Source organism: Zingiber officinale, chromosome 10B (genome assembly GCF_018446385.1).
Source record: "Zingiber officinale cultivar Zhangliang chromosome 10B, Zo_v1.1, whole genome shotgun sequence".
Taxonomy (NCBI): domain Eukaryota; kingdom Viridiplantae; phylum Streptophyta; class Magnoliopsida; order Zingiberales; family Zingiberaceae; genus Zingiber; species Zingiber officinale.
Genome location: NC_056005.1, coordinates 95825609 through 95897697, shown reverse-complemented (window position 1 = coordinate 95897697; position 72089 = coordinate 95825609). Strand labels below are relative to the sequence as shown.

The 72089-nt window shown below is 40.3% G+C and overlaps 1 protein-coding gene across 1 annotated transcript; it reads left to right on the top strand.

Annotated features, from left to right (window-relative positions):
• The first annotated feature begins 35601 nt into the window (after nt 1–35601).
• On the top strand, nt 35602–55473 carry LOC122028714 (auxin transport protein BIG-like). The gene is made up of 14 exons (XM_042587574.1): nt 35602–35959; nt 36046–36152; nt 38352–38517; nt 38617–44690; nt 44826–45440; nt 45588–45768; nt 46070–46298; nt 46385–50917; nt 50998–51220; nt 51808–52212; nt 52297–52440; nt 52726–53751; nt 53852–54352; nt 54433–55473. The coding sequence occupies exons 1-14, from the start codon at nt 35698–35700 to the stop codon at nt 55255–55257; spliced, it is 15291 nt and encodes a 5096-aa protein (XP_042443508.1). The 5' UTR covers nt 35602–35697; the 3' UTR covers nt 55258–55473.
• Nucleotides 55474–72089: the final 16616 nt, after the last annotated feature.

The window sequence follows — 72089 nt, the reverse complement described above, 5'->3', positions numbered from 1 at the left end:
GGCATGTCCGTAAGGTGGACGAATCCTATCAATCCGTCGGTGGATGAGACTCCGGAAAAACTGACTAATAAAAACTCCTTCTGGGTGGAGAAACCTCGCCACAATTTCTTTTGCAACAGCAAGATCGGAGTGCAAGAAATAAAGCAAGAAACCAAGGGCAATATGAATGTAAAAACACCCTACCGAGTTTTTCTTGCCTTCTCGTTGATTGGGGTCCGTTGATGAAGCAGCAACTTCACGGATGCCAACAGCAGCTGATCAGAGACCCAGCCGAGGGAAGCTCACACGAAGCTTCAGGAATGAAGAGCTCAGTAAATCTCAGATCGCAGTCAAGAGTAGTAAGTTCCCCGTTCCTTTTTTTTTTTGTAGAGGCCTTCAACCTCGATTTATAACCTGAACCTGCGAAGAAGACAAAGAAGACACAGAAATCTAGCCGTTGTGACTCAACGGCTAGGCCTGGACCGATCAGGCTATGGCCTGATCGGTCTGTGGACCGATCAGCCTATAGATGGATCGGTCCACAGACCGATCCCCCTATTGTTTTCTGAATCCCATCGCTTCCTGATCGGTCTACAGATCGATCAGATAACTTACAGTGAACTACTGTTTGGTTACTGATCGGTCACCAGACCGATCAGATAACCACAGTATCACTGGATCGATCTGTTGATCGATCAGATATCCATAGTATCACTGGATCGTTCAACAGACCGATCCAATGCCTATGTAAGGTAGGTTTGGCGCTTCCCAGTCCTAAACCCTAAAGCCTTTCTAGTCTAGAGAATGAGCTACCGAGCTCTCTCTGACCTAGTCCGGAGAACGAGCTACCGAGCCCTCTCCGACTTCGTCTGGTCCAGAGAACGAGCTACCGAGCCCTCTCCGACTTCGTCCGGTTTAGAGAACGAGCTACCGAGCCCTCTCCAACTTCGTCTGGTCCAGAGAACGAGCTACCGAGCCCTCTCTGACCTAGTCCGGAGAACGAGCTATCGAGCCCTCTTCGACTTCGTCCAGTCCAGAGAACGAGCTACCGAGCCCTCTCTGACCTAGTCCGGAGAATGAGCTACCGAGCCCTCTCCGACTTCGTCCGGTCCCGTAAACGAGCTACCGAGCCCTCTCTGACCTAATCCAGAGAACGAGCTACCGAGCCCTCTCCGACTTTGTCCGGTCCAGTGAACGAACTCCCTAGCCCTCTTTGACCTCATGTGCCAAGATTCCATGCTTGGACTTTTTCCCGTGCCAAGCTTCCTGCTTGGACTTTTCCGTGCTAAGTCTCCATACTTGGACTTTTGCCAAATCAGGTCAACTCAAGTCGGGTCAACCAGGTCAACCTTGACCAAAGGTTGCACCCACAATCTCCCAAGTTTGTATTCTTGTCAAACATCAAAATACAACTTTTCTATTCTCGTCAAACATCAAAATACAACTCGAGTCAAGTCAACTCGAGTCGGGTCATCCAGGTCAACCTTGACCTAAGGTTGCACCAACAATTCGCTCTTCATCCGGATTAACACCCTAAAGAGCAAGAAGATGGCTATGAAGGAAGGTTTTAGCACCAATTGTCCACCCTACTTCGACGGAGCGGACTTCCAATATTGGAAGAGCCGTATAGAGTATTATCTCAAGACCGACATCTCCATGTGGTTCTCGGTCAAGGAAGGGTTCACACCTCCGAAGGACGAAGAAGGTAAGGAACTAGAGTCGTCTAGGTGGTCTGCCGAGCAAACTCGCAAAGGACAAGCCGATGCCAAGGCGGTGGTCACTCTACAATGTGGGATAGCCAAAGATCAACTTGTCAAGGTAGGTCCATTTATGAGCGCAAAAGATTTGTGGAACAAGCTCATCAAGCTCCAAGAAGGAACCCGAGACTCTCGGATCGCCAAGAGAGACTTGTTCCTAAACCAACTACAAAATCTCACCATGAAGGAGAACGAAACAGTAGGTGAACTACACGGAAGGTTCAAAGAGATCATCAATGGTCTTCATTCCGTAGATGAAGGCGTAGAGAATCGCGATCTTGTAAGGTACGCTCTCAAAGCCTTTCCGAGGAATGCCTTGTGGTCATCTATGGTAGATGCCTACAAGGTCTCCAAGGACCTTTCAATTGTTAAATTAGATGAATTCTTTTGTGAAATGGAACTTCATGAACTTGCTAACAAGGGTCAAAAAGAGAAAGGTATTGCCTTAGTTGCAGGAGAAAAGAGCAAGGATGGAAGAAGGAAGAAAGAAAAGAAGAAGGAGAAAGAGATTCCTACATCCTCATCCACCTCCGAGTTCGATGATGAGGGTGGATCATCATCAAGCGAGATGGCCAACTTCGTAAGGAGAATCATGAGAAGGAGCCGGAGATACAAAGGGAAAGGTAAGTCTATTGATCAAAATGTTGATAAGACTAATGTTACGTGTTATGAGTGTAACAAGAAAGGACACTATCGGAGTGAGTGTCCAAAACTCAAGAAGAAGGAGGAAAGGGCCAAGAAGAAGAAAGCTCTCAAAGCTACTTGGGATGAATCCTCCTCAAGCTCATCGGAGGAAGAGAAGAAGGAGAAAAGCACTCGTCAATTAGCGCTCATGGCAAGGGAGGAATCGGATTCCGGAAGTGATACATCAGCCGCGGCTTCATCATCTTCGGATGATGAAGAGGTTGTTAGGATCCTTCGTACGGAGGCTAGAGAGGGGGGTGTGAATAGCCGACCCCAATCTTTCGCGTTTCTTCCTACGATTAGGTTAGTGCAGCGGAAATACAACGTAGAAAGAAAACAGGAGAAGAAAGACAAACCATATAACGAGGTTCGGAGATGAACTCCTACTCCTCGGCGTGTCCGTAAGGTGGACGAAGCCTACCAATCCGTCGGTGGATGAGTCCCCGGAAACCCGGCTAATAGATACTCCTTGTGGGTGGAGAAACCTCACCACAATCTTTGCAACAGCAATAGGAGTACAAATAGGAACAAGAAAACAAGAACAGAAATGTAAACAACACTTGCTTGCCTTCTTGAAGTCAGCAGGAACCCTGGTGAAGCAGCAGCTTCTCGGATCCAAGCCTAGCTAGAAAACCAGCAACAGGAAGAAGCTCACGCGAAGCTTTAGCACCCAACGAGCTCAACAAAGCTCAGCAGGAAGAAGAAGCAGAAGCTTCAGGCAGGAGAGAACTTCCAGAAGGAAGAAGAAGTAGCTTCGGAAGTTCTTTCACCGAAGTCCTGTAGCCCTCTTTTATACCTGCGAAGAAGAAGAGCAGAGAACTAGCCGTTGCGTCGCAACGGCTAGATTCCTGATCGGTCCATGGACCGATCAGGGAACCTCCTGATCGGTCCACAGACCGATCGGTCCATGCCCGATCGGAGGGCCTGATCGGTCTTGTGGACCGATCGAGAACCATCCGATCGCGTATAGACGTCGAGCTTCTTCCGCCAGCGATCTATGCCGATCGGTCCGCCGGACCGATAAAGATCGGTCGGCAGACCGATCCACGTCTTCTTCTCGCGAGGTTGCGTTGCCTCGATCGGTCTCGATCGATTCTGTCGATGAGCCATCGATCGATTCCGATCGGTCACCGGCCGATCAGGGCAAACGCAGTATCACTGGATCGGTCACCAGACCGATCCAAACTTCTCAGCCCTAAACCTAAGGCTTCCACACCAACATCCGGTCAACCTTGACCTGTTGGTACATCATCCCTAGCATCTGGTCACTCCCTTGACCTGCTAGCACTCCCCGCTAAGTGTCCGGTCAATCCCTTTGACCCACTTAGACTTTTCCACACCAGATGTCCGATCATCCTGATCCATCTGGATTTTCCTCTTCGTGCCAAGTATCCGATCACTCCCTTGACTTACTTGGACTTTCCAACACCAGAAGTCCGATCATCCCTGATCCATCTGGATTTTCCCTTGCCTGGTTTCACTCACCAGGACTCTCCAACTGCCTAACATCCCAGTTAGGACTTTCCCACTGCCTGGCTTCACTTACCAGGACTTTCCACACTGCCTAACATCCCAGTTAGGACTTTCCCACTGCCTGGCTTCACTCACCAGGGCTTTCCAACTGCCTAACATCCCAGTTAGGACTTTCCCATTGCCTGACTTCACTCACCAGGACTTTCCAACTGCCTAACATCCCAGTTAGGACTTTCCCTCGTGCCAAGCTCCCTGCTTGGATTTTCCAGTGCCAAGTCTCCATACTTGGACTTTTCCCGTGCCAAGTCTCCATACTAGGACTTTTCGCGTGCCAAGCTCCCTGCTTGGACTTTTCCAGTGCCAAGTCTCCATACTTGGACTTTTCCAGTGCCAAGCTCCCTGCTTGGACTTTTCAGGTCAACCAGGTCAACCTTGACCTACGGTTGCACCAACAATCTCCCAAGTTCGTATTCTTGTCAACACATCAGAATACAACTTTTCTACTCTCCTCAAACATTGTCAAACATCAAAATACAACTCGAGTCAGGTCACCCTTGACCAACTCGAGTCAGGTCAACCAAGTCAACCTTGACCTAAGGTTGCACCAACAATCTCCCCCTTTTTGATGTTTGACAAAATCCAAAATCAAGTTAGGTTAACCCCGATAACCTAACTTAGGTTTTCCAACCATCTTCCAATGTCCAATGTTCTTTCCTTGAACATTCTTTGGACATTCTCCCCTTAGGTTAACCCGATAACCTAACTTGGGTTCTCCAATAATTCTCCCCCTTTTTGACACACATCAAAAAGAATTCCAATGTTCTTCCTTGAACATTCCTTGACATTCTTCCCCTAGCTTAGGTTAACCCGATAACCTAACTTGGGTTCTCCAATAATTCTCCAATGAACACTCTCCCCTTTTTGACACACATCAAAAAGAAAAAAAAAGGAGGGTATCAAGGTCAAGAGTTTCTTCCTAATGAAAGTCCCATACCTTTCATTGAAACTCTTAATTTCCCCCTTGATACTAAACTCAACAATCAACTTAATGATAATCCCATATCACTAATTCTCAAAAGTCTTAAGGAGTAAAAACTCCCCCTAAAAGTTAACTCCCCCTTGACAATTAGGTAAAACTCCCCCTAAAGGTTAACTCCCCCTTGACCATTGCACCAACAATGTCTTTGTGAGTTCCAAACCTTTAGAAATCCACAAAACCCAACTTCCAGCTGAAATTTCAGACCAACAGTTGAAATCAGAAACTGGCATGCTCTGATCGGTCCCCAGACCGATCAGAAACCCCATGGATCGGTCCCCAGACCAATCAGGCCTTCACCAGATCGCACCAAGCTCTCTGGTTCTTACTGGATCGGTCTGCAGACTGATCCATGCTTCACTGGATCGGTCCACAGACCGATTAGGACTTACCTGGATCGGTCCCCAGACCGATCCAGACTCTGATAGGCAGATTTCTGAAATTTCCTTCCCGAAATTCAGAAACTCCTAGAAAATTCCAAAAAATTCGAAAAATTGTGAAATTTTGAGGATACATTCCTCATAACATATACTATCATGGAAAAATAGTTTTCTATGAAAATAACTTCCATTTTTCAATCTTGATACAAAGTTCAAAAACTTTGAAATAGTTCAAGTTTAACTCAACTTTGTATCACAATGTTCAATGATGAATGCTATCACTAGGAAAGCTTCATCAAGGTTTTTCAAATCAATTTTAAAATGCTTTTAAAATCATTTGAATTTAGGACCATAATCTTAGGGCTAGATGTACATGACTTGTACACAAGCTTTCCCTATGATCCTTAATTTCTTGAATTAGGGTCATCTAGGTACAAGGACAATGCACCTTGATCCTAACTCATGATCCTAATATCTCACACACATCTAAGGTGTATCAAACCACATTCAAGTCAATTTGATGTGAGATATGGGTTAAGGTCAACTTAGGCTAAGTTCTCATGCATTTTCTAAACACCAATTTGATCTCAATATCAAATTATATGTTTGTCCTCAAATCAATTTCATTGATTATAATGTAAGAGATGATGACATGGCATATAATGATATCATAAGTAAAAACATGTGCCAATGTCATGATGTCATGGCATAAAGTTTGAAAACTTAAATAAAGCATGACATATAAACTAGCCTAATCATTATCATGACATTTCAAATGATAATAAGATAAATATGATGTCATGGCATTGCATATGGCAACCAATCATGGCAAGTTAGCACAAATAAAATACCTAAATTCCCTATCTAAGTATCCTTAGCCTTAGCTAACTTAAAATCTAACCCTAGATTGCCCATATATCCCCAAGAGAAAACCAAAATCCCAATTATGGTATTTCTCTAGGTTTTCTTAAATTGTGCCAAATAAGATTAAAATCGATATTTTTTAAATATGGCACAATTTACTCTTCAAGGAGTAAATAATAATTCTTTTTCATTTTCAAAGGTTATCAAAACCTCGAAAATGCTCCTTGAGTGTCAATTTCCTCAAAGTTGGGTTAACTACCCTTCTAATTGGAGTTGACACTCTCTAACCCATCTATGGGGTAGAGAAAATGCTCCTAGGAACCCAATACCTATTTGAGCTCATTGGGTTCACTAAATATTCACTAGGGATAACTTCCCTAGCAACCCTCCTAATGACCCTCTTAGGCTTTGAAGCCTTGGTCATTTGGGATTCATCAAGATCAACTCTAGGGGTGACTCCCCTTGTGACCTTGGTGGTGGTCTTCCTAGCCCTAGGTTTTGTTCCATAATCGAATGAAACATTATGATAAGTGGGCTTGACTATTTGGGACTTAGGTTTGTGACCCAAACCTTTCTTGTCCTTGGACTTGGGTTTTTGACTCTTAAACCCTAGAGATGACTTCTCCATGTTTTTAAGAGCCTTTTCTAAATTATCAAGTCTTGACCTCAAGACTTGATTTTCCTTCTCTAATACCTCAAGCTTTAATTTATCATTATTCCTTGAGGTATTTCTAGGCATATGTCTAGATGATTTGGGATTTCTACCTAGGTTCTCCTTAACCTTAGATGAGTTAATCCTAGTGTTATCATTTCTAGCATTGTCCTTACCTAGACTAACATGCTTGGCACCTAAGCACATATATCGATTTCTATGATTATCATGCTTATCATTCTTGACAATTGCAATAAGACTACTAGCATGTATCTTATTAGAAGTGCAAGAATGAACCTTAGAGAATACCTTAGGGTTTGCCTTCGCTCCCCCTTTACACATGCTTGGTCTTTTGTCCTTGTGAGATTGCCTCCCCCTTGGACATTGACTCCTATAATGTCCCCGTTGCTTGCATTGGAAGCACACCACGTGCTCCTTGCCCTTGCGTTTTGGGACTCCGACTTCCTTGATCTTTGGCGCCGGTGGAGTCTTCTTAGTCTTCTTTGGACATTTACTCTTGTAATGTCCAAATTCCCTACACTCAAAACACATTATATGCAATTTACTTGAACTTAAGGTGTTTAAGTTACCTAGGGTTGAGGATAGATGGATGCTCTCTTCTTCATCCCTCCCGGAGGTAGAAGCTTCTTCTTCGTGCTCCGAACTTGAAGAAGAACTCTCCTCCTCTTCGTCCTTAGATGTTGAGTAACCCTCAACTTCTAATTCCTCTCCTCCATGATGTGAGCTACTTGATGACTCACTTGTCTCCTCTTCATGATTTGAAGTGGAGCTCTCCTCATGGTACTTGGCCAAGTTATCCCATAATTCCTTGGCATTGTTGTAACCTATCTTACACAAGATGTTAGTAGGCAATGAAAATTCAATTATTCTCGTTACCTCTTCGTTGATTTCGGATTTGTGAATTTGTTCTTTGGTCCACTCCTTCTTCTCAAGAGGTTTTCCTTCCTTATCCACCGGAGGAGTAAAACCTTCTTGTACACAAAACCAATTCATTATGTTAGTCATAAGAAAGTACTTCATCCTTACCTTCCAATACGCGAAGTCACCGCATTCGTAGAAGGGTGGAATGGTGACATCTTCTCCGAGTAGATCCATCCTCTAGCTCGTGCTCCCCGGGTGTTAATCCGATGAAGAGCAAACCTTTGCTCTGATACCACTTGTTAGGATCCTTCGTACGGAGGCTAGAGAGGGGGGTGTGAATAGCCGACCCCAATCTTTCGCGTTTCTTCCTACGATTAGGTTAGTGCAGCGGAAATACAACGTAGAAAGAAAACAGGAGAAGAAAGACAAACCATATAACGAGGTTCGGAGATGAACTCCTACTCCTTGGCGTGTCCGTAAGGTGGACGAAGCCTACCAATCCGTCGGTGGATGAGTCCCCGGAAACTCGGCTAATAGATACTCCTTGTGGGTGGAGAAACCTCACCACAATCTTTGCAACAGCAATAGGAGTACAAATAGGAACAAGAAAACAAGAACAGAAATGTAAACAACACTTGCTTGCCTTCTTGAAGTCAGCAGGAACCCTGGTGAAGCAGCAGCTTCTCGGATCCAAGCCTAGCTAGAAAACCAGCAACAGGAAGAAGCTCACGCGAAGCTTTAGCACCCAACGAGCTCAACAAAGCTCGGCGGAAGAAGAAGCGAAGCTTGAGGAGAGAACTTCGAAGGAAGAAGAAGTAGCTTGGAAGTTCTTTCACCAAGTCCTGTAGCCCTCTTTATACTGCGAAGAAGAAGAGCAGAGAACTAGCCGGTGCGCAGCTTCTGATCGGTCCATGGACCGATCGGGAACCTCTGATCGGTCCACGACCGATCGGGCTTCGATCCTAAATCGATCGGCGTCTCGATCGGTCTTATAGACCGATCAGGAACATCTGATCGGTCCATAGGACCGATTCTTCGCCAGCGATCTATGCACGATCGGTGCCGGACCGATCAAAATGGATCGGTCGTGACCGATCCACGTCTTTCTTCGCGAGGTTGCGTTGCCTCGATCGGTCTCGGGCCGATCGATCGATGAGCCATCGATCGATTACGATCGGTCACTGGCCGATCGAGAACAACGATATCCTGGATCGGTCACCGGACCGATCCAAACTTTTCGACCCTAAACCTAAGGCTTCCACACCAACATCCGGTCAACCTTGACTGTTGGTACATCATCCCTAGTATCTGGTCACTCCCTTGACGTACTAGCCGCTAAGTGTCCGGTCAATCCCTTTGACCCACTTAGACTTTTCCACACCAGATGTCCGATCATCCTGATCCATCTGGATTTTCCTCTTCGTGCCAAGTATCCGATCACTCCCTTGACCTACTTGGACTTTTCAACACCAGAAGTCCGATCATCCCTGATCCATCTGGATTTTCCCTTGCCTGGTTTCACTCACCAGGACTCTCCAACTGCCTAACATCCCAGTTAGGACTTTCCCACTGCCTGGCTTCACCCTTAGGACTTTCCCACTGCCTGACTTCACTCACCAGGGCTTTCCAACTGCCTAACATCCCAGTTAGGACTTTCCCATTGCCTGGCTTCACTCACCAGGACTTTCCAACTGCCTAACATCCCAGTTAGGACTTTCCCTCGTGCTAAGCTCCCTGCTTGGATTTTTCCAGTGCCAAGTCTCCATACTTGGACTTTTCCCGTGCCAAGTCTCCATACTAGGACTTTTCGCATGCCAAGCTCCCTGCTTGGACTTTTCCAGTGCCAAGTTTCCATACTTGGACTTTTCCAGTGCCAAGCTCCCTGCTTGGACTTTTCAGGTCAACCAGGTCAACCTTGACCTACGGTTGCACCAACAATCTCCCAAGTTCGTATTCTTGTCAACACATCAGAATACAACTTTTCTACTCTCCTCAAACATTGTCAAACATCAAAATACAACTCGAGTCAGGTCACCCTTGACCAACTCGAGTCAGGTCAACCAAGTCAACCTTGACCTAAGGTTGCACCAACAGAGGTAACTTCTCCTGACTTAGAAAAATGCTATAAAACTATTGCACATTTATCTACTTTGCTTAAGAAATCAAAAATTGAAATCAAATCATTAAAAGATGAAGTAGAACACTTGAAGACTCTTAGGGAAGATGAGGTTGATGACCTACATCAAGAGCTTCTTGAGGATGAAAACAAAGCCTTAAAGAGTGAAGTTGAGAAACTCAAGAAAATGCTTGAGAAATTCTCAACTAGCTCTAAGACCTTAGATATGATTCTAAATGCCCAAAGGGCGGTCTACAACAAGGCTGGGTTAGGATATCAACCTAAGGGGTCTAGTTTCATTTCCCTAGTGTCTAGAACCCAATTTCATAGATCACATGCTTCTAGGGTTCATGAGACTAGGAAGGGTGTGACCAAGACATGGGTTCCTAGGTCTTTCATTGTAGATGCATTAGGTCCCAAGATTTGGGTACCTAAAACATCTATCTTTCGTGTCTTGTAGGCATTTGTCAAGGGGGAGCATTTATCAACTTGGTTTGTTGATAGTGGATGCTCCAAGCACATGACCGGGGACAAGTCACTCTTTACTACCATTCAAAACAAAAATATAGGTAATGTGCCCTTTGGTAATAATGATAGCCTTAAGATTATAGGAGTTGGAGATATTCATATATCCGAATGTCTCCAAATCAAAAATGTCCTTCTAGTCAAGGAGATAACCTTTAATCTCCTAAGTGTCAACCAATTGTGTGATACGGGTTACACAATTGAGTTTCATTCAAGTCAATGTCTGGTCAAACACATTGACACACTTGACACGGTACTAGTAGGCACAAGGGTAGATAACATTTATCAAGTATTTTTTAAAAGTGATACTAATGTCTCTGCTAAGTGTTTCATGTCAAAAGAAGAAGAATCATGGCTGTGGCATAGGAGGTTGGCCCATGTGAACATGAAGAATATTCGAAAGCTAGCCAACAAAGGATTAGTGCGAGGCCTACCAAGCATCAAGTACCAAAAGACAAAATTATGTGATGCATGTCAAAAGGGTAAGCAAACAAAAGTGTCTCATAAAGGTAAAAGCATTGTAAGTACCTCTACTGCTTTAGATTTATTGCATATGGACTTATTTGATTGTAGTAATGTCATTTCATTGAATGAAAGTAGATATTGCTTAGTGATCATTGATGACTTTACTAGATATACATGGACTTTCTTTTTGAAAAATAAGGATCAAACCATAGATATTTTTGTTTCCTTTTGTAGAAGAACTGAAAATGAAAAATCAACAACAATTAAAACAATTAGAAGTGATCATGGTGGAGAATTTCAAAATCATAGATTTTTAGAATTTTGTCAAGAAAAAGGATATAGGCATGAGTTCTCTACTCCAAGGACCCCACAACAAAATGGGGTTGTGGAGAGAAAGAATCGAGTCTTGCAAGAAGCTGCACGAAGCATGCTCAATGAGTACTCACTACCGAGTTACTTATGGGCTGAAGCTGTAAATACAGCTTGCTATGTGCAAAACCGAGTCTTGATATATAGGTTTTTAGGAAAGACCCCCCATGAACTTTGGTTTGGAAAACCCCCTACAATTAAACATCTTAGGGTGTTTGGTTGTAAGGTGTTCATCTTGAACACCAAGGATCATCTTGGAAAGTTCACGGCTAAGGCTGATGAAGGGATACTGGTCGGGTACTCTCTCATCAGCAAAGCCTATTGAGTCTACAACAATAGGACTAAATTGATTGAAGAATCATCGGATGTAGCATTTGAAGAAATACCTAAATCAAATGATAAATCGAGGGATGTAGGAGAAATTCAATTTGAACTTAGAAGGCTAAATTTGAATGATCAAAACATAGAAAGAGTCGAAATTGACTCCGATGATGATGAGCAAAGGCAAGAGAGGGCTTAATCTGATCTTTTGCCTGATACTGAGCCCTTGCCTGTGTCTAGTGAGACCACTCATGAGGCACCGCCAACACCAAGGCAATCTAGGATAGCCTCTAGTCATCCCCAAGACCAGATTGTGGGAGACATTCAACAAGGGGTTAGGACTAGATCATTCTTTAGAAATGAGTCTAATGAGGTCGCCTTGATCTCAGAAATTGAACCAAAATTAATTGATGAGGCATTGCACGATCCTGATTGGATCATAGCTATGCAAGATGAGTTAGGTCAATTTGAAAGGAGCCAAGTGTGGGACTTAGTTCCTAGACCTAAGAAGACCACCATTATTGGAACCAAATGGGTCTTCAAAAATAAGTTAAACCAAAAGGGAGAAGTCGTAAGAAATAAGGCAAGACTTGTAGCCAAGGGATATAGTCAAGTCGAAGGCCTCGATTATGATGAGACTTATGCTCCCGTGGCCCGATTAGAGTCCATTCGTTTGATGCTAGCTTTTGCTGCACATAGAGGCTTCAAGCTCTATCAAATGGACGTTAAATCGGCCTTCTTAAACGGTTTCATTAAAGAAGAGGTCTATGTTGAACAACCACCAGGGTTTGTGAATACCGAAGCTCCAAACCACGTGTACAAGCTCAAGAAAGCTCTTTATGGGCTTAAACAAGCACCTCGAGCATGGTACGAAAGGTTGTCAACTTACTTACTAGAAAAGGGTTTTGTAAGAGGTCAAATAGACCCAACACTGTTTCTGCGTAGAGATGGTGAAAACATATTTGTAGCCCAGGTGTATGTCGATGACATAATTTGTGGCTCAAATAATAAGGACTATTTGAATGAATTTATCACTCACATGGAAAGTGAGTTTGAGATGAGTCTAGTGGGAGAATTGACATTCTTCCTTGGATTTGAAATCAAACAAACTCAAGATCGCATTTATGTCCATAACTCAAGAGATGCTCAAGAAATTTAAAATGAGTGACTCTAAGGAAGTATCCACTCCAATGGCGACGAACACTCGCCTTGACAATGATGAGAATGGAAAACCAGTTGATCTAACACAATATAGAAGCATGATCGGTAGTCTTCTATGTCTCACAGCTAGTCGACCGGATATACTTTTTGCTGTGGGCATGTGCGCTAGATATCAAGTATGTGCCAAGGAATCTCATTTAATTGCAGTTAAGAGAATTCTGAGATACCTTAAGGGCACAATTAGAGTAGGTCTCTGGTACCCTCGTACTGAGTCTTTTGATTTGATAGGTTATACCGACTCCAATTATGCTGGGTGCAAATTGGATCGGAAAAGAACTAGTGGGGGTTGTCAATTTTTAGGTTCATCATTGGTTAGTTGGTCAAGTTGGAAGCAACATTGTGTTGCTCTCTCCACAACCGAGGCTGAATACATTGCCATGGGAGAGAGTGTATCACAATTGTTGTGGATGATCCACACCCTAGAAGATTATGGGCTTTCATATAAGGGAGTGCAAGTGTTGTGTGATAACATCAGCACAATAAACCTAACAAAAAATCCAGTCCATCATTCAAGGACCAAACATATTGAAGTGCGTCATCACTTCATTAGAGATTACGTAGCTAGGGGAGATATTGCACTCACATATGTTGAGTCAAAGTCAAACCTAGCCGATATTTTCACCAAACCTCTTCCGGAAAATGAATTTAGTCATTTGAGGAGAGAATTGGGAATGTGTTTGGCTCAATAGGTCATTAGGACCACGTCATGATCAATAAGGACAATTAAAACGATAATAAAAAAAAAGGGAAATTAATTTGGGCAACTTGGGGACATCTCACACAAACTATAAGGTTTAACAAATTATTTTTGTTTGCTAGAAATGGGGTGAGATGCTAGGATCAGCCGAATTATTCAAAATGTATCATGCATCCCTTGAATAATTAGGTTGAAGAGACATAAATTGAGTATGGGGAAGGCCATTACATAATTCATGTGTATTTGGTTCCTAGATCTTACTCATATATTCCAACCAAGGAAACTTGGTTGGACCTTTACCTAGAATTTATCTAACTTTGGTTAATGTGTTGATTGATATCTTTGATCGATACCTTTCATGTTTTTGATTGAAACTAGGACAAGTCCTTGAAATAATGATAGCAATTTGGTTATATTTTGACAAACTTGAAACTGAACATAACAAGGTCGAAAATTTCAGTTTTCAAGCTTTGAGCTGTCTATTTTTCTAAATGTCTGAAACTTTCGGGCTATAAACAATTTCAGATCATAATCTTTAGGAAATAGTTATGCTTGTAGATTCTTCAGGTTCTAGGTACTGAATTTGGAAGTTTTGCTGGAGAAACTTCTACGAATTATCGAACACCTCTACGAATTTCAGTTACTGAAATTACTGGAGAAACTTTAGTATCAGACACTGATCGGTCTACAGCCCGATCAGGAGAAGGTGGATCGGTCTGTCGACCGATCCAAAAAACTCTCCAGACCCTCCTGTTTGTAATCTGATCGGTCCAGGGACCGATCAGGTTCGTTTTATACGCCAGGAAGCCTACTGATCGGTCTACAGACCGATCAGGAGTTCCCTGATCAGTCCGGGGACCGATCAGGTCAGTCTGGCACGCAGAGAGGGCTACTAATCATTTTCTGATCGGTCTACAGACCGATCAGGAGGTTCCCTGATCGGACTGGTGACCGATCAGGAAGTTTCTGATATCTCCTGATCGGGCAGCCGTCCGATCACTTCAACACCTGGACCCTAGCCGATCTCTCTTAAATCTTCCCGATCCTTTCTCTTCTCCTTTCACGCTGAAGCCCTAGCCGACACTTTCCTACACCTCAACTCTTCTCTTCTCTTTGCACGCCGAAGCCCTAGCCAAAGCCCTAGCCAAAAGATACTTCAATGGCACCAAGGAAGAAACAAGTGGGTGAAGGAACCTCTAAGTCGCCTGAGAAGTCTAAGACTAAGGCTCCCTCCCGACCTCAACCATCTGTCTCCGGGAGATTCCCAAACCACCATTTTGAACAACCCTTTAAACAACGGAACTTCAAATTGCTCCCTTGTAGGTCTGTGGATCGAAAATTCATGGACGAATTTTGTCCATCTATGTCAGAAATCATTGCCTATTACAAACTTGATTCACTTGTCTATTTAGAACGAAACATCAATTATGACTTAGTATCTGAGTTTTATAACAAGCTTCATCAAACTAATGATGTAAGTTATAAAATAAAAGTTGCTAAGCAGACTCTTGATTTCAGTTTCTCAGCCTTCTTTGATTATCTAGCTTACCGTAGGTGTTCAGGAAATGTCTTTTCCATATATCCTGACTTACCAGACCCCTTATCTTCACCCTTTGATGTCTCATCTGACTCCATTTATAAGTATTTCTTCGGACATCCTAGACCGGGTGGGCTAGATGAATTAGATGTTGATTTTCCTACTTTTGCAGCCTTGAGATTATCTGCCCCAGATTACATTCTCTTTAAGATTGTCACAAACTGCCTTCTGTCAATCACATCTAAACCCTTGTCTGAGATCCGACCATATCATTGTCTGATGCTTTATGGATTGCGTCGGCGTCTCGACTTTGACATCATGTCTAGCATCTATTCTTCGATCATCTCCTATAGTGAGCCAAACAGCTTCACTGTTTATATGCCTTATGGGCATATAATTACAGATTGGCTCGAGACCCTTCAGATTGATGTCTCCAAGGGTAGAATAGTCAAGATGGTCAGGCAGGACTGCAGACTTGGGAAACGGGCATTTTCCAAGTTTGGCATCATAGGACAGAATGGGGAGGTTCGGTGGAAGGATGGGAGAGCACTAGGTGAGTTACCACGGGCACCTCCATGACAGGTTGCGGTTGTTCCTGTTGCTGCTCCTCCTGCTGCTGCTGCTGACGATGGAGAGGCAGATCCTGATCTGCGCTGGCAGATCGCCGAGCGGGAGAGCCGCATTGATCAGCACGATGAGCTGCTGGTTGCTGAGCTCCACGGGCTGCGCGTTCGGATTGACCAGCGCTACGATGATCTACGTAGTCAGCAGTTGGCGACACATCAGGCGATTATGAGATGGATGGCCAGATACCCACCTCCGCAGTATTTCCCGGGCTATCCATCCTCGAGCAGCAACATGCCACCTCAGGGACCCACTCCTCCAGCTGATGATGCTGATACTCCTCATGATGAGGAGGTTGATTGATACACATTGTTCTATGCTGTTATTTTGATTATCTATATTTTGGATGTTGTTTGTTGGATACTTATGTCTGACCTGGATACTTGCTGATTTCATATACTTATGCTGCTCATTTTCTTATTTTTCTTTATGTTTCACTTCCTATTGGCTATTAATATGCTGTTCATATGTCATGTCTTGTATGTCTCTTATTTCTTTATCACTGTCTTATAATACACTTAGAGGGCATTCTAGGTGGATTAAGAAAAAGACAGTATGGGTTAAGGGGGAGTCCTTTAACGTTTTCTTACCTAATTCACACATTTTCGGTGTTTGACAAAGGGGGAGAAGATAACTAAGTTTAGAGATAAATGAAAGTTTAGCTTTAGGGGGAGGATCTTGATTCCCCTATCCTTACATGGTGTTGTATCTGTCTTAGGGGGAGGATTTTGATTCCCCTAAAATTAGGGAAATATGAACATTTCTGATCTAAACTTAAATCGTGTTGTCGGAAATATGAACATTTCTGATCTAAACTTAAATCGTGTTGTCAAACAACAAAAAGGGGGAGATTGTTAATACAGTCTGACCTGGCTGTTGTTTTGATGTTGACACTGATTTAAGTTTGTATCAGATATTAATTAAACTCAGACTGATTAATGATCAAGGTTGATCATGTGGAGAGGAAAAGTCCAAGTATGGATACTTGGCACGCGAAGTCGGAGAGGGCTCGGTAGCTCGTTCTTCGGACTAGGTCAGAGAGGGCTCGGTAGCTCATTCTCTGGACCGGACGAAGTCGGAGAGGGCTCAGCAGCTCGTTCTCCGGACTAGGTCAGAGAGGGCTCGGTAGCTCGTTCTCTGGACCGGACGAAGTCGGAGAGGGCTCGGCAGCTCGTTCTCCAGACTAGGTCAGAGAGGGCTCGGTAGCTCGTTCTCTGACCCGGACGTGGAAGTCGGAGAGGGCTCGGTAGCTCGTTCTCCGGACTAGGTCAGAGAGGGCTCGGTAGCTCGTTCTCTGGACCGGACGAAGTCGGAGAGGGCTCGGCAGCTCGTTCTCCGGACTAGGTCAGAGAGGGCTCGGTAGCTCGTTCTCTGGACCGAACGAAGTCGGAGAGGGCTCGGCAGCTCGTTCTCCAGACTAGGTCAGAGAGGGCTCGGTAGCTCGTTCTCCAGACTAGGTCAGAGAGGGCTCGGTAGCTCGTTCTCTGGACCAGGAAGACGTTAGAGTTTAGGGCTGGGAAGCTCTAAAACCAACAGAGGCATTGTTGACCGATCCAATGATACTTTGGCTGTCTGGATCGGTCTGTCGACCGATCCAGTGATACCTTAGTTATCTGATCGGTCTCGTGACCGATCAGTAACCACACAGTAGCTCTCTGTGGGTTATCTGATCGGTCTGGTGACCGATCAGTAAGAAGCGATGTGATTCAGAACAATAGGGGGATCGGTCTGTGGACCGATCCACCTATAGGCTGATCGGTCCACAGACCAATTAGCATCATCCCAGACCGATCAAGATGTGTCTTGATCGGTCCAGAGGGCTATGGATCGGTCTGTTGACCGATCCACAACGATGTCGTTTGTCTTCTGCTGTTTCTCTGCGATTTCTGATTCATCTGATCTAACCATCTTCTGTAAGCTTTTTGAGTTACAGGTTGCAGGTGTCGTGCCAATGCTTAAATTCAAATTAAGCTCCATCAGAAGAATAAGACCAAGTGCTCTTTCTGTTGTGTTTCGCTGCAAATGGTGCAATTGGAGCGTCAACGTTCACTGGCTGCGATCAGTTGGCAACAGCTTGACTCTTGCTTATTGGTTCGAGCTCAGAGACACCAGTGAAGACCATGGATGATATTGGTGTGAGTTCAGAGAACCAGATAAGGAGGAAGAGTGATTGGCGACGCCTGAGTTGGTCGCAGTGATTCGATACAGGTGACAGTGATTCGGCTCTGGCTGAAGACAGTGAGAAAGCAGAGGAATAAGAAGAAGGAAGAAGAGAGGTCTGGGAGAGGATTTTCAAAAACTCTCTGTCGATCAAACAAGAGTGCTGTGTTTTTGAGCTCTTGGCTGAGGAACTTCTTCTGTCTTTGCGCTTTGCTTTCATCGTGGCTGTAAGTTTATTGTTCATTCCTTTTAGCCACTAAACTCTGTAAGTCTTGTGCTTCATTTCAAATCTTTTCTAAGACTCTGTGGAGAGGCTACTCCACCGAGAAGGAGAAATACTTAGCCGGAATCTGTCCGGGGTGTGATCTACCGAAAGATCAAGGGATCGTCCATCTTACAGATACGCCGAGGAGTAGGGGCAAGTTATCCCCGAACCTCGTACATCCTTGTTGTGTTAGTGGTGGGTTGTTTCTTTTCCTTGCATCAGTTTTCCTTCTGCTTATTTCCGCTGTGCTAACAAACTTTTGTGAGGAGATTAATTGAGTTTTTAGAGGAGGCTATTCACACCCCCCTCTCTAGCCATCCGAAGGTCCTAACAAAGATCACCCAAGCGAGCGGATCCGGAGCAGAAGACCCGGATCGAGGCGGGACTGAACTAGAGAAGAGGTCCCGGACAAAAAGTCAACTATTGTTGACTTTTTGCTCTGGGGCGCCCGGAACCATTCCGGGCGCCTGGAGCAGTCCGGGGCGCCCGGAACCCTTCGGGGCACCCCGACCAAGGCTATAAATATAGCCTTGGTCCAGAAGCTTTTCAACGAACTCTAAGTAATTAATTTCAACGCTTGTGTACTTTAGAGTTGTAGTTGAGCTTCTGTTTCTGCGCGTCAACATTGTAAGAGGCTTCTCCGCCTAAAAGAGTATTCTAGTGCTTTCAACTTCCTTGGATTAACAACCACATCGGTTGTAATCAAGTAAATATCTTGTGCCTCGTTCTTTATGTTTTTTAATTTACTACTTTGCTTTATTTATGCAAGTGTTAGCTTAAAAAGTTCGAGAAAGGGTTGTTTTGTTTTTGTGTTTACAGGACTATCCAACAACCCCCCTCCTAGCCGGGCGCAACGGTCCCACAGATTGATCACCCTTACCAGTAGACTGATCCACATTAGTTGTTTCTGTTTGCTCTCAGTCGACTACTCAATCGACTGGTAAAGTCATCAGTTGACTGGTAACCCTAGAACCACAAACCAACTCCGAGTTTACTGGTTCTCAACAACCAGTCAATTGGAATATATGTCAGTCAACTTATAAACTCTAAACCTAGGATTTTACCCTGAGTATAATCACTCATCACTCGTCCTCACCCGAACAACTTTGACCTTGCCTTCTAGCCTCCTTTTTCAACCTTGCGTCTCTCAGATGCTTCCTCATTATTTACACTTTATCTTCAAGAGTTTCCTTCAGCCTTGCCCTTTGTTGTCGGGTCTTCTATTGCTAAGAGGCTCTTCACCTCCGAGACTTCACACTTGCCAAGTCATACTTGAACTTACGTTGTCAAAACTATACACTTGGACTTACACCGCTAAGCCTCCATGCTTAAACTTTACCTTTGCAAAGATCACATTTGGACTTTCCTTTGCCAATATCACAATTGGACTTTGTCTTGTTGTACCTACATCCTGCACACTCACAAGTGCATATCAAATACAATAATATATAGTTTAACTTATACCTTTGTTCAAACATCAAAATCTAGGGTTACACCGATTGCTCTAATATATTATCCATTCTTTAACTACCAAACCACTCATAGCGATTATGTCTCATAATAATACCAATAATACTTCTTGTTAATGTTCTATTAAATATGTCTATAAACAGTCAAGTGAGCCAACAAGGTCTTTTACTAGCAATATCCAAACTTGTGCTCTATCTCTTTCTGATTATCAAGATCAAAATTAGAAAAACTAGACTCACTTGATTGGTCAAGCCATTTTTCAAATATTTTTTATGACACCTGGACTATCTCACCTAATATAATACTCCCAAAATAATTGCTACAAATAATAAGTACTTATCAACCTGATTTAGACTCACTCATTTTTAGATTAGAAAAACTAGAAATTATTGGCGAAAATCCTACCAAGTATTGGGATAGAGATAAAGTCGACTACAAACTAGCAATAATTAACCCAAATCTCACAATCAAAACTTAAGATTTATGATATATAAACCGGGAAACTAAAGAATGTAAAATGCATATAAACAAACTACTAACTTTAGGGGTCATCCAGAGATCAACATCTAGACATAGAAGTCCAACTTTTATAATTAATAAGGGAGCATAACAGAAACATGGCCAATAAAGGATGATGTTTAATTACAAACGACTTAATGATAACTATCAAGAAGACGATTATAAAATCTCTGACAAAGATCAACTTTTAAATAAAATTTAGAACTTTAAATGATACTCTAAGTTTGACATGAATTAGGATTTTAGCAAGTTAAATTTGTTGGATCAAGACGCACATGAAAGGGGGGGGGGGGTGAATCACGTGGTTTTCAAAAACTTATTTTTTTCCTTCTTTAAAAACAAAGTGTGCACAACGGAAAAAAAAAATAAATGAGAAATCACAAGAATACAAATAGTTTTACTTGGTTCGGAACCTTCGGCGACTCCTACTCCAAAACTTATGTCCCGTGGATGTATCAACGGATAATTTACTAATAAGCTCTTTTAGAACCGTCGGAAGAGGGGATCGAGTACAAAAAGAGTAGGACAAAGTGTAACATGTTACACTTTTCCTTTTACAAAATGTAAATACAGAATTAAACTTTTGAAGATAATTGAATCACTTTCAAGGTTGGATGGCTTCTCAGTGGCAGTTGGACGTAGTAAGGTCGTAGCAAGTAACAGCAGGAAATCGGAGCAATTAGAATGCCAAAATGACACGTAGAAGCTTGTAGAATTGATGTGTTAGAAGCCTTGGTCAAGATGCTCTTTTGTTGAGTATGGAAGACGCTTTCCATAACATTGAAGGCGCCTTCCATAGGCAAAATTTTATCCTGCAAAAATTGCTCCTTAACGTCGATGATGTCTCTTCCTTATCCGATGGAAGACACCTTCCAAGCCTTCGAAGACGCCTTTCATGAACAGTGCTTAAGGCATCTCGGGTGGAAGGTGCATCGGGTACTATTCACCCAAGGTTGCTTGTGTTCCCTTTGCCCTACAAAAAGTGTCAGTCCAACATAAGAATATTTAACCTACAAAACAAGGTTAGCATAATAATAATATGATTAATTTATGACTTAGACCTTATCCTTCAGACCAGGATCTAGTCAGGATCTCAATTTAGGTTTTCAAAATAGACCTAAATTGGGCCAACGTCTACTGTCCCCTTAATTAGGACGCATCCTCACTGAGTCACTCTCCTCCAGTGATTTACTTTCACTTACTAACTTGTAGTCTATCGACTAGCCTCTCGACTCACTAGGTATTCCCACTAGTTGTCAGGTCAACAGATCCAACTGGATTTCGACCAGCTATCAGGCCTCGCGGACCCAACTAGACTTCCTATCAGATATCAGGTCAGCCCTTTGATCTATCTGGGCTTTGCACCAACTATCGGGTCCTCAGACCTAGTTGGGTTTCATTCTGGTATTAGGTCCCCTAGACCCGTCAATCTCGCACTCTCGGTAAATACATTAGATCACAATAACACATAACTTAACTCACTTGTCATTTATTAAAACCTGAGTTAGACCGTTAGTGCAATTTCACTAACAAAAATACACCTTGAGTATAATGAATGGACAACCTTTTCTTGCCTAGAAGGACATTTTAAATGACTTGTCATGCCTTTTGATCTTAAGGTTGCCCCTCAAATCTTTCAAAAAAAAAAAATGGATGATATTTTTAGAAATGTCTCTATGTTCACTTGTATTTATATTGATAATATTTTAGTTTTCTCTAAATCTAAGCAGGAACATTATGCCCATATTTACATTATTTTTAATCTATTTTAAAAACACGGTCTTATTATTTCTCATAAGAAAATGCAACTGGCAACTACCCATATTGATTTTTTAGGTACCAAAATAGGTCAAGTACAAATAACGCTTCAACCTCATATTCTCGCCAAAATCCTTGCATTTCCTGATAAAATGGAGGACTCTAAAACTCCAAGAGTCTTTTTTAGGTCTCCTTAATTATGCACATCCTTACCTAAAAAGATATAGGTAAAATTAGTGGTCCTTTACACAATAAGACATCCTTAACAGGATAAAAATATTTAAATTAACAAGACTTAACATTTATCAAACAAATTAAATAATTAGCGAAAACGATTTCAATGTTAACATTACTACTTGATTCTGACTATTTAATCATTGAAACTGATGGGTATGAATGAGGATGAGAATGCATTTTAGTTAGAAAAACTTTCAAATATGACCCTAAAACTACTGAAACTTTATATAGACATGCCTCTGGCAAATATAAAGGAAAAGGACATTTAACTTCCCTAGACTATGAAATATTTGAACAGATTGTAAAACTATAGTAAAATATAGTCAACAAATAAAAAGCGTAAGAAAAGGATTAAGTACCAAGCATTGGTTAAAATTCACAGATACTATTATCAATAAAGGATTATGTATTCAATGAGAACATATAAAAGGAATTAATAATTCCTTAGCAGATACACTTTATTGATTATTATACTAAATTTTTATCATATTGCTAACCTCTTTTTTTAATAGGAATATGGATAGACTAAGAAAAATACATACTTTTTGTTGGTGCATTTGACATCAATGGTCAAACATAAATTTTGATAAATAATAAGTGAATTAAAATTAGATGTGTTGTTGATCTAACATTGTTACCAAGTGTGTAGGGTTGACTAACTTAACCGATCAAGATGATCAAACACCAGGTAGAAACTCGAGTCGAGATGTACGATTCCTAAGTGGCGAAGTCCAGATGTAAGATTTTGACAGGAGGTTGGGATGTTCAATTTTTGAAAGGTTGACGTCCGGATTTGCATGTTGGTACAATATCCCTAGGCTTGAGTCTTGATGTTTGAGTTTTGATGTTTGACAATACATGGAGATTGTAGATGCAATCATCCGTTTGGGGAGATTATTGATACAATTCTTCTCTGGTAAAGGTTGACCAGTTAGATGTGAAGAAGAGTCAAGTAAGTCAAAGGATTGACTAGATACTTGATTGGGAAAGTTTTAACTGGAGGTTAGGCAGTTGAAAGCCCTGGTGAGTGAAGCTAGACGTTTGGAAAATCCTAGTGAGTGAAGTTAGGTGAAAGTCCTGGTGAGTGAAGCTAGGTAGGTGAAAGTCTTGGTGAGTGAAGTCAGATAGGTGAAAGTTCCAGTGAGTGAAGCCGGGTAGTGGGAAAATCCTGGTGAGTGAAGCCAGGTGAAAACCCTAGTGAGTGGAGCTAGGTGAAAGTCCTGGTAGTGAAGCCAGACAGATGGAAAGTCCTGGTGAGTGAAGCCAGACAGATGGGAAGTCCTAGTGAGTAAAGCTAGGAAGAAGGAAAGACCTGGTGAGTGAAGGCAGACACGTGGAAATCTAGCTGGGTTAAGGTTGACCGGACACTTGGTATTGAGAAGTCTAAGTAGGTCAAAGGATTAACCAGACACTTGGCATAAGACGGTAAATCTAAGTGGGTCAAGGAGCACCACACTTGGTGATCAGAAGTCCCACGAGAAGTTGGCAAAGCGAAAGTCCTGATGGATCAAAAGTTGACTAAACGCTTAGTGATCGTAAGTCCAATAGGGAGTTGGCATGAAACTAGGAAGTTCGGACGCAGTAAACTTTCGAAGGCCATAACTTTTGACTCAAATATCGAAATGAGGTGATCTCAAATGCGAAACGAAGCTTGTTTCAAGCTTTGTGCAGTTTTCTACTTTCCAATCGATTGGACAATCGATTGGGAGGTTCAATCGATCAACCAATTGATTGGTTGATGTGATTTTGTGTAGAAACTGTCTTGATTGATTGGGTAATTGATCAAAACTTCTTCAATCGATTGGTAAAGCGATTGGGAGAGTTTCTAAGCGAACAATGAGCTTCTGAATCGAACAATTGATAGATTGAAATATCTAATCGATCAGCCGATCGATTGGGAAGCTGGAAATCACGCGATAAAGGCTGAATCGATCGGGCAATCAATTTAGACATTTTCCAAAGAGCACAGAGGCGCTCTGAATTGATCAGCCGATCGATTTAAGGCCTCCCCAATCGATTGAGAGTCATTCAATCGATTGGGATCCGACCGTTGTGTAGGTTATAGCCGTTGGCGAGCGTCTTCTTCGCGGATTCCTCTCTAGTGACTACAGTGTGATTTTAGCGGCGATCTCAACGAGCTTCTCCACACTTTTACAGTCAGTTCTTGAAGGCTCTTGGAGACAAGTGTAGTCACACTTCCAAGATTTAAGAGGCAACAACAATCAACAAGTAAGTAAGAAGAAAGAGTTTTCATTTGTATCTTTTGTATTTTCTTCTTATGAGTGTTGTATATTGTTGTGTGAGGTTGTACGAGGCTTCTTCGCCTCCGGCTGCAATCGAGAAGGAGTATTTTGATTAGTGGAGTGTGTGTCGCGTGTGGATCCTTGAATCACCTCTTCTTGAGGTGGATATCAAGTAAATCCCTTATGTTAACGTTGTAAGTTTATTTCTTGTTCATTCCGCTGCACATCATCACCAAGAAGCAAGCAACGAGAAGCGCGACGAGCTATTCACCCCCTTCTAGCACCAAAACGATCCTAACAGTGTGATTTCGGCAGAAGGTCGGGATGTTTGATTCCCGATTGGCGAAGTCCAACTTCGTCCTCCCGCTGTGTTGCGATGTTGCTATACCCGACTACTGCTAAGAAGGCATTCGACGCCGCGCTCGATCCAATAATATTCAAGTGTTGGATAACGAGATTTTGTTTAAATACTTAATTACTGCTTAAGGAAAATTTCCTTATGATGGAGATTTCCTTATCCTCGACTCTTTATTGTACTCGATTTCCTCTTCCGGTGGTTTCAGAGGAGGTTTTTAGTGGATTTCCATCAATATGGTCTGAGAGATCGTGGATCTTAGAGTAGGAGTCACCGAAGGCCCCGAACCAAGTAATCGATCGAGTTTCTATTTTTGTGTTTAGTTTTCCATTACACATTTTATTTTCAAAACCGAAACAGTCACAATTTCAAAATCACATGATTCAACCTTCCTTCCCTTCTTTTGATACTAAAACTATGTGTTTTGGTAGCTAAGACTTACAACAATTCACACAGAGTATAAAGATGCATTTCTCTTCTAGAGAAAAATTAGACTACATTCAAAACTGTATTATTGACAATATTTGGAGCATTCTCACAATACTCGTAGTTCTAGATATAATATTACTGTGATTAATGCACTATCTAACTATTTCCTCACTACAATACAAAAATCAGTAGACAAGAAATTTTCTTGCTACGTGATTTTCTCAGGATCTCAAGCAGGAGTATATTCCACTTGAGGAGAAACAAACTTAGCCATCCAAGACTTAGAACATTCATATTTTAAGAGATTCTATTATCTTGAATAAGCTTTTGATGCTGCACATACACAACTTAGTCCTGATTTCTTTATCAGCATTTTACTTAAGATAGGACCACTTCTAGAGACAAGGCCAAATAGCCTAAGTCTTGACAATTCAAAAACTTATGCTCAAATACTTAGCTTTAAAGAGCTCCTTAGGCCTTCTTCATCTTCTTCTGGCCAACCTCATCATAGACCAAACTACTTAACATTGGTCCACTTAAAAGAAAGGGCTACAACAACAACACCGCAAAGAGCTTTGGAAGCCCGATTATTAGGTTTTCCCAACACTATACCCGATGCCATTATTATTTATGTGCAGAGTTTAGCTGAAAAGTCAACTTTACAAATATTCAAAGAAATATCATCCATTTTTTTTTAAAGATTTGAGGGGCGTTAACATTGGAATCGTTTTCACTAACTGTTTAATTTGTTGGATCGTTTTAAAGATTTTTTTAAAAAGATTTGAAGTGCTAGGTCTTATTCATTGAAATGCGCGCGCACACACACACACGAACACAAACTGAAGTTTTTACAAGACCATCACAAACTTTATGACAACCAAATAGAACTTTATCAATGATACCTAGAACACTATCAACCAATATTGCTACTTATCAGTTAGAAGAACTTATAGAAATTGAACAAAATTTAGATACTTTTTTAAATGAACAATTAAATACCCTAAATCCAAAAAGGATATACAATCAAGGATTGTTATCCTTTTCCACATCACTAGATAGACATCACAAAACACAATCACTTCATTTACCAGATGGAGGTGAAGAACATTTTACATTTATGATTGAAGAATCAACAAAAACACTTTTACAACATAAACATAATTACATCCATCTAGGACTAGTTGTGTTTGGTCTTAGAGAACATACTAGAAAAAGCATCGGAGTTAAAGTCTTTCTAATCCTTTATGACTCAAGATTTTCTAATAATGATAAAGCAGTTATTGGACTTATTGAAGTCGATATGAATAACAACTTGGGAATTACTTATTTTTACCCAAACTTTAATATGACTATCCTATACTTTATATAATATATTAAAATCTCAGTCCAAGCAAGAGGCTATAGAGATTTTCAATGACATAATATTCAAATTGGTATAATTTTTCTAGGAAAAATAATGACTAATATTAATAATAGTGTTAAAGTTCAAATAAACAATATTATTGAAACACTTACTACAAAAGGAATTTATTTTCTCAAACCTAAAGACTTTTCATCTAATTTATTTGTTGGGTTAAACTGGACCCTTAATCTAGAATTAAGTATTAAACCCCAATCTTTACAATCAATGAAATCTATTATTTATAAAGATAGACATGGTACTTTTATAGTAAAATTTCATAATTACAAATACTCCACATCACAAGAAGAGGATCGTGAAGATAACCAAAATAATATGAATTTAATGAACATAGAATACATCACACAACTAGAACATACATACCAAAATAATAAGGCAAACTATTTATTTTATGATGACTTAAATGAATACGTTTATATCCCAGCTGAAATAGTTGTCTATTTCACTAATGAAGATTTAACAAAATTAGAAACTTCTGACCTCCTATACTATAAATTAGAACTTGACTGGATGTATATTTTGATGAAGAGCATAATATTATTGCTAAAAAAAATTATTGCTCAAACATCAATCTAATGAATCCAGCTAAATCTAGTAGCACTAACAATTTTAGACCACAACCTTTACAAGTAAAATATTCTGAAAGTTCTATGAGAACTATAGATTATGAAGAAGGTCATTCTCTAAGAACAAAGATTACTTCTTATACTAATAATAATCCTTTGTTGAGGACAATATTCAAAAGAAGACCACCAGAAATTACCTACTTTGACAAAAATTCAATTTTATTAAATATTAGAGAATGTGATGATCCATAACTATATGATACTTATTTAGAATAATGGATAGTCTTTATAAAAAGATATTACCAAGCCAAACATAAACTATATATAGAATATGGTGAAGCTATGATAAAAGTAGGAGAAAATTACTTAGATGATGTTACCAGAGCAGCATGGGAAGCCTACACACTACTTATCCTAAGGAAGTGACAAGGATTGCTTTGCAAGGAAACAACATACTTAATTTTTGCTATACAATTCATAGGTTATTTACTGCTAGAGATACTAATACAAGATTAGATATAAGACAAAGAGCAGCTATGCAAGATTTAGAACAATTGTAACTTTTTAGCTGAAACTAAATTAAACCTTTTTGTAATGACTTCTTAGCATTAATAACAATCTCAGAAATTATTGTAATCCAGAATTAGGAGAAAGACTATTAACAAACTTTCAGGAGATTTAGGAAAAGAAATATATAAAACTTGGACAGATATAAAAGTAGCACGACAATATGATAATATCAGAGTACAAATTCAACACATTATTTCAATACTTTAAAAAAATGTACCAACATACATATACAAAAATAACTTTAAAAACAACAATATGAATAATGTAGCCAGATTTATACCCTCAATAATATGGTCTCTCACAACCTAAAACATGCACTAACTATAGAAACATTTCATCAAGAGGACACAAACAACCTGTAACAAAACCTAAATCAATAATACATACTATGTTAGAAAAGTAGAGAAAATAAACCATACCTAAATAAGGATAAACATGTGAGAAAATGTAAGCCAAAGAAAACCTAATGAACCTAGACATTTATCTTCTGCTTGTCCAAATTAAATAAGAAAAATTTATATACAAGAGAAGTAAAACTAATTACTTGTACTAAATCTTGACTTAGTAGTAATCCAATCAGACGTCTTTGATACATCTTCAATTTACTTGATTATTTCAGTAGATGATATGGAAGAAATACCACCCTCATCGGACTATAGCTTAGTTAATTCTTTCTTATATTCTTTCTACCCTCCTTACTGATAACTAGCATTTTTATCTTCTCGCATTGCTTAATTTTATGTTTATATTATGTTTTGTGAGTTGAATCTATTTTGGACTTTAATTATAATTTTTCTATAATTATAACGTGATTTCTTATGTTTTGAATTTGATTTTGTAGGAAATCTAAAGAACCATGAATCCGAGTTGAGTCAGATCAAGTTCAGCTTAGTTTGAAGGGAAAAGATCATATTTGAAGCATCTAGACCATTGATTGAGAGTAGGCATCCAAGGATTCATTAAGAGCTCCAATTCAATTGAAGATAAAAGTCCAATTCTAAAATCCCAATTCATCAACCCAATCTCAAGCTCAATTTCAATCCATAATCCATGATTCTTTTCCTCTTATTGGATTCATATCTCACTACACCCAAAATTCAAGATCCAAAAATCCAAAACTCATTAAGAAAACCAATTCCCTTACTTGATGCGGATGAACAATGACTCCGATCCTCTTCTCTTCTTCGTGTTTTTGCTAGGGCACGCGACACCCATACATCGCCGGCCACTTCTTCTTTCTTCCTCCTCACCATCGGCAGGCGGCTTCTTCTCTTCACTGCCATCGGTCGGTCAACCATAGTCTATTTCATCTGCTTCTTGATTCCAGCGATGAGCGACAGCAACATTCTCGGCGGGAGTGACAAGCTTTGGTAGAGAGCTCCAATCATCCACCTCGTCGGAGGGGTTCTCCAGTGTGATCTCCACCGCCCGACTTCCTTCTAGCAGCTCCACCATTTGGGGTTCAGGCGGCAGAGCAAGGAGGTAGTGGCGACAATCCATCTTCATTTCCAGTCAACTTTCGACGGAGGGGTTCTTCGTTGGAGGATTCATATCATCCTCATCGTTGTCAAAGCAAGAAGCAATTCGGCAGTGTGCTATTGTTCACCGGAGTTAGGGGTTCTTTCTCCGGGCCCTTGTGTGACGATAAGGGTAGTCCTTGGTATTGAAAGTTGATGTGTGGATTGTGGTGTAGTAATTTAGATTTATTCATGTTCATGTTCATGTTGATGTTTGTGAATTATGGTTGAATGCTTGTAGTGAACATGATTCTCCATGTTTAAATTAAATGTACTATGCTTAATTAGTTTCATGCGCACAACATGTTCGATGAATTGTCTCAACCATTAGTTAAGTTTAATTTAATGCATTTTACGTTGTTTTATTCTTTCTTTGTCTTGTTCTTTCAATTTCTTTAAGTTCTAGTTTCGATTGAATGCCATTAGGATAGATTAGCTTAGGTTTTGTTACATGCTCTAGGTTTCATTCAATGCTTAGTTAGTTAATTGTTCATTTTATGTTTTCTTTAATTCTAGTGCAATTGTAATTTAGATTATGTTAGCTTTCCTTTACTTGTATTGTCTTTCATTTACTAGATTAGGTTTCATTTAATGGTTTGCTATTTCATTTCTTTAGTTTAATTGTGTTGATGGTGAAACTCATAGCATAGAGTGACAATACATTGTGGATTAATTATTTGCACTTAGTTAAATTTATTCAAGCATTAGATTAGTTTCCTACTTGTTTTGCTTTTCATTTATTAGATTTAGAATCAAAAACCAAATAACCCCTATTTCCATATAAAAAACTCTAAAAATATGAATAACATACAATTATAGATTATCATCCTATTGTTGCATTTGTTGGGAGATGACCTGAGTTATTTCTATACTGCATTAGTGTAGTTAAAGGGGTTCAGTACTTAAATTCTTTTGATATCGTTTAATGACAAAACTTATGACTTACAGGATTACATGCCCTTAAATAATCTAAAAGAATTATGGGAAGATTTTCCATACACAAATTTAATGTTCAAACAACTTGGTACTTAAACTACAGAAGATTTTAACTGTCCACACAACTGAATACTAAAAAAATGGGGACTGATAATATTCCTTATTTTTTAAAATTATTATCCATCTCTAGATAAAAGAGGCACATGTAATATCTGTAAAAAAATAAGCCTGTAATCTTTACCTCCAACAACTATTTTCCATTATAATACCTATAAGCCAGACATCTAAGGGTAGCACTCGAAACTTTTTATTATAAACATGGGTCTCTGTATTAGAAACTCATATTAATCAACTAGAATTAGAAGTTGCTGCCATGGATAAAACATTACATAGACTTCCTACTCCACATTCTTTACAAGTTCCTGATCCACCTTCTTTACAAGTCCTGATAAAGGAAAAGGCTTACAATTTTCCATTACACCAGCAGATACTGATCTAGTCTTTATCAAAACTTTTAGTATATGCAACACGGGAAAAAGTTTAGACATTAGGGTCAAATGTCTTGTTAATATCCATGGTCATGAATTTACATTACATGCCTTTTTGGATAGTGGGGCCACTAACTCCGCAATAGATGAAGCAACACTTCTTTCGATAGTACTATGAACTCTTATCAAAATCGTATCACAACTATTAATAAGTATTCAGTTTGATGGTCAATAGTTAGCTTGCACACAATTTGTTACTAATATACATTTAAGGTCTTATGATAATTGTGGCACATATAACACACTCCTTTTAGTCTCTAAATTATGGATTAAACCATTATTACATCCTAATGTACACTTAATCTTAGGACTAAATTTTCTTTTAACACCAGATAGAGCTTTCCTTCTAACCAAGGATTATGCTCTTTTTCTTTTCCTTACCCATGGTATCACCCATAGTATCAAACTATCAATCTATTGTCCATCCTTTAACTACCAAACCACTCATAGCTATTATGTCTCCTGATAATACCGATAATACTTCTTGTCAATGTTCTACTAAACATCCTTGTAAATAGTCAAGTGAGCTAACAAGGTCTTTTACTAGTAATACCTAAACTTGTGCTCTAGCTCTTTCTGATCAAGATCAATATCAGGAAAACTATACTCACTTTGATGGTCAAGCCCTTTTTCAAATATTTTGATGACACTTGGACTATCCCACCTGATCTAATACTCCTAAAACAATTATTTCAAATAATGAATACTCTGTTAGGATCGAAAAGTAGCTAGAGGGGGGGGGTGAATAGCTTTGCGTGTGCTCGTCGTGCTTCGTTGCTTGTTTCTTCAAAGTGATGCGCAGCGGAATACAAAGAAACAAACTACAACAATGCTAACAATAGGATTTTACTTGGTATCCACCTCACAAGAGGTGACTAGTCCAAGGATCCACGCACACACACATACCTCCACTAATAAACACTCCTTTTCGGTAACTACCGAAGGCGGAGAAGCCCTACAAGACTCTCAATACAAGTAGAAGAAAGGGTAGTAAAGAATAAGCAAAAGCTTACAAGAGATGCAGTAAAAACCCTAGCTTCTTCTTCTTCTCGTTGCAACTCGCCTCTTGACTTGGATGAACCTCCAAGAACCTTCAAGAACTGGCGGTGAGGAGCTTAGAGAGTGCTGGGGAGGAGCTGTGATGAATCTGGAATGAATCGGTGAAGTTCTTTCGCAGCCATCGAACACCTGCAGCTATAAACGACGCCAACGGTCGGATCCCGATCGATTGGACTCTCAATCGATCGGGAGGCTGGATCGATCCACGGATCGATCCGGCGCCTGCGCTGGAAAAAACCACGGATCGATCCAGCGCTTATCGCGCGAAGCAGCAGTGTCCCAATCGATCCACTGATCGATTGGGACCTCTGGATCGATCCACCGATCGATCCAGAGGGGTTCTGTTCGCGGGGACTCACCGGATCGATCGGTGGATCGATCCAGATCTGCTGGATCGATCCACGAATCAATCCAAACCTGCTGGATTAATCCACGGATCAATCCAAACCTGCTGGATCAATCGGCTGATCAATCCAGATCTTGGTTTTTGCCCAAAACCAAGCCCAAAGCCCCCTAAACCAACATCTAGTCAACCATGACTTGTTGGTACATAAGACCTAGCATCCGGTCACCCTTGACCAGCTAGGACTCTCTCACCAAGTGTCTGGTCAATCCCTTTGACCCACTTGGACTTTTCTCTTCTTGCCAAGTATCCGGTCACTCCCTAAGACCTACTTGGACTTTTCTTCCTCGTGCCAAGTATCCGGTCAATCCCTTTGACCTACTTGGACTCTCACCAAATGTCTGGTCAACCTTGACCCATTTGGATTTCTCTTGCCTGGCTTCACTCACCAGGACTTTCCCAATTGCCTAGCTTCACTCACTAGGTCTTTCACCTGGCTTCACTCACCAGGATTTTTCTCCTGCCTAGCTTCACTCACTAGGACTTCCCAATTGCCTAACTTCACTCACTAGGTCTTTCACCTGGCTTCACTCACCAGGATTTTCTTCCTGCCTAGCTTTACTCACTAGGACTTCCCAATTGCCTAGCTTCACTCACTAGGTCTTTCACCTGGCTTCACTCACCAGGATTTTCCTCCTGCCTAACATCCCAGTTAGGACTTCCCAGTCAAGTATCCGGTCATCCTTGACCTACTTGACTCTTCTTCAATCAACCTTGCATTGTCAAACATCGAAATCCAAACCAAGACTCAAGCTTGGTCAACCAGGTCAACCTTGACCTGAGGAATGTTGCACCAACATACTCATCAACCTGATTTAGATTCTCTCATTTCTAGATTAAAAAAATTAAAAATTATTGGCAAAAATCCTAACAAGTATTATGACAGAGATAAAGTCTATTGTATACTAGTAATAGTTAACCCAGATCTCACAATTAAAGCTCAAGATTTACTATATACAAATTGAGAAATTGAAAAATGTAAAATGCCTATAAATCAACTACTAACTTTAGGGGCTATTTAGAGTTCAACATCTAGACATAGAAGTCAAGTTTTTATAGTTAATAAGGGAGCAGAATAGAAACGTGACCAATCAAGGATGATGTTTAATTATAAACAACTTAATGATAATTGTCAAGAAGAGGATTATAAAATCCTTGACAAGGATCAACTCTTAAATAAAATTAAAACTCTAAATGGTACTCTAAGTTTGACATAAAATCATGATTTTGACAAGTTAAAATGCACCCAAGTCTATTGAATGGATAACATTTTTCTGTCGAGAGACATTTTGAATGACTTATCATGCCCTTTGGTTTAAGGTTGCCCCTCAACTCTTTAAAAAAAAATGGATGATATTTCTATGAATGTTTGTAAAGTTGACTTTTTAGCTAAACTTCGCACATAAATAGTAATGCCATTTGGTATAGTGTTGGGAAAATCCAATAATCGAGCTTTCAAAGTTCTTTGCGGTGCTGTTGTTGTAGCCCTTTCTTTTAAGTAGTTTGGCCTATGAGAAGGTTGGCCAGAAGAAGCTGAAGAAGGTCTAGGGAGCTCTACAGAGCTAAGTATTTGGGCATAAGCTTTTGAATTGTCAAGACTTGGGATATTAGACTTTGTATTTGGAAGTGGTTCTATCTTAAGTAAAGTGTTGATAAAGAAATCAAGACCAAATTGTGCACGCGCAACATCGAAAGTTTATTCAAGAGAAGAAAATCCCTTGAAATATGGAAGGTCGAAGCCTTCTATGGCTAAGTTTGTTTCTTCCTAAGTGGAATATACTCATGCTTGAGATCTTGAAAAAACCCTGTAGCAAGAAAATTCTTGTCTACTGGTTTTTGTATTATAGTGAGGAAATAGTTAGATAGTGCATTAATCATAATAATTTTATATCAGAACTGTCAAGTATTGTGGGAATGTTCCAAATGTTGTCGATAATTCAGTTCTGAATGTGGTCTAATTTTTCTCTAGAAGAGAAATGGAATTGGTCTTCATATTGTGTGAATTGTTGTAAGTCTTGGCTACTAAAATGCATAGTTTTGGTAGCAAAAGTACGTATTTTTCTTGATATATCCATATTCCTATGAAAAGAAAGAGGTTAGCAATATGATAAAAGTTCAGTGTAATAACAGAGAAAGTGTATCTGTTAAGGAATTATTAATTCCTTTTATATGTTCCTATTGAATATGTAATCTTTTATTGATAACAGTATCTGTGAATTTTAACCAACACTTGGTACTTAATTCTTTTCTTATGTTTTTTGTTTGTTGACTATATTTTACTATAGCTTGATAATATGTTTTAATAGTAATTTCTTATTTATTGCAGCTAAATAATCTAAATGTTTCCCGGTAATAAATGATCACTAATATTCCATAGTCTAGATAAGTTAAATGTTTTTTTTCTCTATATTTGTTAGAGGTATATCTACATAAAGTTTCAGTAATTTTAAGATCATATTTGAAAATTTTCTAAATAAAATACCTTCCCATCATGTTTCACGTCTATTGATTTTAATGATTAAATCGTCAAAATCAAATAGCAACGTTAACATCGGAATCATTTTCACTCACTACTTAATTTATTGGACAAGTGATAGGTCTTGCTCATTGAAATGTTTATACATATATAAGCCCACTTCATCAACCTCCTTTGTAAAATTACATAACTAGTGTACTTAGTATAGTATTAGATGATTCTGATTTTTTTGATAGATTAGTTTCAAATTTAAATTATGAACGGAATAATTTATAAGTCTACTATGTTGTATTGCAGTAATAACTATAATTTCATAACTATAATAGTACAAATTTATTTTATTTAATAATATTTATATTATAATAATTATGATTTTATAATTATTACACTATGGACTTATCTTATTCATTCATAGGTTCATAATTTAAATTTAAAATCAACCTATCAAAAAAATCAAAATCAACCATATATTTAAGGATATTTATATAATTTTACAAAGAAGGTTGGCGGGGCACAACGCCTTGTTAATTAAAAAAAATCCCTACAATGATTCTAATAAACAATAAAAAAAAGGCCCTTTGATTTTCGCCTTCCCGAATTTCTGTTCATCGACCGCCTGATTAGGGAACAAACAACTCCTTATCAAATTTAAATACAGCACAGGGAGCAAAAATGCATAATACCGGATCGTAAAGCCGTCACCTTCATATTTTTGAAAGGGGAGAAAAGCCAAGACATTTTAGTATTTTACACCGTCGGATAGTTTTATTTTTTAACGTAATATCGTCACTCAAGTTAACTGACGCATCTTTCTATCCGCATAATTATTCAAAAGCAAAAGGAAGCACACAAACAAAAACCCAATTATATATTTTTTTTATCGAGAAAAAACAAAGGAGAAAAGAATTAAAGTAGACTTGAGGAATAAGCAAGCTCCAAGGCCACTAGAACCATCTTCCGCCGTCCGATCTCATCGACCGGAAAAGATTCATGAGATCCACGGCTCAGATAATTCAGGAATAATTAACATCATATCGAACCGACGTAATATAAAGACCTCACCGAGTGTCGCTCTTTTATCTCTCCCTTCTTTCTCATTTCGCTTCTCGTCTCGTCGCCGATCGTTTCCTCTCTCGACTCCTCGTCTTGCAGATCTCGTCTCCTCCATGAACTGATCGATCGCCATGGCGGAGATGTCAAGTCTCCTTGAGATCTTTGTGGAAGGCGGCGTCGCCGTCTCCGCTGCCGCCGCACCGAGGGATCTCGTCCAGAGGCTCCGTTCCGGCTCCGCCAGACCCGGTCTCGAACGCCTTCTTGCCATCCTCAACGCCGGTATAGAGGACTCCGGCGACGGTCGCCTCGGATTCCAGAGCTGGTCGCGCGAGCAGATCGAGGCCGTACTCGCTGTCTCGCGACTCGTCGTCGCTGCGCTCCTCGGCGCTTCAGGTCTGATGCTAGCGTCCATTTTTCTGTGCGATCTTTGTTTTCTTTATCGTCGTAGAAATCACTGTGGATTCGGTGATTTTGAGCAGTGGAGCAGGTGGGACCAGTGGCGTCGGCCGTCGTGGCGAGGTCGATGGAGTTAGGCATCATTTTTCTTGAGCGTTCGAAATTTGATTGCGAAGATTTAGGATTGGAGGTGTGTGCTGTTTCAACTGTTTTTTCCCCCATTTTGTTTGTTAGAGTCCTCGGGGCAATTGGTATCTTAAGTAGAAAGCTCCTGTTTCTGGATTTAACCTCTACGACAGCTTTAATTTGGTTGCTGCTTCTCTTGGTTTTTATGATATTTGCGCATCTGTTTTCAATGCTGCTAACGATCTTGAATACTGATATTTTACCTTATCTAATCAACAGCTTGTTTTAGAACATTTAATTATATATCACTATCATTTTACTAATATTATATCGCATTCCTCCTATGGCAAGCTGAAAAGTTGGACCTTAAATTCTATTATTGAAGAAATTTGTGCTTGGGAAACCCGATCATAATTGGTTAGATTTGTGTTAGATCATTATTGATGGTTCAAGAGACTAAGAAATGTACATTTAATGCCGATATTCTTGTAAACTATGATTCCAATCACAAGAAATGAATTCAAACATGAGGATTAGAATAGGAATTCTCGGGAGACTTTTCCAGTATGGAATTCAAATTATTTTCCTACAAGAATTGGTTCCAGAAGGTGTTGTAACTGGTTTCTGATTCTTTGTTGTACACGTGCTTTTCATATACCTTTGTGATATGTTTATATGGTTCTTGAGCGAGCAAATTACTTGCTATTTCCCACTAACCACCCTCATGAAACCCAAGATTTTTTAATTTATGGGTTTGGCTGTTTTTTCATGTCCTTTTGCTCTTCTGCTTCATGAAACAAGTGTATGTAGAAAGTTGTACATTCTTGGATTTACCTGTCTGTCGGCTTTAGTTTGGTTGCTGCTTTTGCTTCTGATTTTCCCATTTGTTCATCTATTTTCAAAGCTGATAATTGTCATCCATTCACATCTTAAGTTCTGATGTCTGAACTTGTGTGAATGACTTGTTTCTCCTCTTTTTTTGTGAGAATTTGTATACATGTTCCTTTTATACGTCACTATGACAATTAATGCTCCTAGTGGAGCAAATTATAGTGCGCTTCTTGCTAGTCTTTGGAAAATGATGAAATATAGGCCTTTGATATGGGAATGGGTCAGATGCTGGAAGATTGAATCTTTAATCTCCTCTTAGATGGATATTTTAGTGTTACGCGATACTTTTATACCCTTATATTAACTAATTAAGTAAAAAAGATTAAAGTTGATTGTACACCTCAAAATACAATATTATAGTGGATACAGTTTGAGCGTTGCACTTTATCACTATTCTTCAATCTGTGCTATGCCTTTCCAATATTGCAGAGTTTCTTCCCCACTTTCTTGACGAGGGTGCTTTTTCTTTTGCTTCTCACTAGTTGGAGAAGGTAAAACTGAATGATCCTATCACTCTCTTCCTCTTCGTTAGAGAGAGATAATATTAATCAACATGGAGGAATCTTTTTGAGCTTTGCTTTTCCAATAAGAGGAAATTAAATCTCTGCTTGTTAGAATGGTTCCATACTTTTGTTTTATAACATACACTTAGTAAAAAACATAAACATTAGATGTATATTAGGCACATGTGCAATCCATGCTAATAAATATGGACTGAGATTGCTTGATGAGTTTGGTTATAATTAAAACTTGACAAGCAAAAATGTTAGTTTCATTGTACATTTTTTTTAGCATCTGTTTCTATACTGCCATTTGATTTGTTAAACTTGGTGTATCATTATGAGGCCTGATGTCAAGGTTTATCATGGACATAGCAATCTCTTCTCACAGCCAATTGGAATTTGTGCTCAGACTGACAGTAGTTGAGGATCAATAACATTATATTCCGAAAGGAATTACAATCCTCATATATAAATATAGACATAACAAGTAACTATTTCTCTTAAAAACTAGGTAAAGCAAAGGGATTTGTAATTAAAAAAAAATCCTTGAGGAATAAAATTCATGTGACTGATCCTGAATAGTTGAGGCTGATATACATTTGGAAATAAAGGAAGTTGCAAAAGTAAAGTTGAAACAAACATTAAGCTTTCTTTTATGTTCAATTACAATCCAGTAGCATTATGCTGAAAATCCAATCTGTTCAAATTCCTTTTTATCATGAATCTGTTAGTTCTTTTATTTGTCTAGAAGCTGTGTAAGCATACTGAATTTGTTTATATTTTGAATCTTGTTCATTCTCTTACATATTTCATGTCTATTATGTGACATTTGAATTTTCTTTGTTCATATATTCTTTTCTTTTTTGCAGAATGGATTTGCATCGTTGCTGGAGTTAGTTTTGGGTGACAGAACTTTGACCGAGTCTGAATCTCAACATTGTGAATCTATAAACACCTACATAGAGCAGATACTAGTTATCCCAGTCAGACCATGTCATGTGGACTACAAAAACATTCTTACATGTCATCAACAAGGTATTTACTTTTTGTGTATTTGCCTTGATGTTTAGTTGGTAGTTTTATTCCAGTTGACTCCGTTCTGATGCATGAATTTCTCGACTTTTTTGGAATAAGGTTTTGACTGCTTGGATGATAGAAATATAGTAGAGAATCTTCTAGTTTCTTTATCGTCAGAATCTGTCCAACCAGATTCTGTTGCCACTCTGTTCACTTCAAAAGTTGACCTGCGAACTCCAGACAACATTATCTCTGCAGCAAAACACTTCATTGTTGTTCACTTGAAGTGTTTAGCTTGCCTCCTTACACTGTGTGAAAGGCTGCTTTGCCCACCAGCTTCCTTAGATCAACAGAAGAATGATGTGAAATTTACTTTGAGACTGTCTTTTAGTCTGAGAATGCTAAAGTATCTTAGGAATCTTGTCAAGGAGGTTCACTGCGGTGCTTGTGATATGAAGTTGCTGCATGCTGTCGCAAGCTATGCAGACACATTGCCATCCTTGTTTAAATTGAAGTTTGATTTTCTTGATGGCAATATGGACTTTAAAGAGAGCACTCATGGGAGTGTGCTGTTGCAAATTTTTGAAGAGTTTCTTCAGTTTGGCAAAATTGTCTTCTATGACAGTAATGTATCTCGCAATATCCAAGCATGTACAATTGCTTCCATGGTAGAAATTTTAGCTTCTGATGCCTGGAGATATGATAGATTGTCTTCTCCTCCAAGGCCTCCCTTAGTTTATTCTCCACAAGTTGTTCTTTGCTTATTAAAGTTTCTTAAGGATGCTAAGAGCTGGGCATCTCCAATTCATGACATCAAGATAAATCTGAATGCTATATCATCTGACTGTTCATGTGAGTTTGAGGCTGATGATGGCCCTTCATGCCACATTCGTGATGAGAAGGTTCTTTTGCACAAGAGACACTCATTTGAGCAACTTTTGAACATTATATTTCCAGTTTCAAGGAAATGGATCGATAGCCTATTGCATCTTGTATTTTTCCTACATTCAGAAGGTGTCAAATCAAAAATCACTGAAAAATCACGCTCAAGATCAATAAAACTAGTTATTGCTCCAGAGGTTGACACTGCAGTGACTCATGAAGAGGAAGCTATATTTGGGAACCTCTTTTCTGAACCTGCTAAGCCTCCTGTTTCAGCAGATATTGATCAACCATCAGCTGCAGTCGCTGGTTCAATCAATTCTGATTTGCCTTTTCAAGCAGCGTCAGAGTTACTGAGTTTTCTGAAACTTTGTATATTTTCTCCAGAATGGTGTCATTCAGTATTTGAGAATGCCTGTAGAAAGGTTGACAAAAACCATATAGATCAGTTACTATCATTGCTACATTACTGTCCTGATGGAAGGAATGGGATCTCACGATTGTCAGATTCTTCTTCCAGTGTATTGTGTATAAGTGGGATCTGCTTTGACCTTCTACAAAATCTATTGGTTCATCATGTCTTATCAAGTTCACTCAAGGACTACCTTGTTGACCAGGTTCTTAAGGTAGAAGATGGTATCTATGTCTACAATCAGTATAGTGTTGCTCTCTTAGCTAATGCTCTTATTTTGCGCGAGGAATCAGATGATCGACATATGATGAAGAAGATATGTGAAGGATATGTTAATTTCATTCTACAGAAGGCAAGGGATATTTTTTGCAAATGCCCTGTATCCAGTGACATCCTTTCAAGTCTGCCAAGTACTTTTCACTTGGAAATTGTATTGATGGCCTTTCATCTGTCAAATGATGCTGAAAAAGTTTCTCTTGCTAGTTTTATATTTAATTCACTCAAAGAATTGAATACTCCTCCTTCAGGTTTTACTGTCAAACAATTATTTTGGTGGGGTTTAGCGGTTTCAAGGATTCTCTTGATCCTGTGCCATGTAGTAATGTACCCATCTATGTGCCCATCTTGGTTGCTTCTCCGGTTGAGGTTCAGGATGAGGGAAGTCCAGTCTAAGTCATTCGACACCATTCCACAGGGCAATCACATACCATCCTGGGCATTTACAGTGGCACAAAGCTTGCTTGCTAATTCTGTCAATGAGGTCCCAACTATGGTTAGTAACCTCTTGCCTCATTTAATTGATGTTGCCATCCCTCCTGCTTCATACTATACAGTAAACATGACTCAACAACACTTGGGGCTGAACTTGACTGAACTGATCTCTACATTCTCTTGGATTCTTGATTTTTGGAAAGGCAAAGAATTGGAAACAGCAGAACAATTACTACTTGAACGTTATATGTTTTCACTTTGTTGGAGTGTAATCTCAACAAATTTCCCAGATTCAAGAGACACATGCCTTCATGGGCACAATTGGAAGGATCTTGATGTGGCAGATGTTAAGTCCTTCCTGAGCTTTGGCCTTATTATGGTGATTGAAGACACTGATATTGGTGAGGATGTTGATATTTTTGGAGTCATTTATAATATTCTGACTCAGATTCATTCTAAGCAGCTAGAAATTTCATCGATACAGAGTTTGGATTTACTCAGGAATAATGCATGGATTTCACTTGTGCTTGTGCTTCTTAATGCTGGTCTTTTAAAATGCTCCAAGGAAAATAATCATGATCTGCATTACTTGGCTAATCAATCTGCAATTGTTGGATTGTTACATGTTAAGGAAAGTATAATTCCTAAGATTTTTCAAGGGAGCAATGATATACAACTCATTAAGGTATTGTCATCTATTCTAAGGACACAGTTGCAAATCCTTCACAAAGCTATCATATTCACCCTTGATCACAAACGACCTTTTGGGGATGTGTTCTCTCCACTTTTATTGGTTACACACACCTTACTGGCAAAATCAAAGCAAAAAACTCTTTTGGATAAGAGCGGTTGCAGTCTTTCAGACTTGGAGTCTGTATATGGACTTTTACCAAAACTGGATGAATTTGCAATGAAAGAGGATTATGGAAGCATAAAAAGTATTATCATGATGAGCTTATTGCACGGCTTTCCATCAAAGTTAGATCATTCTGATGGCGCTCTTCATTCTTGTGTTCTTGCTATAAAAGAGATAATATGTTTCTTAGATTTCTATGTTAAGATCAAAGATGCAAGAGGTGAAATAGGAAGCGATGTCATTTGTGAGCTGCTGGAGACAATAACTGCAGTGAAATGCAATAGATTATTCGGATGCATTCATGGAAAGTGTGATACTGTTTGTGATAGTCTGATTGATCAGAAGGAGCTTTCTGGTTATCAAGATCTATTTTCCTTGAAACAGTTGGAAGGTTTTCTTGAAAAAATTAATTCCAGTGAGATGATCGATGCAGAAATGCAAGAATTGCTGGTTGATATCATTATTGATCTGATTGATGCCCTCAGGAGAGATAACGACAAGAAACAGATTTTTGACTTTTTCTTAGGCATTGATGAAGGTGTGTCTAAAAATGATAAGGAACTTTTTAATAAGCTGCATGGTAATGTGTTGGTTCTCATCAATGCTCTGGATAACTGCCACACAGAGACAGTTAATTTGAAGGTTTTGAATTTATTGGTCGATCTCTTGTCGTATGGGCTCTGCTCGAGTCTCAAACATCAAATTCAAAGGAAATTGATTGAAATGGACTTGGTAATCCTTTCATGTTGGTTAGAAAAGAGGCTTCTGGGAATGTTGACTGAATCTGATGCTGGATGTATGATTGCAAAAGGAAGTTCCTCTGCACTTAGAGAATCAACTATGAATTTTCTCGTACATCTTGTATCTCAGCCATGTGAAATGTTCACAGAACTTAAGGGTTGGATTACTGAAGCTTTGCTTATTCCACTCGATCAAGCATTTATTTCTTTTGACTTTCAGATTGCCAAAGCTTACTTCAATTTTGTTGTTCAGTTTTTGAATGGCGATCCTTCTGCAATGAAGCAACTCATCAAGAAAACTATAATTCTAATGGAGAAATTGGTGGATAATGAAAGCTTGCTTCATGGATTGAATTTCCTCTTTAGCTTCATTGGTGCTGTATTGGGTGACCCCAGATCTGACAAGAGTAGCTCAAATAAGGTTTCATCAAAACTTTGTTTGAGCAATAGTTTTGGTGCTGGATCTGTAGTTGCAAAGACGATCAATTCAAGAAAAAATTCTGAGAGTTTGGTTCTTCCTACCAATCAAGAAAGTGGTTCTGTGTCACTTGATTGTGATGCAACTTCTGCTGATGAAGATGATGATGATGCAACATCAGATGGGGAATTTGGCAGTATTGATAAAGATGAGGAAGATGATAATGATAGTGAAAGGGCATTGGCCTCTAAAGTATGCACATTTACTTCAAGTGGGAGCAACTTCATGGAACAACATTGGTATTTTTGTTATACTTGTGATCTAACTATTTCTAAAGGTTGTTGTTCAATATGTGCAAAGGTCTGCCACCGTGGGCATCGTGTTGTCTATTCCCGATCAAGTCGTTTTTTCTGTGATTGTGGTGCTGGAGGAGTCAGAGGAAGCAGCTGCCAGTGTTTGAAGCCTCGGAAATTCACTGGAGATGAGAATGTTCCACCTCATGGTGTTAGTAACCTCCATTCATTATTAGCTTTCCCTTCAGATGGTGATCAGGGAGCAGACAGTGATTCTGATTTGGATGATGATGTTTGTGTGGACACTGATAATTCTTTTAAGCTGTTAATTCCGGAACAGGTGCAAGATGAATTACCTTCACTACTTGGAAGCCTTGATCTAGAAGGTCAGCTTCTGAAACTATGTGATAGACTTCTTCCTGCTGTGAGTAGCCGGAGAGAATTAAACTTTTCAAAAGATAAGAAGGTAATTCTTGGTGATAATAAAGTGTTGTCTTATAGCATTGAGCTTTTTCAATTGAAGAAGGCATACAAAAGTGGATCTCTAGACCTTAAGATAAAGGCAGATTATCCAAACTCTAGGGAACTCAAATCACATATAACTTCTGGTTCTCTCATAAAATCATTACTTAGTGTCAGTGCAAGGGGTAGGCTTGCTGCTGGAGAAGGTGACAAAGTGGCGATATTTGATGTTGGACAACTGATTGGACAACCAACTGTTGCACCAGTAACTGCAGACAAGACAAACATCAAGCCACTGTCAAAGAACATAGTTCGCTTTGAAATAGTTCATTTGATTTTCAATCCTGTGGTTGACAATTATCTGGCTGTTGCTGGACTTGAGGATTGCCAAGTTCTTACTGTAAATCTTCGTGGTGAAGTGACTGATAGACTTGCCATTGAACTTGCCTTGCAAGGTGCTTATATTCGACGAGTCGATTGGGTTCCTGGATCACAGGTTCAGCTAATGGTAGTTACTAACATGTTTGTAAAAATATATGACCTGTCACAAGACAATATAAGTCCCAAGCACTATTTCACGCTCTCTGATGATGTTATTGTGGATGCTACACTTGTTCCTGCTACCATGGGTAAAGCATTTTTGCTTGTTCTGTCAGAATCTGGCCGTTTATTCAGATTTGAAGTGTCAATGGAGGGTAATGTTGGAGTAAATGCCCTGACAGACATCATAGCTGTTCAGGATGGGGATGTTCTGCGTAAAGGTCTCTCATTGCTTTTCTCCTTGACTTACAGACTGCTAATCTTGTCCTACCAAGATGGCACTACATTGATTGGACGCTTGGATGCTAATGCATCTAGTTTAATAGACATATCGTATGTTCTTGAGAACGATCAAGATGGCAAACTTCGAACTGCTGGCCTCCATCACTGGAAAGAACTAATTTCTGGCAGTGGACTTTTCATTTGCCTGTCAACTCACAAGTCTAATGCTGCAACACTAGTATCCTTGGGTCCTAGTGAAATGATTGCGCAGAACCTAAAATATGGTTCTGGCTTATCTTTGCCTTTGGTTGGTGCTGCTGCTTATAAGCCTTTATCAAAAGACAAAACTCATTGTCTTGTATTACAAGATGATGGCAGCCTTCAGATTTACTCTCATTTGCCAACAGGAGTTGATACTACAGGCAATGTAAGTGCTGAACAAACTAAAAAGCTGGGTTCTAGTATACTCAACAACAAAACTTATGCTGGTATGAACCCGGAGTTTCCTCTCGATTTTTTTGAGAAGACAATGTGCATCACTGGAGATGTTAAATTCAGCAGTGATGCAATTAAAAATGGCGATTCTGAAGGTATTAGGCAAAGATTGGCATCAGATGATGGGTTTTTGGAGGGCCCAAGTTCTTCAGGATTTAAGGTATGATAACCTCGAATCTGTCAATTCTACCCAACACTTCTATTATATAGTACATGATGAAATTCCACAACAGTTATATCAATTTTGGCATCAACCTTTTCTACTGTATTATTGATTGAGTTACTTGGTTTCCAGGTGACAGTATCAAATTCAAACTCTGACATTGTTATGGTGGGTTGCCGAATTCAAGTTGGAAATACATCAGCAAGTCACATTCCATCTGAAGTTACCATTTTCCAGCGAGTAATAAAGTTGGATGAGGGCATGCGATCATGGTATGACATTCCTTTCACAGTCGCTGAATCCCTTCTAGCCGATGAAGAGTTCATTATCTCTGTGGGCCGAACTTTTGATGGTTCAACCATGCCTAGAGTAGATTCTCTGGAAGTTTATGGTCGTTCTAAGGATGAATTTGGTTGGAAAGAGAAAATGGATGCTGTGCTGGATATGGAAGCCCATGTTCTTGGTGGTGGTTCTGGTGCTTCAGGGACTGGAAAGAAACGTCTAACTACACAATCTTCTGCTATTCAAGAACAAGTTTTGGCTGATGCCATCAAACTCCTTTCAAGGATTTATTCTCTTATCAGGTTGCAAAATACTGAAATTGAGGATGTGAATGGGAAGCTTAATAAGCTCAAGTGCAGGTCTTTACTGGAAACTGTATTTCAGAATGACAGGGAGCCATTGCTGCAATCTGCAGCGTGTCGAGTTCTTCAGGCTGTGTTTCCAAAAAGGGAAATTTACTATCAGGTCCATCATATTTTTTAATACAGATTTTTATCTTATTCTTTTTTTACTTAATTAGTATCATGCTTCTCTTGACAGTGTGAAATTTGATATCAGTTTTCCTATAGTATTAAATTAGATTTTGTGTACCTTACATCATGGTTCTCTCAGGTGAAAGACACTATGCGTCTGCTCGGGGTTGTAAATTCTTTCCCTATGCTTATTTCCAGAGTAGGGATAGGAGGTCCTGCAGCTGTATGGGTTATTAAAGAGTTTACTTCCCAGATGCATGCAGTGTCAAAAGTTGCATTACATCGAAGATCCAATTTGGCACTGTTTCTTGAAACTCATGGTATGTTCATTGTCCATTTACTGTATGCAATTAGAGATTCATACAACTTCCATTTGAAAGAAACATTATCTTCATCATTTTTTTTTCATATGTGATAACTTTTTTGGTGGAATTCATTCATTAGTTTTTCCATTATCTTACAAGGAATAATTATGTTGAACTCAAGATTCAGTTGACATAAAAGCCTATAGGCATGTGAATGCATACTGGAGTTCATTTATTTCATGAATTTTTAATTCTATTTATCTGTTCTAAATTTGTTGTTGGGAGTTTCTTCAGTCATTTCAATTTATTTAAATAGGTCCAGAAGTAATTGATGGATTGATTCAAGTTCTCTGGGCAATTCTGGACTGGGAACGACCAGAAACACAGACAATAAACAGCATCATAATGCCTACAGTGGAACTTATATATAGTTATGCTGAATGCCTGGCTTTGCATGGAAATCAAACTCGGTCTGTTGCACCTGCTGTTGGATTGCTTAAGAAACTTCTCTTTGCACCTTATGAAGCTGTCCAGACATCCAGCAGGTTCTATTTGAATTCAGAGACATCTTTTATTTAGAATTTTAAACTGATAATGTGATGTTGACTATTTTTGTTGTTTTCTGATTCAGTTTGGCTATATCATCTTGGTTGCTTCAAGTCCCTTTTCCAAAGCAGACAATTATACCTTCTGATGATCCTGCAGAAAGTCATGTAACAACACAGGTTCCTTCTGTAAACACAAGTGGAAATTCACAAGTTATGATTGAAGAAGATTCTACTATATCATCTGTACAATATTGTTGTGATGGCTGTTCAACAGTTCCTATACTTAGACGTAGGTGGCATTGTAGTATTTGCCCAGATTTTGACTTGTGTGAAGCATGCTACGAAGTTCTTGATGCCGATCAGCTCCCTCCACCACATTCAAGAGATCATCCAATGTCAGCTATTCCAATTGATATTGATTCTATTGCTGGTGATGGTAATGAAATACCTTTCTCCATGGATGAGTTGAGTGATGCAAGCTTAGGACCATTGTCTACAGAGATAAGCATGCAAAAATCCTCATCTTCAATTCATGTCTTGGATACAAATGAAAGTGGAGACTTCACGATTACCTTATCTGATCAAACAATAGTTTCTATTTCTGCTTCACAACGTGCTTTGAATTCTTTGCTGCTTCGTCATTTGATAGAAGAGCTCAATGGCTGGATGGAGACAACATCTGGTTTTCGAGCGATTCCTGTTATGCAGCTCTTCTATAGGTTATCATCGGCAGTTGGTGGGCCTTTTATGGATAGCTCCAAACCTGAAAATTTAGACTTAGAAAAATTTGTCAAATGGTTACTTGAGGAGATTAATCTCAATAAACCTTTCCCAGCTAAAGCACGAACAACATTTGGTGAGGTTGCAATTCTTGTCTTCATGTTCTTCACTTTGATGCTTCGGAATTGGCATCAGCCTGGCAGTGACAGTTCTCAGTCAAAACCAAGTGCCAGTGCAGATTTACAAGATAAAAATTTTGTTACGATCCCTTTGTCAGTTTCAACTGCCTCAGCCTCTAATGATGATCCAGAAAGGACTGAATTTGCTTCTCAGCTTATTCGAGCTTGTTCATTTATTCGCCAACAATCTTTTCTGAATTATTTAATGGATATTTTGCAGCAGCTTGTCAATGTTTTCAAGTCTTCGTCAGTAAATCTTGAAAGTGATCTTTCTGCTAGTTCTGGTTGTGGTTCTCTTTTGATTGTGCGGAGAGAGCTACCAGCTGGAAACTTCATTCCTTTCTTTCCTGATTCCTATGCCAAGTCTCACAGCACTGATATGTTCTCAGACTATCATAAGTTGTTGCTTGAGAATACTTTCCGTTTAGTGTATAGTTTAGTGCGTCCAGAAAAGCAAGAGAAATCTGTCGAAAAGGATAAGACATACAAAACAAATGTTAACAAAGACTTGAAGCTTGATGGTTTTCAGGATGTTCTCTGTAGTTATATCAGTAATCCACATACAACTTTCGTGCGAAGGTATGCTAGGAGGTTATTCCTTCATTTATGTGGTAGCAAAACTCAATATTACAGTATCAGAGATTATTGGCAATTCTCAAATGAAGTAAAGAGGCTACACAAATTGATCAGTAAATCTGGAGGGTTTGAAAATCCTGTGCCTTATGAGAAGAATGTCAAGCTTGTCAAGTGCTTGTCTACTATGTCTGAAGTAGCCACAGCAAGACCCAGGAATTGGCAGAAATACTGCTCAAAACACATTGAACTTCTTCCCTTTTTGATGAATGGAATTTTTAACTTTGGTGAAGAATCTGTTGTCCAAACACTCAAGCTTTTGAATTTGGCCTTCTACACTGGAAAGGATTTGAGCCATGGCACACAGAGAACTGGTGATGCAGTAGCTTCTACTAGATTGCAAACTTCAGAATCAAAAAAGAAGAAAAAAGGTGAGGATACAACTGAAAATTCTTCTGAAAAAGGTTGCCTGGACATGGAACAAGCTGTCGAAATCTTTAACGTCACAGATGGTCATATTCTGAGAAAATTTATTGATTCTTTTCTATTGGAATGGAATTCATCAAATGTTCGTCATGAATCTAAGAATGTGTTATATGGCCTCTGGCACCATGGTAAACAATCATTAAAGGAGAGTTTGTTAACTGCTCTTTTGGAGAAGTTGAAACATTTGCCTACTTATGGGCAAAGCATATTGGAGTACACTGAGCTAATGACATGGCTCCTGGGAAGAGTCCCTGATTGCAGTGTGAAGCTATATGATACAGAGCTCATCAATCGATGCCTGACATCTGATGCCATAACCTGTATATTTGAGACACTGCATTCACAAAATGAACTCCTGGCAAATCATCCAAATTCACGCATCTATAGCACTCTAAGTAGCTTGGTAGAATTTGATGGTTATTATCTCGAGAGTGAGCCATGCGTAACCTGTAGCTGTCCAGAGGTTCCATACAGCAGGATGAAACTGGAAAGTTTGAAATCTGAGTCAAAATTTACTGACAACCGCATCATAGTAAAATGCTCTGGAAGCTTTACTATTCAGTCAATTACAATGAATGTGCATGATGCTCGTAAATCAAAGTCAGTAAAAGTTTTGAACTTGTACTACAATAATCGGCCTGTAACTGACTTGTCAGAACTTAAAAACAATTGGTCTCTTTGGAAGCGTGCAAAAAGCTGTCATCTTGTCTTTAACCAGACAGAGCTAAAAGTCGAATTTCCAATTCCAATTACTGCTTGCAATTTCATGATTGAGTTGGATTCGTTTTATGAAAACCTCCAAGCTTCTTCCCTTGAGTCATTGCAGTGCCCTAGATGTAGCAGATCTGTAACTGATAAGCATGGAATCTGTAGCAATTGTCATGAAAATGCATACCAATGCAGACAATGCCGGAATATTAATTATGAAAATTTGGATTCTTTTCTCTGCAATGAGTGTGGATACAGTAAATATGGGCGTTTTGAGTTTAATTTCATGGCAAAACCTAGCTTTTTGTTTGACAATATTGAAAATGATGAGGATATGAGAAAAGGATTGGCAGCTATTGAATCAGAATCAGAAAATGCCCACAGGCGATACCAGCAACTATTAGGGTTCAAGAAACCTCTGCTCAAATTGGTATCGAGCATAGGTGAAAATGAAATTGATTCACAGCAGAAGGATAGTGTTCAACAAATGATGGTGTCCTTACCAGGGCCATCATGCAAAGTAAGCAGGAAAATTGCTCTTCTGGGTGTATTATATGGCGAGAAATGCAAAGCAGCCTTTGATTCTGTCAGTAAAAGCGTCCAGACTTTGCAGGGACTCAAACGTGTGGTGGTGACATATCTTCAACAGAAAAATTCTGGTGATGCCAGGGACTCCTTAAGATTCACAGTTCCAAGATCATCCAACAGTTGCTATGGTTGTGCTATCACTTTTGTCACTCAGTGTTTGGAGTTTTTGCAAGTGCTTTCAAAACATGCAAAATGCAAAAAAGAACTTGTTGCCGCTGGTATCTTATCAGAATTATTTGAAAATAACATTCATCAGGGTCCTAAAACTGCTCGGGTTCAGGCTAGGGCTGTTCTTTGTGCTTTAACTGAAGGTGATGCAGATGCTATGGCTGAATTGAACTCTTTAATAAAGAACAAAGTCATTTATTGCCTTGAACACCACCGTTCTGTTGATGTTTCACTAGCCACACGTGAGGAGCTATTGCTTCTCACTGAGACATGTGGTCTGGTAGACGAATACTGGGAAGCAAGGTTACGTATTGTTTTCCAGCTTCTATTTGCCTCAATTAAGCTAGGGGCTAAACACCCTGCCATTTCTGAGCATATAATCCTTCCTTGCTTGAGGATAATCTCGCAGGCATGTACTCCTCCCAGGTCAGATGCTGCAGATAAAGAACAAGGGGTGGGAAAGACTACTATTTTACTGCCAAAGAATGACCATAAGCCTTCTATATCTCCAAAGAGCCTCCCTTCCACTGCTAAATCAGAGGAGGTCATGGAAAAACACTGGGAAGGTGAACGAAAAGGTCAGTTTATACCATTGTTAAACTATTCAGAATGGGAGAAGGGTGCATCATATCTTGACTTTGTCAGGAGGCAGTACAAAATACCTCAGCCTATTAAAAATATTGGACAAAGAACCCGGCAAGACATACAGAAAAATGATTATCTGGCACTCAAATATGCACTTAAATGGAAAAGACGTGCTTGTAGAGCAGCTAAAAATGGTGTCCCATCTTTTACCCTTGGTTCATGGGTCTCTGAGTTGATTCTAAGTGCTTGTTCACAGTCTATTAGATCTGAAGTATGCAACCTTATAAATGTGCTCTGCCAACAGAGTTCTTCTAGACGTTTCCAATTATTAAACTTACTCATGTCCTTACTACCAGCTACTTTACCTGTTGGTGATAGCGCTGCAGAATTTTTTGAACTCTTCTTCAAAATGATTGATTCTGAAACTGCACGCCTCTATCTAACAGTAAAAGGATGCCTAAATACTATATGCAGCTTAATAACTTGTGAAGTCCACAATATCGAGTCTCAAGAAAGGAGCTTAAGCATCGATGTGTCACAGGGATTCACACTCCATAAACTGGTTGAGCTGCTTACCAAATTTGTTGAGGTTCCTAATATACGAATAAGGTAAATGTGATCCTTTTTTTATATTATTTATCAAGTTAACTAAACCTTCCATGGTTTTAAATTCTTGGTGTTGATGACAGGTTTATGCAACATGACTTGTTATCTGAGATGCTGGAGGCACTTTTTGTCATACGAGGTCTGATAGTGCAGAAGACAAAGCTAATAAGTGACTGTAACCGACTCTTGAAAGAGCTACTAGATGGTCTTCTGGTAGAAAGCACTGAGAACAAATGGAAATTCATACGAGCTTGCATATCAGGTCTCCAGAGTCATAGAAAGGAGAGCAAGCATAGAACTACTTTGGTAATTAACTGCCTCCTATCTGTACCTATACTGTTTGTGCATATTCTGTTTATTTATTGAAGAGAGCATTACTCCAGCTCAGAAATCTACCAATGGTCTAGAGATGGTCATGAATACATCCTATAACTATTAATATATCAGTGTGTGTGTGCACGCGCGTGTGCGTGCGTGTTCTTTAATGTGTGTGTGCACGCGCGTGCGTGCGTGTGTGTTCTTTAACAGTACTGCTAAAATGCAGGGCTATGTTATATACTATAACTATCATCTTAATGCCCAAAACTAATATGGGTTTAGAATTGTGTATTATTCTTTGGATTAAATCAATCAGTATGCTATCACATGCGTCCAAGTCATATGAGACTGAGATTTAAAGTTTAGACCATAGCTGGGATTTTAAAGGAAAATGCTTGATTTGCCTATGCAGTTAACTCTGCCATATGATAGACACTGTGACAATAAATAATGAAAGGCAATCCATATGAATAAATAATTTTATTGATTTTAATTTCCTAATCTTATATTATGATTCCATATTATTTGATTATCTGATTAGCAATTTTTGTTTCATGTTGAATTTCTTTATGCAGTTTATATTGGAGCAACTTTGCAATATGATATGTCCATCAAAGCCTGAGCCTGTGTATCTTCTAATTCTTAACAAAGCTCACACTCAAGAAGAGTTTATCAGGGGATCTATGACTAAGAATCCTTATTCCAGTATTGAGATTGGTCCACTGATGCGAGATGTGAAAAATAAAATTTGTCATCAGCTGGACTTGTTAGGTTTATTGGAAGATGATTATGGAATGGAATTATTAGTTGCTGGCAATATAATTTCTCTTGATTTAAGCATCTCTCAAGTGTATGAGCAGGTGTGGAAGAAGTACTACAACCAAACACAACACTCATTATCGAGTGCAGCTGTACCATCTTCTGCTGGACTATCATCAACAAAAGATTGTCCTCCTATGACTGTGACATACAGACTCCAGGTTGGTTACGAGCCAATGCCATCTAATGTGGATATGCTGCTTTATTAGTTGATGACATTTCCTGTAAATCATACTTATTTGCAGGGATTGGATGGTGAAGCTACTGAGCCAATGATCAAAGAATTGGAAGAGGAAAGGGAGGAATCACTAGATCCTGAAGTTGAGTTTGCAATAGCAGGAGCTGTTAAGGAATGTGGAGGACTTGAGATTATATTAGGCATGATTCAGGTATCATTTTCATTGTGTTGCTAGCATCTTTGATAGTGTTCACCTGGGCAGTCAGATTGAAATTCGAATGCATTAATGATCTTATTACTTAACTATATTCACGGATATATCAGAAAGAGACAGTGATGTGATTACTGCTCAAGTTTGTTACTTTATAATTAATTCTTTGTCAACTAAAAATTATAGTTGCTCTGGTCTTGGCTGTCTAATCTTATTTCTTTTTCTTTAGATTTGGTACATGCACTCTGTTCCTGTTTTAACTTCATTTTGGAATTTATTTTGCAGCGCATGCGTGATGAGGAGCTGAAATCAGACCAGGAAGAGTTGGGTTTGACGCTCAACCTTCTCATGTACTGCTGTAAGATAAGAGAAAATAGACAAGCTCTATTAAAATTAGGGGCTCTTGGTTTGCTGCTTGAAACAGCAAGACGTGCATTCGCTGTGGATGCCTTCGAACCAGCTGAAGGCATCCTTTTGATTGTAGAAAGCCTGACAATGGAAGCTAATGAGAGTGACATTGGTATCACTCAAAGCGTGTTCACTGTTACTAATGAGGAAAGTGGTGCTGGAGAGCAAGCAAAGAAAATAGTTCTCATGTTTCTGGAAAGATTATGTCATCCCTTTGACGCCAAGAAGTCAACTAAGCAGCAGAGGAATGATGAGATGGTGGCCAGGATCTTGCCATATTTGACTTACGGGGAGCTCGCAGCTATGGAAGCTCTAATCCAACATTTTGACCCTTACTTGCGAAACTGGGGTGATTATGATAAATTGCAGAAGCAACATCAGGAAAATCCAAAGGATAACAGTTTGGGTCATCAAGCTGCTAAGCAGAAATTTGCTTTAGAAAATTTTGTGAGGGTATCTGAGTCGCTCAAGTCAAGTTCCTGCGGCGAGAGGTTGAAAGACATTATACTTGAGAAAGGAATTATTAGCCTTGCAGTTGAGCACCTAAGAGAAAACTTTGCTATTATGGGTCAGGCTGGGTTCAGGTCAAGTGCAGAATGGACGTCTAATTTGAAATTGCCGTCAGTTCCATTGATTTTATCCATGCTGAGGGGACTGTCGAGGGGTCATTTGCCTACACAGAGATGCATTGATGATGAAGGAATTCTCCCACTACTACATGCTTTAGAACGGGTTCCTGGAGAAAATGAAATAGGTGCAAGAGCTGAAAATTTATTGGACACACTGGCTGATAACGAGAATAATGGTGATGGATTCTTGGGGGAGAAGATACACAAGTTAAGACATGCTTCTAGGGACGAAATGCGTCGCCAAGCTCTGAGGAGAAGAGAGGAATTACTTCTGGTAAATGATTCTTTTCCACTTCCTCTAGCATGTTCTGCTGTTGCCAAATTCCATATCTTTAAGTCATTTCTATTGTGTTTTTTTTTTTTTTTTATCTTAGGGGTTGGGTATGCGTCAAGAGTTTGCCATTGATGGTGCTGAGCGCATTGTAGTTTCCCAGCCCGTGATTGAAGGTTTAGAAGACATAAAAGAAGAGGATGGGCTGGCTTGCATGGTTTGTCGGGAGGGTTATTCACTTAAACCTAACGATATGCTTGGCGTCTACTCGTACAGCAAAAGAGTAAATCTGGGTGCAACAGCTTCATCTAGTGCCCGTGGTGACTATGTATACACAACCGTTAGCCATTTCAATGTTATTCATTTTCAGTGCCATCAGGAGGCAAAGCGAGCTGATGCTGCACTTAAAAATCCCAAAAAAGAATGGGAAGGTGCTACATTGAGAAACAATGAGACTTTATGTAACTGCATCTTCCCTCTGAGGGGGCCATCTGTTCCTGTGGTGCAGTATGTTCGGTTCATAGATCAGTACTGGGACAACCTCAATGCCCTTGGACGCGCAGATGGTAGCCGACTACGGTTGCTTACCTACGACATTGTCCTGGTATGGAAGCAATGCCCTTAGTTTCCCGTTTTTATCAGCTAAATTTCGTTGGTTGTCATTTGCTGATTGCCATATTGCAGATGTTGGCTCGTTTCGCAACTGGTGCTTTGTTCAGCATGGACTGCAAGGGTGGAGGCAAGGAAAGCAATTCCCGCTTTCTTCCATTCATGATCCAAATGGCATCCTACCTACTTGACCTGGGAAGTCCCAGCCAACAGAGACGGACCATGGCCAAATCGGTTGCTGCATATTTGTCAAATGCATCTTCTTCCTCAGAATCATCAAGAACATCCCCACCCCTCCCTGGGTCACGTTCCTCCCCCAGCTCGTCTGATGAGACTGTACAGTTCATGATGGTTAACTCTCTCCTCTCAGAGTCATACGAGGAATGGCTGCAGCATCGCCCTGCATTCTTACAGAGGGGAATCTACTCTGCTTACATGCAACACAAGTATGGTCGGTCGACCTTCAAGTTATCTGATTCAGCTTCCAGGGCCAAGCAATCCGACGAAGGATCTTCATCAGAATTGACAGACAGCACTAAGCTTTTCTCCATAGTCCAGCCGATGCTCATTTATGCCGGTCTGATTGAGCAGCTGCAGCAGTTCTTCAAGCTCAACAAGCGAAACAGTCCTGCTGTGGCATCCAGTGACTCCACCGGGGGTGAAGACCAGAACACAAGCGGCTTGGAGAAGTGGGAGATCACAATGAAGGAGCGGCTGGTGAACATCAAAGAAATGTCAAGATTCTCCGAAGAGATGCTTTCCTGGCTGGAGGACATGACCAACGCCACTGATCTACAGGAAGCTTTCGACATTATGGGAGCGCTTGCAGATGCCGTATCAGGAGGCATCTCCCAGTGCGAGGACTTTGTCCGAGCTGCAATACTTTCTGTCAAGAGCTGAAAGTTGCCATTGTATACTTTTAGAAACTGGCTGTCGATTATTAGTCTAGAGTGCTATGCAACTGCATAGAATCTATCGTCGGGTGATTTAGCACGTAATTTTTTTTTCTGCTAATATCCGTGTTTTTGAATTTTACTGGAGAGCTCGCAACTGTTTCCATATATTAAAAATGGAAAAACCCTCTTCCGATAGTTAATGTCAGTCATCTTTCAATCTTTCGATGTTTGGTACAAAATATCTTTTCGCACAGGCAAAAGATGCTGCAGTTTTGCACCATCAGATAATTTTTTCATTCTTTCAGAATAGTGACTGCATCTGTAATCTGTTGAATCAAATAAGGACAGTTGAGCAAGTTGATGTACCCTTTGTGGATCTCATACTCTCCGATGGATAGTATTTACCTAACAATGGTTTTTTATTCATAAAGGTACAAATGTGCCAAGAGGCGATAGTTAAGCATTATGAACATTTACTTTGCATACATGATTGGGATTTTAATCACATCCCTAATGTGTGAAGAAACACTCTCGTTGTCCCACGGATTGACGTAGTTAGTATTTATATGGGTGTTTGTAGTAGTTTTAGGATCAATCCTTAACGGGTGCAAAAATGTCTTGTTAGATAACTTTCCCGCACTATAGCAAATATCCTTAGTGATTTACCCCTTTCTAAACTGAGACCTTGACTATATCGTAGTCTTGGATAGACAAGGTCTAATTAATAATATTATTTTATTATTGTGCTAACTCTATTTTGAAGGTTATGTAGGGGATTGGTGGTCGGTTAGAAGGGGGGGGGGGGTTGGATAGCTAGGTCACTCCCAATTCCCTTTCTTCTCTACATGGTTAGTTTGCACAAACAGAAATGAAACTAAAACAATGAAAGCAATAAGTAAGAACACAAACGCTAACACGATTCTTTTACATGGTTCAGAGATTACTTGATCCTACTCCACGGCATGTCCTTGAGGTGGATGAACCCTTAATCCTTCGGTGGATTAGTCTCCGGCAATCTCCGACTAGATGTTACTCCTTATTAGTGGAGTACAACCTCTCACAAAGCTCTCTTCCTCTTACAAGATGGAATTAGGTTTAGGAGGAAGAGAAAGACTTGGAAGCTTTAGGCAAAGACTTAGGAGTTATTCAACAAGCATGAGTAACCTCTTTCATGCCCCAAAGCTACCTATAAATAAGGGGAGAGAGTTGATCATCATATCAACTCATCTCGGCACCAATCGACTGACACTTCTATCAGTCGACTGGTGCAACCGTTAGACACAACCAACGACTACTTCGCAGAATCAGGGTTTCTGCCAATGGTCACTTACCAGTCAACTGGTAAAAGTACCAGTCGACTGGTCAATGCAGGCTGAGCGAATAAAATACTTCTGTTCACTCCCAGTCGACTGTCACTTCTAGTAGTCGACTGGTCCCGGTTACAGACTCACTCATCCTCTCCAGAGTTGTCTTTTGAAGTCCTCTTCCACGACCTTCGTCCCTCAGATGCACCTAAGCCCCTGACTCCCTCTTCATCCATTCTTCACGTTGCCTTGAAGTCCACTTCCCTCGGCTCCACTCCGTTGCTTCTCGTCCGGCGGTCCCTCGGATGTCTTCCACACAATCTTTCACCGACTCAAGGATCCGAGCTCTTGGATGAGCTTCCCAAGCTTAGTTGCACCAAGCTCCTCATGTGTGTTTCACTAAGTCCTGCATGACTCAAACACACATATCAAACCAATATGAAAGCCTAACTTAAACTCTTTGACACACACATCAAAACCATGATCGTACCGATCAAACCTAGGTCGATTGCACCAATAATCTCCCCCTTTTTGATGTGCGGCAATATGTTTAAGTTAGACACAAATAATAACTTTGAAAATTACAAGAAATATGTAAATATGAAGCATAAAACCCAAGCTCCCCGTTAACATATGCTCTCAACCTTAATTTTTAAGTTTTGCACACAAGTAGGTTTCTAACTTAAACCTACCCATTTCTCCCCCTTTGACACTATCAAAAAGATTGTACCAAACAATAATGCATACCATGACATCAAATGTAGACTAAATAAACCACAAACAGTTTCTGAAAATGCTGGAAAACATGTACCAGTTGACTGCAAACTGTTGCAATCGACTGACACTTGCCAATCTAAATTTCAACATTTTGAAGACAACTTCAGAAATGCATAAATTTTTTTAGAAAATTCAAAAAATCATGAAATTTTGAAAACATATTTATTTTAAGGTCCTCTAACTAGGAAAAATATATTTTTTCATGAAAAGTCAATGTATTTTTGAAAATTTGACCAAAACTCAAAAACCTTGAAAAAAATGCAATTGTGTATTAATTTGAAACCTAGTTTTGCAAGCATATGTTTCAAAATAGTTATACCACAGTAAATAAAATATAGAAATATTTTCAAAGCATTTAAAATATCCAACTATGATCTATGGGCAAGATGTCCATTAATTAAACATTTGCTTTCCCCATAGTTGGTCTATGATCACTAAAAATTGATACATTTCATAACTCATCAAAATGCCATAAGCATAAGTGAATTATTTGTATCATCCTATCACCTCACATCCATGTTTAGAAAATAATACAAGTCATTGTGAGATTAAATAAAGGTAACCTCTACTTATCCCTCTTTATCATGAATTTCTATCAAGACTAAGTGCTCCCCCTTAAGGCCTTAAGTCAACCAAGAAAAATTGGAATTATGACTATCATGGTTGACTTGACCCAAAATCCTCTAACTCTTTAGGATTAATTTTGGCGCCCAATAGAGGTTTTTTCTAATTGGGTTGACCAAGTATTCCTTAGGGATCCATTTCCTATCTATGGTTTTTGTCTTTGATTGCCCCTAGCAATTAGACAATGATAGACTTTTTCATTGTTTGATTCCTTATACCCTAAACCCTTTTTGTTGAAACTTGCCCTTGACTCCCAATAATCATGTTTAGGGTATTTGAGCCAATTTTAAATTTTCTAAGGGTTTTGGTGAGGTATTCTACCTTTTCCCTTAAAGCCTTATTTTCTTCTTCTAAGTATGAATCATTTGAATTTGTGGAAGAAACATGCATATCATTGTCCTTAGTAGTCATGGATTCTATTTTTTCCTTAAGCATGCAAACATCATGTTTCAAAGACTTATTTTTCTTTTTAGCCTTAAACAAATCACCATTTGTACTTGGAATAATTTTAATTAAAATATGGGAAGGAAGATTATGTACCTCACTTACCGAGAAGTCCAAATCCGAAGTTTGACCTCCCCCTTCACTTGAGCTCCCTTCTCCATCTTCACTTGAGCTCTTTCCTTCTTCATTTTTTGGATGATGTGGAGGCTACATCATCAATTGCCATTAGAGCAAAATGAGACACATGGTGTTCTTCTTCCTTCGATGAAGATGGATAATCCCATGTTGCTTTTAGGTTTTTGACCTTCTTCCCTTTTTCTTTTGACTTCTTCTTCTCTTCCTTCTTCTTTTCTTCTTTCTTTTTCAAGAGAGGGCATTCGTCTCTCATATGTCCTTCTCCTTGGCAATTGTAACAAATGACCCTCCTTGTTCTACTCTCGCTTCTTGAATTTTTCCTAGCATGGGCTTTGTTAGTAGAAAAAGTTTTAAAAGCTTTTCTCATCTTCCTTACCATATATGCCTCTTGATCACTATCCATTGAGGCACTTGACTCCTCGGAATCGGATGATGGTGGAGATGGAGATTTCTTCTTCTTCCCCTTCCCCTTGTTTGCCACAAGGGCTACTCCTCTTGATCTATAAGTTTCTCCATCTAGCCTTTCAACTCGTGTCTCATGAAGTTCCATAGTTGAAAATAATTCAACTAGAGAGCTCTTCTCTAGATCCTTTGAAATGTAGAATGAATCTACAATGGAGCTCCAAGTTGTGGTTCTTGGGAAAGCATTGATGGCTTTCATCAAGATATCTCAGTTTGAAAGTTTCTCACCTACAATTGTTAGTCCATTCAAAATTTCTTTAATCCTAGCATGAAGTATTGATACCTTTTCTCCTTTTTCGAGTTTGATATTATTGAGTTGAGTTCGGAGATGATCCCTTCTTGCTAGTTTTGCTTTTGATGTCCCTTCATGAAGCTCCATTAGCTTTTCCCATAGTTCCTTGGCGCTTGAGTAGTTTCCAACTCTTGTTACTTCTTATTAGGGAAGGACATTTAGTAGATGATGTAAAACCTTTGAGTTTGTTAGATGCTCTTCCCTTTGCTTCTTGTTCCATCTTATTTTCTCTAATATCTCATTATTTAGATCCCTAGGTATTTCGAAACCATTTTCCATGATTAGCATAATATCAAAATTGGTTTCAAAAAATACCTCCATTCTCTTTTTCCACCAAGAGAATTCTCCTTCAAATTTGGGTGGATGAATGCTTGAGCCGACCTTTTTGATGAAGTGCTCTTCTTGGCGATTAGTCCGTTGAAGGGCGTCCTTACTCTGATACCACTTGTAGGGGAGCGGTGGTCGGCTAGAGGGGGGGTTGGATAGCTAGGTCACTCCCAATTCCCTTTCTTTTCTACACGGTTAGTTTGTGCAAGCAGAAAGGAAACTAAAACAATGAAAGCAATAAGTAAGAATACAAATGCTAATACGATTTCTTTACGTGGTTCAGAGATTGCTTGCTCCTACTCCATGGCGTGTCCTTGAGGTGGACAAACTCTTAATCCTTCGGTGGATTAGTCCCCGACAATCTCCGGCTAGATCTTACTCCTTATCGGTGGAGTTCAACCTCTCACAAAGCTCTCTTCCTCTTACAAGATGGAATTTAGGTTTAGGAGAAAGAGAAAGACTCGAAAGCTTTAGGCAAAGACTTAGAAGTTATTCAACAAGCATGAGTAACCTCCTTCATGCCCCAAAGTTACCTATAAATAAGAGGAGAGAGTTGATCATCATATCAACATATCTTGGCACCAGTCGACTAGCACTTCCATTAATCGACTGGTGCAACCGTTGGACACAGCCAACTACTACTCAGGGTTTTTGCCAATAGTCGCCAACGGTCACTTACCAGTCGACTGGTAAAAGTACCAGTTGACTGGTCATTGCTGGCTGAGTGAACAGAATACTTCTGTTCGCTCCCAGTCGATTGCTTAGTCGACTAGACCAGTCGACTGTCACTTCCAGAAGTCGACTGGTCTCGGTTACACACTCACACTCATCCTCTCCGGAGTCACCCTTTGAAGTACTCTTCCTCGACCTTCATCCCTCAGATGCACCTAATGTAACACCCAAAAATTCTCAAAGTTATTTTAGAAATATTCTATTATTTTTCTGGAATTTTAGGATATTTTTCTGTAATTTTTAGAATAGCCGAAGTAGCAAAAATAAATGAAAACATAAAATAACTTAAGCGGGAATCGAACCCGAGACCTATGGACTCTATGTCATATAGGGTGATTCTACTAACCAAGGAGCCCCAGCAGGGGTGTGCTGAAAGAAGAGGAGAACAGTTCTATTTAAGATTTAGTTGGGTGGTATAAATCACTTAATATAAATAGGAAATTAAGAGAGGAGTTATTATTTTCCAATCGGCAATTCTCTTTTCTCCTCAAACCCTCACCACCGAACTCTCTCTCTCCCTCATCTCTCGGCGCCCAAGGCCAAGGAGACCTAGGGTTTCATCCCTAGGAGCGTAGGAGCACCTTTCGGCGACAATTCCGGGACGAGGACACTCCCCTTCGCGAGAAGGAAGTATAGACGTAAGAAGATCGTCGAGAAGATCTTCTTCTTCGGAAACTAGCGATCGGACTGTAAGAATAACTAGCACAGGATGTAAGTAACCCCTCACCTGCAGTATAAGTAGCTAATTGTATGTTTTTATGACTTAGTTCGCATTTATGTTCTCAGTTTAGACATATGCAGAATTAGAGCACACCAAGTGCTCAATAAAATACCTAGAATAGTTAAATGCTACAGTAAGCATTTTAATAGCTCATTTAAATGCCCTAGATGCATTTTAATTAGCAAATATAGCCTTGCTTCAGTGATATAGGACTACGGTCCAATGGGTGGGCTCCCACAGTCGCCTCTAGGTTCAGATAACCTAGTAAAAGCAAGATATAATAAATCAGTTTATAAACAGTATTTTACTTTATCAGTGGCACTGTACTGGACTTCAGCTGTCCTTGGGTTGGACTCCCATAGTCGTCCCTAGGTTTAGATAACCTAGTACCCTACTAAATTCGAGACTTGCTACCTCGGGCCTAGTTAGGGATGCGCGCACATCAAGTACAGTTGCCGGGCCCATCAGCAGCATGTTTAGTATTTTTATCTACTTACGAAAATAATTTTCAAACGTCACAAAACAGATAAGTGAATTCAGCTTAGCTTCAGTTCAGCTTTTATTGATATAGCAGATAGTTCTATGTTTAGTTCTTGATTACCATGATTTATATGCTCATGTGCCATGTTTTAGCATTTCCAGTATGATTCTCAGCTTACATATCAGCATAGCATCTTTTAAAAAGCATGACTTCTGTAAATGCATGTTTTTGTGAGGTAGATGGTTTCTTACTAAGCTCCCAAGCTTATAGTTGCATTTTCCTTATACTATAGATAAGGGTAAAGGAAAGATGGAATAGCGGAGGCTGGAGACAATGCGATGAAGATGTGTGTGTGCAAGGAACTTGGAATGAAGATCTTTTGGGGGAGACTAGCAAACTAAGAACTTAGTACTCTTATAGTATTACTTTTCTGCATTCTTAGATGTTTAAATGTCTTGATTCATGAAAGTATGTACCAAGTTATGCTTAGATTGTTATTTGTCATGTTAGTAGATAGCTAGCTATGAGTAATGGCATGTCCAGTAGTAGTGTTATGGTTGTAGTTGAATTTCTGGGAATTCTGTACGAGATCGGGTCTGATTTCTGCGGAAATCAAGTACCCAATCGATCCGCTGATTGATTGAGCAGTCCTCAATCGATCAGCCGATCGATTGGAAGAAGTCCCCGCATACAGAATGCTAGGGAGTCGATTAGCTGATCGATTGGGGAGCCCTCGATCGATCAGCCGATCGATCGAAACCCGATCTGTCGCGTACAGAGAGCTGATGAGTCGATCAGTTGATCGATCGACCATGGATCAATCAGCCGATCGATCGGGATTTTAATTCCTGCAAACAGAGAGCCTCTGAATCGATCATCGGATCGATTGGCCAGGATGGATCGATCAGCTGATCTAATCCAGATTTGACTCCACGTACAGTAGGGAGTTGAGTCTATCAGTGGATCGATCAGCCAGCTCCAATCGATCAGCCGATCGATTGGAATATCTAATTTCAGCCAGAAGTGTCAAAATTTAGATTTTGACCAAATAAAGAAGTTAAGTCCCCTCCTTTAGCATGTGTACAATCTTAGAGGTATACTCTAAGAATAATGGCCAGAGTTCATAGTAAATAGTAGAGACTTTCATCTAGTGCAGTCTTTTCCTTTTCCGCACAAGAATAGTTAGCATAATGTAACCCCCGGCCTCACAGTTTAGTCAGTAGGAGGCGGGACGTTACAGAGTGGTATCAGAGCAAGTTCCATACTTCCTCCACACACACATCAGCATTGAACCTGCAGCTTCCAAGTAAGAATACCTCTCACTTTAGTTATGTTCTTGCTTTCATGTTTATAGATAACCAAAGCATGTTTAGTTTATATATGATCGCATCTAACAAGATAATAGTAGTTATGTAAACATAATTATATTAGTTATGTATGTCTTCTATTTCTCTAGAAAATGGTACGAGGACGTCCAGCTAGAAAGACACAAGCTACTGAGCCCCAGCATGAGGTAGGCAGTTCAGTGCCTCCCCTAGACCTTGCAGAGGTAGTGGCTCAGTTACAAAAGAAACTAGCGGAACAGCAACAGGAGATAGCCACCCTAAGGGCTAATCAGCAGAATACTCCCACTGTCACTCCAAAACCTAACCTAGCAACCCTAATAGTGATAGAGGTTCCACCAGTCCAACCTGCAGCACCAGTAGCCCCAGCAGCAGGGGCAAGGAAAGAAGCTTACCTGATCCAGTGGCAGAAAATCAAGCCAGAGAATTTCTTAGGCACCAGTGAACCATGGGATGCCCAAGCCTGGTTCAAAACATTGGAGAGTACGATGGAACTTCTGGACTGGCCAGAGTATGAAAAGGTAAAATGCGCCTCATTCTGCTTGACAGGAGACGCACATATGTGGTGGGAGAGGATTAAAGCGAAGCGCCCAGTGAACCAGATGATATGGGCTGACTTCGAGAGAGAATTCTTTGAGGAGTTCTTTCACATGCGGGTCACAAACCGCCACTATGATGAGTTCACTGAATTTCGTCAGGGCAACCTTTCAGTTGAGGAAGCCGTGAAAAAATTCAACAGACTGGCTCGTCTATGCCCTGAATTAGTCAGCACTGAAAGGGAACGAGTCCGGTTGATGCTTAAAATGCTAAGGCCGGAAATAGCAATGAATGTGGCCAGCGGCGTTCATAGGCCGCAAACTACAGAAGAACTAGTAAGTAGTGCTCTTACCACCGAGCATTACCAGAAAAACATCAAACAGCAGAAGCAAGCCGTTTCAGAGTCTAAGAGCCAAGGAGGCTCAGGTACTCAGAAACACCAAGGCCATAGCTCTAACTGGAAAGGGAACTCCGACCACAAACGTAAACCAGGGAGTTACCCAAAAGGAGGACCAGCTAGTAAACAACCTAGTTATCCCAAGTGTTCTACTTGTGGGAAATTCCACCCAGGAGTTTGTCGCAAGGGCACACGAGGATGCTTTGAATGTGGCCAAGAAGGGCATATGGCTAAGCAATGCCCGAACAAGACCAGTGTTCCTACACCACAGCCGATTCAGTACGGAGGTAACCCAGCATAGTTACATCAGATGCAGGCTGCTATAGATGGTCCACACATCAGTCAGGGCAGACTAGAAGCCCCCTCAGCCACGACGAACGCGAGGATCTACTCACTCACCAGAGAGGATGTAGCGAATACCTCGACAGTTGTTACAGGTCAGATTAGTATTTTACAGCAAAGTGCAACTGTCTTATTCGATACTGGGGCAACCCATTCTTATATATCTAGGGCATTTGCTGAAAAGTTAGCAATACCTCCAGATGTACTCAGTGGCCAATTTCTGACAACACTACATTCAGGAGAAATTATGGCATCCACGCACTGGCTCCAAGCAGTGCCAGTCATTATAGCAGACAGAGAGCTTTTTGGTGATCTGATAGTGCTAGATATGACTGACTACGATGTCATCTTGGGAATGGACTTTCTGATCAAATACGGTGCCTCCATAGAGTGCCGTAAACAGAAAGTTGTATTCCAACCCGAAGCGGGAGTGTAGTTTGGGTACATCGGAGAACCAAAGAGAAAGGCTAAGAAGTTTCTCTCAGCTTTGAAAACACAGAAACTATTGGATTCAGGATGTACGGGATTCTTAGCACATGTAGTCAGTACCAGTTAGGACAAGGACCGGAAGCTAGAAGAGGTCCGAGTCATATGTGACTACCCAGCAATCTTCCCTGAGGAGTTACCAGGCTTAGCACCAGGCAGGGAGATTGAATTTGAGATAGAACTTATTCCCGGTACAAACCCCATCTCCAAAGCACCCTACCGCATGGCTCCAGCAGAACTGAAGGAACTTCAGGAGCAACTACATGAGCTGCTTGACAAGGGCTTCATACGCTCTAGTCACTCACCATGGGGAGCGCCTGTATTGTTCGTGAAGAAGAAGGATGGGAGCATGCGCCTATGTATAGTTTACCGAGCACTAAATCAAGTCACGATTAAGAACACGTATCCTCTTCCCAGGATAGATGACCTATTCGATCAGCTGAAGGGAGCAGCAGTGTTCTCTAAAATAGACCTCAGATCAGGATATCACCAGGTTAGAGTTAAAGAAGGTGATATACCCAAGACAACCTTCAGGACCAGATACGGACATTATGAGTTCGTAGTCATGCCCTTTGGTGTGACAAATGCTCCAACTACCTTCATGGACCTCATGAACAGAGTATTCAGGGAATACTTAGATAAGTTTGTTATCGTGTTCATCGACGACATTCTCATTTATTCCAAAACTCAGGAAGAACACGCAGAGCACCTGAAGATAGTACTGCAGACCCTCCAGCAGAACCAGCTATATGCCAAGTTCACGAAATGTGAATTCTGGCTCGATCAGGTATCCTTTCTGGGTCACATCATCTCCAAGGATGGTATCATGGTAGACCCCAGTAAGATAGAAGCTGTGAGTAACTGGAAGAGACCTAAGAATGCAAGTGAAATCAGAAGCTTTTTGGGACTAGCAGGTTATTACAGAAAATTTGTAGAGGATTTCTCCAGGATAGCCTCTCCACTGACAGCTCTCACCAGGAAGAACAGAAAATTTCAGTGGACAGAGGACTGTGAGAACAGCTTCATGGAGCTCAAAAGAAGATTGACTAGTGCACCCATTTTGACTCTGCCAGAAAACACAGACAGCTTTGATATTTATAGTGACGCCTCTAAATTGGGACTAGGAGCAGTACTGATGCAAGAAGGTAAAGTGATCGCCTATGCCTCCAGACAACTCAAGGACTATGAGAGGAATTACCCTACTCATGACCTTGAGCTTGCAACAGTTGTATTCGCCCTCAAAATTTGGAGACATTACTTATATGGAGCTCAGTGCAGAGTGTATACAGATCATCAGAGTCTGAAGTACTTCTTCACTCAGAAGGATCTGAATATGCGACAACACAGATGGCTCGAGCTGGTCAAAGACTACGACATAGACATCCTCTACCACCCAGGAAAAGCCAATAAGGTGGCAGACGCACTGAGCAGAAAGTCCAGTGCTACCTTACTATCCCTAGCAGCCATGTCACCACCCCTACAAAAGGAGATTGCAGATTTCGATCTCGAATTAATAATTGGGCAACTCTCTGCTATGACATTAGCCTCTACCCTGCTTGGTGACATCCAGACAGCTCAGGATCAGGACCCTGAAATTCAGAAAATCAAGCAAGGGTTAGCGGAATCAGGAGGTGGAGAGTTTCGAGTATCTGATAGTGGGGTACTGTATTTTGGTGACAGACTATGCGTTCCGGATCAGGAGGAACTACGGAGGAAGATCCTAGACGAGGCTCACAGGACTCCTTATACGATGCATCCTGGTTCCACCAAGATGTACCAAGACTTAAAGAGACATTTTTGGTGGCCTGGGATGAAAAGAGACATCGCTAAATATGTCAGTACCTATCTGACCTGTCAGAGGGTCAAGGCAGAGCACCAGAGACCAGGAGGAGTTCTGCAGCCTATTCAAATCCCAGAATGGAAGTGGGAAGATATTTCCATGGGTTTCATAGTGGGACTACCTAGAACCACGAATGGTTTTGATGCAATCTGGGTAATAGTCGACAGATTGACTAAGTCAGCCCACTTCTTAGCTATCAGGATATCCTACTCCATGGAGCAGCTAACTCAGTTGTATCTCAAGGAGATCATCAAACTGCATGGAGTTTCACGGACCATCATTTCAGACAGAGACAGTAGGTTCACATCACACTTCTGGGAGTGTGTGCAGTCAGCATTGGGTACCAAGTTAAAGTTTAGCACGACCTTCCATCCTCAGACAGATGGTCAGACGGAGCGAGTAAATCAGGTACTCGAGGATATGTTCCGAGCGTGTGCCCTAGACTTCAAGGGAAGTTGGTGTAAATATCCGTGTTTAGCAGAATTTGCATACAACAATAGCTATCAAGCCACTATCCGTATGACACCCTACGAGGCTCACTATGGGCGGAGGTGTAGATCTCCAATCTGCTGGTATGAAAGTGGTGAACAGAAAGAACTAGAACTTCAGACAGATCTAGTAGCAGATACCACAGCAGCTATACAGCAGATCCGCCAGAGGATAGAGACAGCGCAGAGCCACCAGAAAAGCTATGCTGATACATGGCGTCGACCCTTAGAGTTTTCAGTTGGGGATACAGTATTCCTCCGGGTGGCTCCCATGAAGGGAGTAATGCGTTTTGGGAAGAAGGGCAAATTAAGTCCCAGATATGTGGGACCATACCTTATTACCAAAAGAGTTGGCAAGGTAGCATATGAGCTAGAGATACCCCAGGAGATGTCAGCTATCCATAATGTATTTCATGTCTCTATGCTGAAGAAGCATATCCCAGATGTCACCCAGGTGATTAAGCCCCAGTTGGTACAAGTCCGCGAAGACCTCAGCTATGACAGTCGGCCTATTCAGATAATAGACCGAGCAGTTAAGAAATTGCAGAACAAGGAGGTACCATTAGTAAAAGTCATTTGGCAAAATCACACATCAGAAGAGGCAACTTGGGAGACAGAAGTTAGTATGAGGCAGAAGTACCCAGAGTTATTGTACGCTCAAGGACGAACTTTTTATAAGGTATGAGGAATTGTAACGTCCAAAAATTCTCAAAGTTATTTTAGAAATATTCTATTATTTTTCTGGAATTTTAGAATATTTTTCTGAAATTTTTAGAATAGCCGAAGTAGCAAAAATAAATGAAAACATAAAACAACTTAAGCGGGAATCGAACCCGAGACCTATGGACTCTATGTCATATAGGGTGATTCTACTAACCAAGGGGCCCCAGCAGGGGTGTGCTGAAAGAAGAGGAGAACAATTCTATTTAAGATTTAGTTGGGTGGTATAAATCACTTAATATAAATAGGAAATTAAGAGAGGAGTTATTATTTTCCAATCGGCAATTCTCTTTTCTCCTCAAACCCTCACCGCCAAACTCTCTCTCTCCCTCATCTCTCGGCGACCAAGGCCAAGGAGACCTAGGGTTTCATCCCTAGGAGCGTAGGAGCACCTTTCGGCGACAATTCCGGGACGAGGACGCTCCCCTTCGCGAGAAGGAAGTATAGACGTAAGAAGATCGTCGAGAAGATCTTCTTCTCCGGAAACTAGCGATCGGATTGTAAGAATAACTAGCGCAGGATGTAAGTAACCCCTCACCTGCAGTATAAGTAGCTAATTGTATGTTTTTATGACTTAGTTCGCATTTATGTTCTTAGTTTAGACGTATGCAGAATTAGAGCACACCAAGTGCTCGATAAAATGCCTAGAATAGTTAAATGCTACAGTAAGCATTTTAATAGCTCATTTAAATGACCTAGATGCATTTTAATTAGCAAATATATCCTTGCTTCAGTGATATAGGACTACAGTCCAATGGGTGGACTTCCACAGTCGCCTCTAGGTTCAGATAACTTAGCTCTAGGTTCAGATAACCTAGTAAAAGCAAGATATGATAAATCAGTTTATAAACAGTATTTTACTTTATCAGTGGCACTGTACTGGACTTCAGTTGTCCTTGGGTTGGACTCCCATAGTCGTCCCTAGGTTTAGATAACCTAGTACCCTACTAGATTCGGGACTTGCTACCTCGGGCCTAGTTAGGGATGCGCGCACAGCAAGTACAGTTGCCGGTCCCATCAGCAACATGTTTAGTATTTTTATCTACTTATGAAAATAGTTTTCAAACGTCACAAAATAGATAAGTGAATTCAGTTTAGTTTCAGTTCAGCTTTTATTGATATAGCAGATAGTTCTATGTTTAGTTCTTGATTACCATGATTTACATGCTCATGTGCCATGTTTTAGCATTTCCAGTATGATTCTCAGCTTACATATCAGCATAGCATCTTTTAAAAAGCATGATTTCTGTAAATGCATGTTTTTGTGAGGTAGATGGTTTCTTACTAAACTCCCAAGCTTATAGTTGCATTTTTCTTATACTGCAGATAAGGGTAAAGGAAAGATGGAATAGCGGAGGCTGGAGACAATGCGATGAAGATGTGTGTGTGCAAGAAACTTGGAATGAAGATCTTTTGGGGGAGACTAGCAAACTAAGAACTTAGTACTCTTATAGTATTAATTTTCTGCATTCTTAGATGTTTAAATGTCTTGATTCATGAAAGTATGTACCAAGTTATGCTTAGATTGTTATTTGTCATGTTAGTAGATAGCTAGCTATGACTAATGGCATGTCCAGTAGTAGTGTTATGGTTGTAGTTGAATTTATAGGAATTCTGTACGAGATCGGGTCTAATTTCTGCGAAAATCAGAAACCCAATCGATCCGCCGATCGATTGAGCAGTCCTCAATCAATCAGCCGATCGATTGGAAGAAATCCCCGCGTACAGAATGCTAGGGAGTCGATTAGCTGATCGATTGGGGAGCCCTCGATCGATCAACTGATCGATCGAAACGTGATCTGTCGCGAACAGAGAGCTGATGAGTCGATCAGCTGATCGACCGGCCATGGATCGATCAGCCGATCGATCGGGATTTTAATTCCTGCAAACAGAGGCCTCTGAATCGATCATCGGATCGATTGGCCAGGCTGGATCGATCAGCCGATCGATCCAGATTTGACTCCACGTACAGTAGCGAGTTGAGTCGATCAGTGGATCGATCAACCAGCTCCAATCGATCAGCCGATCGATTGGAATATCTGATTTCAGCCAGAAGTGTCAAAATTCAGATTTTGACCAAATAAAGAAGTTAAGTCCCCTCCTTTAGCATGTGTACAATCTTAGAGGTATACTTTAAGAATAATGGCCAGAGTTCATAGTAAATAGTAGAGACTTTCATCTAGTGCAGTCTTTTCATTTTCCACACAAGAATAGTTAGCATAATGTAACCCCGGCCTCACAGTTTAGTCAGTAGGAGGCGGGGCGTTACACCTAAACCCATGGATCCTCTTCATGAATCCTTCGCGTTACCTTTGTTAGGACCGAAAAGTAGCTAGGGGGGGGGGGGGGGTGAATAGATCTTCGCTCGCTCGTTGCTCGGCGTTGCTTGTTTCTTCAAGGATGCGTAGCGGAAATACAAAGAAACAAATACAAACACGCTAACACTTGGATTTTACTTGGTATCCACCTCCAAGGGAGGTGACTAATCCAAGGATCCACACAACGCACGCACCTTCCACTAATGAAACTCTCCTTTATGGTAACTACCAAGGGCGGAGAAGCCCTACAAGACTCAATACAAGAAGAAGAAAGGGTAGTAAAGAAATACAAGCTTACAAGCTTACAATGAGTGCACAAACCCTAACCCTAGTTTCTTCTTCTTGCTTTGATTCGCCTCTTGACTTGGAAGAGCCTCCAAGAACCTTCAAGAACTGGCGATCTCGAGCTTGAGAAGAGTTGTGGAGGAGCTGGTGAAGATCTGAAATGAATCTGTGTAGTAATTTTCGAAGACAACGCTCGCCTGCGGCTCAAATACGACGCAACGGTCGGATCCCAATCGATTCGATTATTCCCAATCGATCGGGGAGGCTTTGGATCGATCCACGGATCGATCCAGAGCGCCTCTGTGCTCTGGAAAAATGCCTGGATCGATCCACGGATCGATCCAGCGCTTATCGCGCGAAGCAGCAGCGTCCCAATCGATCCACTGATCGATTGGGACCTCTGGATCGATCCACTGATCGATCCAGAGGCTTTCTGTTCGCTGGGAAAGGTCTGGATCGATCCACTGATCGATCCAGAGCCTGGATCGATCCACTGATCGATCCAGAGCTTGGTTTTTGCCCAAAACCAAGTCCCAAACCTCCCAAACCAACATCCGGTCAAACTTAACCTGTTGGTACGTCATGCCTAGCATCTAGTCACTCCCTTGACCTGCTAGGACTCCCTCACCAAGTGTCCGGTCAATCCCTTTGACCCACTTGGACTTTTCTTTCATGCCAAGTATCCGATCACTCTCTTGACCTACTTGGACTTTCACCTAGCTTCACTCACTAGGGTTTTCAATCTGCCTAGCTTCACTCACTAGGTCTTTCACCTGGCTTCACTCATCAGGATTTTCATACTGCCTAGCTTCACTCACTAGGACTTTCACCTGGCTTCACTCACCAGGATTTCCATCTGCCTAGCTTCACTCACTAGGACTTTTACCTGGCTTCACTCACCAGGATTTCCATCCAGTCAGGTATACCTACTTGACTCTTCTTCATTCACACTGATCAGTCCCTGATCAGAATCTCCCCATATGAACAACTGCACCTGCATTGTCCATGTGTCTACATGTATTGTCAAACATCGAAACTATGACTAAGACTCAAGCTTGGTCAAACCAGTCAACCTTGACCTAAGGGATATTGCACCAACAATCTCCCCCTTTTTGATGTTTGACAATACCTTTAAGTTTGGACCATTCTGAGTTAAGCTAATCCCATAGCCTTAACTCCATTCATGCCAAGGTATGAATGTTGGTTCCCTTCATTCTCCCCCTATGACCTCCCCCATAGGTAATGAAGGTCTAACTTAAACCACACATTCTCCCCCTATTGGCACACATCAACCCATCTTTGAGCACACATCAACCTGTGCCTCAATTTTGGGCACTCTTCAACAAATGCCCCATTGTTGAAAACTCTCCCCCTGAAGAGTTGCTCATCGTTGTTCACAACTTCACTCGTTGTGACCAACACGATAATGAAGGACCCATACCCTTCATTAACCTTAACCCTACATTCTCCCCCAATGTAGGCAAATGCCCATCCTTGAGCATTATCCACTTGAAGCCACTTGAACAATGAGGATATCCACTCCCCATTAAAGTTCAAGTGCTCAACCTTGAGCATGTTCTTAACGGAAGGTTGACCACCTTCCAAGGTTCATGAAAAATAATTTTCATGTCTTTAAAGAGTCCCTCCCCCTAAAGACATGGTGGTAACTTCTGTCATTGCACCAACAATGACTTGGAATCCCCAAAACTTTAGGAAACCCAATTTTAGAAGTTTTGAGGTTCAAATATTCAAAATTTGAAACAAACCTCAACCTAAACTTC

What these genes read in the sequence shown, in the direction of transcription:
- LOC122028714 (XM_042587574.1), top strand. Translation starts at nt 35,698, where the DNA reads ATGGCGGAGATGTCAAGTCTCCTTGAGATCTTTGTGGAAGGCGGCGTC. An exon ending in TGCGCTCCTCGGCGCTTCAG is followed by an intron (nt 35,960 to 36,045) that starts GTCTGATGCTAG and finishes GATTTTGAGCAG; the next exon opens with TGGAGCAGGTGGGACCAGTG. An exon ending in GTTCCTAATATACGAATAAG is followed by an intron (nt 50,918 to 50,997) that starts GTAAATGTGATC and finishes TGTTGATGACAG; the next exon opens with GTTTATGCAACATGACTTGT.